Source organism: Lissotriton helveticus, chromosome 3_2 (assembly GCF_964261635.1).
Source record: "Lissotriton helveticus chromosome 3_2, aLisHel1.1, whole genome shotgun sequence".
Lineage (NCBI taxonomy): Eukaryota > Metazoa > Chordata > Amphibia > Caudata > Salamandridae > Lissotriton > Lissotriton helveticus.
The window spans coordinates 95316871-95388959 of record NC_136062.1 but is presented as its reverse complement, the minus strand read 5'-3'; the positions used below and the strand labels follow the sequence as shown (position 1 = coordinate 95388959).

The 72089-nt window shown below is 43.7% G+C and overlaps 1 long non-coding RNA gene across 1 annotated transcript; it reads right to left on the bottom strand.

The window, feature by feature from the left end:
* Positions 1-35842: 35842 nt before the first annotated feature.
* On the bottom strand, positions 35843-54631 carry LOC144826228 (uncharacterized). Its single transcript, XR_013609721.1, has 3 exons — positions 54509-54631; positions 36576-36702; positions 35843-36488 (listed from the first exon to the last, which is right to left on the bottom strand). It is a non-coding gene; the product is annotated as an uncharacterized LOC144826228 (long non-coding RNA).
* Between the last annotated feature and the right edge of the window lie 17458 nt (positions 54632-72089).

The window sequence follows — 72089 nt, the reverse complement described above, 5'->3', positions numbered from 1 at the left end:
TCTTCTCATAGTGCTGTGTTGAGGAAACAGTTGTGCACTTTCATCGGAGAATAGACGTTTAAATGATTCTCGAGCTGCCGAGTGCTGTGCTTTTTTTAAACTTATTTATTTGACATATATTCGCCAACCAGGTGAACTCACAAAACACAAGCAATTGCCAAGTGCTGTGACTGATCTTAATATTTAGCATACAGCTGAAGAGCCATGGGGCATATTTAGTAGCCCCTATCGCCACAAGAACGTCACTTTTTATGACGTTGCTTTGGCGTTAAACCCCTTTGCCTTATTTACTAGGCGGCGTTAACGTGGCTTAACGCTGCCTTGCAAATAAGGCCCCCTTTCACGCTACACTTAGCATGAAAGGGGATTGCAATGGGTGTTGCGGTGGGGGTTCGCAACAATGGCCATTGATTTTGATGCTGTCCCCTATTTACAAGGGTGGCGTAAATAGGAGGTAGCGCCAAAATTAAGACCAGGGAAAACCTGGTATTTACATGGTCTTAACATGGCAAAAAGAGGACAAATGCTTAATGTCTCCTTTTCTTTGCTGTTTCTGTGTGTGCTGCATTGTGCAGCATACATAGAAACAACAAATCAACGTAAATGATTGTTCATGTGCAGGAGCAGATAGGGACACTTTCCTGTATATAAACAATCATTCCCCCAAATGCAGGCTCCCTTGCACTATGGTAGGAGAAGGGTTGGCGCACAATGCCTCACATCCCAGCACTCAGTTTGCCCCGATGCATCATAGCAAATGCAGTGCATGATAACACCTAGAGGCCCATTAGGATGGCGAGTGGACTTTGCCCGCCCGCCATCCCCCGGGAATTGGGACCGCCCGCCATAAGGGTGTGGGTCCCGTGCGGGGTATTAGGATGCGCCCGCCACAGTGGCGGGTGCATCCTGCATTTTTACCATTGTAGCGGGCGGTGCTCCCAGCACCACCCGCCACAATGCTAAAATGCATGTGTGCATTTGCATACACAAAGAGGCCGGCACCGCGCGGTGCCTGCCGCTTTGTGTATGCAAATGCTGGTGAGTACCACAGGTACCCCCCATGTGCACCCCCCACCTCGCCTACACTCCGGGGGCCCGCTGGGGGCCCCCAAAGTGAAGACCGCCTGCCTTTCCATGGCGGCATTGCCGCTACGGAAAGGCATCAGATTGGGCCCATACTAATATGGCTGGTGGTGTCAAACAGACACCGCCACCATATTAAACCTTTTCCGCCCAGTCGCAAGGCCGTCCGCCGCGGACCCCCCAGCCATCCTAATGTGGCGGAGGGTCATTTCAGTGAGGATGGCGGGCTGCCCCCGCCAGGCCGGCGGTGGGTATCGCCAGCCTAGTGGGGGGGCAATCCGCCCGCCATTCTAATGGGCCCCATAATTCGGTGTCAGGCTTTTGTTTTTCACCCTTGTTGGTGCAGCCAGTGCTGTGTATCTCTAGACATGTGTTTCAGGATAATTGTCCTTCTTCAGTAGAGAGCAAAACATTCTTTTTCGGGGTGCTGGAAATGCTGCCCAAGGTCTTCACAGGTCTATGTACCACTCGCTTGGCACAGGTGCACCAACCAGAGTTCGTCAGCCCATTAGCTCAAGGGAGCTTTTTCCCTGCGAAGGTCACCGAGAAAATCATCAACATGCAATTGGCCCACTACCTCGAAGACAACAACATCTTGGACTCGTCCCAGTCCGGATTCAGACGAAATCTCAGCACTGAGACAGCCCTCATCGCTGCCACAGACGACATCAGGCGCCAACTAGACAACGGCGAAACATCAGCCCTCATCCTCCTGGACCTGTCAGCCACCTTCGACACGGTCTGCCATCGCCCTCTAAATACACGCCTCCAAGAGGCCGGAATCCAAGAGAAGACCCTTGACTGGACCACATCCTTCCTCGCCAGCAGAACCCAGAGCGTCCGCCTCCCACCCTTCCAATCCGAAGCCAGCAACATCATCTGCAGCGTTCTCCAGGGCTCATGCCTCAGCCCAACGCTGTTCAATGTCTACATGGCCCCCTCGCACAAGTGGCCCGCCATCACGACCTCAACATCATCTCCTACGCCGACAACACCCAGCTCATCCTCTCCCTCACCAAGGACCCACACACCGCCAAAACCAACCTCAACGAGGGAATGAAGGGTATCGCCTACTGGATGAGGAGCAGCCGCCTGAAACTGAACTTGGACAAGACAGAGGTCCTTATCCTCGGAACCACCCCCTCAGCCTGGGACGACTCCTGGTGACCGATCACACTGGGAACAGCACCAACACCCACCGACCATGCATGCAACCTAGGATTCATCCTCGACTCTTCCCTCTCCATGTCTAAGCAGGTCAATGCCGTCTCCTCTTCCTGCTACAACACCCTATGCACTCTCCGCAGGATCTACAAGTGGATCCTGACCGAAACAAGAAGAACGGTGACACAGGCCCTCGTCAGCAGCAGACTGGACTACGGCAACGCACTCAATGCAGGAATCCCAGCCAAACACCTAAGACAACTACAACACATCCAAAACGCCTCCGCCCGACTGATCGTCAACGTCCCCCACCGCAGCCACATCACCTCCACCTGAGGGACCTACACTGGCTCCCCGTTGACAAGAGGATCACGTTCAAGCTCCTCACCCACACACACAAAGCACTCCACAACGCCTGACCAGCCTACCTGAACAGCAGACTAGGCTTCTACACCACCAGCTGCCAGCTCCGCTCCGCCAGCCTCGCCCTCGACGCTGTCCCCCGCATCCAACGAACGACCTCCGGTGGCAGATCCTTCTCCTACCTCGCCGCCAAGACCTGGAACACCCTCCCTACCCACCTACGGCAGACCCAAGACCTACTCGCCTTCAGAAGACTCCTCAAGACCTGGCTCTTTGAGCAGTAGTGGCACCCCCTCCCCTCAGCGCCTTGAGACCCTCACGGGTAAGTAGCACACTTTACAAGTACTCTGATTGATATCTTTCAATATGGTTTCCTAGACGTTGATGGTAATTGTGCATGTATTCTTGTCAGAATAAGCACACTTCTCTGTATTTTCCTGTTGTACAATTTTATGGATAGCGGCTACGTTTTTGAGGTTACTCATTGAAATGTTATGAAATGTAAAGGAAAGCAGCATTAACAGTGATCCAAAATATCTGAATCTAGGTCAGGCGTTAGTCCTATACTGATTTGCCCAATTTTCCTTTACACATTTGTATCACACAAATGTGATATGTATAAAGGACCACGAGCATCTGCGCTGCAACTGCTAAGTGAGTACTGGACAGAGCAGAATATTTGGAGTCAATCATCTCTGTTCCATTAGCGACATTGGTCAAGTGTGATAGGTTCCAAGGCAGATCCTCGTGGCAACAGCTCACTTGAGGGGACATTTAAAAGATTTATAAAGCATGCAGCTACCTAACAGGGATTGCCGGCGCTGAAATTGGGACAAGCAACATTGGCATTAGTCCTGACTAAAAAGAAAGGTCTTTAGCTTTTTTGGAACATGACTACTTAGATTTGGATAAAGCAAGTGCTGATGTGTGTACCTTTAAAGTTGTAGGGCGTATTATGAATTGACAAAGTAGTCTTCTTCAAGGACGGTCACAGTCAAGTTGAGATTCCTCTGCAAGAATATGTTCAAAAGTTGGCTAGATTGTTCAACTTGGAGCACAACAATAAAATAAACTGGCTAAAATTAAGGTTGTTATGAAGGCTAAATCAGTGCTATTCTTATACTTTATGGTGTGTAAATGTCAGAGTCACCCACACATAATGTGCTAAGAAAATTAAAGCAGATGTTTAATTTAAATTCCTTTAAAATGGTCCAAAAAACACTCGATTTATAGGGAGTACACGTAACATTGTCATACAATTTGGCATAGCTTCCTGTTACTTTTCAGTATCCATATGACACATTATTCTGTTGTGTTGATATTTGTACCTGTAATGTGCATATATTGACCCATGGGTATCCCAGCTTAACTGGGGCAAAAACTGGTCAGGAGGCCTATTTTTATGTATCTTAAGATTAGAGCAGCTATGTTTTAGCTTTTGACCGACATCCTACAGAGAGCAGGCAGAGCAGATGGTTAAAGAAAGCTTGTTTCAGATTTTTGGGCCAAGATGCGAAAAGGATTGTCCCCTGTTTCTGAAACATTAGATGGGTATGACGCGTGGTCCATTAACATAGAGGTGGCAAGATGTTGGATGTTCTGAGAAAGTGAACTTGTGTGCCAAGGTAAGCAGGCCTAGTTGGGAAGAGGAGTTTAAAGGTTGCACGATTGCAAATGAGAAGGCAATGTAGGTTTCTCAGGTGGTTGAAGACTGAGGTTTGGTGGAGAGGATTCAGCATCTGAATTCCAGATAGTGTTCAAAGTGCACCTGAGGGTCACCTGTGTTTTGAGAGGGGCAAGAACATCAGCTGCATAAAGTATCCAAAAGTTTAGATTGTCTATGGCTGTGGTTATAGTCATATTCATGCCCTGATGCAGGGGTATTTTTGAGACCTCACAGTTCTTGCCGTTTCTTGTTACCACGTTCCAGCATTGGCATATAATACTAGGTGATGCTGTGGTTCTCCGGAGGATTTAAAAGACTTATAAATGGTTGTTGGATCAAGTCTCTGGAAGGAGGATTTCAGTTTTGAATTTTGATGCCAGGGTAGTGTGTTAAGATCAGATCACGCAGATGACCAACATGATGGGTGGGCCTATCAACTTGTTGAGCCAGACCTGTTTTTTTAGCTCATCCTTATGGTTAATGGACTCCAAGTTGATGTCGCCATCTAGGTGAAAATTCAGGTCCCCTAAGATTGGAAGGACAACAAAGATGGAGAGAGCTCCATAAGGGTTGTCTTGAATTTTTTCTAGAGGGTTGGGACAGTAGGTTGGGATAGCACTAAAGGCAGGGTTCTCAGAAGGACTACATTTGAATATAGGATAACCACTTCAGTCATTTGTGCCATGCAGTACAAGTAAAAGTGGTGAATAAGTGCCTCTCTGACATCAGGTTTGTATGTTCTCTCCTGCTTCAGAATGTTGAGGCATGATGAGATGGCGGTTGCTGTGTCTGGTGTGGAGGAGGGGTTGAGCCAAGGTTTTGTCAGAAAAAGAATGCCTAGGGCCCAAGTGTCAATGAAGTCCAATATTTCTGGAGTGTGCTGTGCCAGAGAATGGGCATTGATACAGCAGCAGTTAAGCCTAGTTCTAGTGGAGGTCTTGTTAGGCTAAGTAGTGAAAAAGGCACACATGGCAGAAAGGTTGGCATATACTGTGGATATGGGTTCAGAGGTGCAGGGCAACTGCATGTAGGGGGTTGCATGCCAAACAGCAATTGCAGAGTCAGAAGGAACCATCAAAGTGAGCGGGAGGCTTTATTGCAGAAAGGTAAGAAGGACTAGGGTCGTGCTTGGGCAGAGTGGCAACAGAATTGCTTAGAATTAACTGAAGCTAGAGCAGAGGCAGACAATGGTTTAGGTCACTGGGGTAGTCAGGGCACCTATGAGCGCAGATGGGCTCAACCTTGGTGCACCTCCAGTGCACCTCCTGATGTTAAATGTCGTATACTTGTAAAGCGCAAGCTGCCCCAGCAAAGGGGCGTCCCAGCGCTGTATACCGCTGGGGAACCCGTCCTGGCTTTCCCTGTGGGATGGTCCCTACTGGGAATCCCCAAGGTGGAGCCAGGCATCCCCGGCGTTGATGGGGCCATTGTGGAGATTAGGCAAGCTAATGCCCAGAGTTGCCGAGTGGGACCCCAGGTTAGAGTAGGCACCGAGGCGAGAATTGTCGAGTCCGCTGACCATGGTCCACCCACCCACTTGTGCGCATCTTCTGCACCTCTAAGTGGCAGCTGCTATTCTAAGTTTTCCAGATGAAAGGAAGGGAGCACTTCAGAGGGTGGGATGTTGGGGAGCAGAAACCAGAAGAGAGTCCACTATTAGAGCATGGCAGTCGGTCTGACACAGAAAAGGAGGCTAAATGAAAAGCAAACTGAGATATGAAGAAGCTAAAATAATGAAATGTGAAACAAAAGTTAAAAGGAGACCAGGCATCCTGGGTAGGTTGAGCATACAAGGAAATAATAAATCAAGAAATAAAAAGGCAAATGCAACAAAGGTCAAAAACGGCCAGGCAACACTTAGTCAGAGAACCAAGGATCCGACCTACAAGGAATGAATCAGGTAAGGGGGCAATGAGTGAAGGACCAGTCTGGTCAGGCAGACCCATAAGTGCATTTATTCTTTCATGAGTTCAACCTGTTAACTCTTTCATTTTACCATTCTTCCCCTTGCAAATGGATTTGTAGTCATATTTTATGACTGAGAATCTACTTGGAAGGTGTGAATGGGGAAATTCAAAGTGTAAGATTTTGGGTTATTGGCTGAAAACAAACACAATCAAACACAATCCTTGTAAAATAAAAACACAAATGTCACCAAAAAAACATGTCTAACTAGACATTACACGACCTTACAGTATAAGAAGTATAAACCACACGATATTTTTAGCAGGGAACTATCAAAAACTGATAGACAAAGTCGTCGGAAGACCCACAACGAGAAATGGATATGGATGGAAGATACCGATGCTCGACCAGACCCAATGCAAGGAGTATAGAATACCCACCCACCCTATCCAAAAACGCTGCCAAAAAATTTAAACATAACATCTTAAGAAAAAATCCGGATACCTTATTCGTTGACACTTATTTCGATAGAGTTAAAGGCGCTATGATGAATGATCTGATATTCTACACTGACAAAACAGCTAAATGGCATAATGCCGTCACGAAAACGCTATTCACGAAAGCCATAAAAAACATACCTCATGGGACTAAAATAACGACCTCACTAACTAAAAGAAGCAATACTGATCTGTACATTACGCTATATAAAACAGGATTAGTTCTGATACAAGCAGCTAACAGAGAACTTGACAAATTTAAGAGAACTTTCCAAACCCTGAAGGAATCCATAGAAGGTACAAGCCACCAACAACACAGGACCCCACCTGTCGTCACCCCCGACTTCAACGACTCTACCACTAGTAACTCGAACAAAACGGTCGGCCAGGACAATCTAACCTCCAACTCCGGCGATATCACCGAATCTGAAAGCGCATTTCCAGAGTTTGAGACAGAAGGGACAACAAAGTCTACTAACATTGGAAACAGAGTGGAGAATCTGGCCCTAAGCGAAGAGCAGAGGCTGCCTGGTCAAAACATCCCCGCGATTGAAGTGACTACCCCAACTCCAAGGAAATCCCCCGATGAAGATAACCACGCCCCCCCTCAACAACTTGGGAAGGGGAGACTCGAATACCTCAGCTCCTTACCCATATATCTACCCCCTACACCACTCAACTTAGGGAATAATGAACACACCCGTAATATGGCCAGTAATGCCAACGAAATGAAGGACAAAAAAGAAAGATCGGCGCCAGGGAGAACGAACCAATCATGGAGAAAAACAAAAGGTAGAACACAGACAAGCAGGGCCTCGGCACTAAAGATAACTTCACGAACACTGAATGAAGTGAAAGAGCTCCAGAAACTAGTAGGTAACCTGGTACAAGTCTCGTCGAAACTCTCACAGACAACTGAAAAAATTTGGGAGATGGCGTTAGGGACACACGCTAAAGTCTCTCATATCCAGAATGTTGTACTCAGGCTCAACAGACCAAACAGGACCGATCCCTTGTCAGATGAAGAAGCCCTGGCACTACTCCGATCTTATGAACAACCAGTCCGGGGAAGAGAGGAGAGCATTAAATTAGTACCTATTGACTTCAACCGACCGCCTAGAAAGAATGACAGGAAAGCAATCCACAATAACCTACGTCATATCCAGGTGACAGCATCTGAATCTGATTATGGCAATGTCCCAAACTCACATGAACCTCTGAAATGCCTACTACTAAATTGTCGTTCGGCAACGAAACATGCAGCTGACATAGCTGCTCACATCATTAACAATGAAATCGACCTGGCCTTCCTCACGGAAACATGGCTCAAGGAATCATCTTCACCTAATATTGATCTCCTTGTTCCTCCACAATATAATATTGTCAGACTAGACAGACCTAAGAAGGTGGGAGGAGGCATTGCTTGCATCCATAGGTCTGAGATTGAGGTCAGCCAATTCCAATCTGACCCCCTAGAGTCTTGTGAATACCTCGGACTTAATATTAGATCAACAAACAACCAAAGATGTAACCTGCACGCGTTTTACCACCCTCCTGGAGATAACGCAAAGTTCACAGAGCAACTCATGGAGATCATAACAGCCAACTCTAACCCTGATGCCCACAATATATTCCTAGGTGACTTTAACCTCCACTGGGAGGACGGCAATGACAAACTAGTTAAATCTCTTAAAGATTTCCTCATCGAGTTAAACCTTACACAAGCCTGCACACATCCCACTCATTCACAAGGAGGGACCTTAGACTGGATTATCTCAAGGAATAAAGAGACCTCAATTCTCACCATTGACCCGTGTGATTGGTCCGACCATCACGCCATAACTTTTGCGATACCCACAATGAAAAAAGGCAGGACCATACAACCCAGCAAGGTAAAAAGACTGGTCCGAGACACTAAAGAAGCTAATATTGAACTATTGGCTGAAAGATGTGAGAATGTCTTGAAGCCACCAAACAACCGACTGAATGTCAACGAGTTAACGGAGCACTACTTAACATCAATAGGAAATATTGTCAATGACACCATGCCACAGACACTGAAAAGAGTATCAGAAAAACCCAAAAATCCATGGTTCAGTGAGTCACTGAATGAGGACAGGCGCAAACTGAGAATGGTCGAAAGGAAATGGAGGCAACACCCCTCCTCTCCTGAGCTGATAGCCCTAAGGAATACCAGAAGGCAATATAACAAGAAGATAATTAAATCCAAAAAAGATTTTATAAAAGCTGAACTCGACAATGCCTCAAACAGACCTCGGAAACTCTTTGAGATTTTAAAACAACAGTCGAATAAACTAGCCAAAACAGTTCACGAGAACCCAAAAACTCCCTTAAGTTGTGAGGAATTCTCTACATTTTTCACGGAGAAAACGAAATTGCTTGAAGTGGAGCTCTCAACTGCGGCGATTAACATTTCGACCCCTACCGCACCTACAAAAGAGGCCAATGAGTCCATAGAGAGTCCCCAAATTAAAAATAAGGCCAATTGGGACACTTTTGAATGCTATGACCAAGAAAAGATCGCCAAAACGCTAAAGGAAATCAGACCGAATAACCACTATCAAGACCCTCTACCAGCAAAGTGCGTAAGAGAAATTAGCCACACCCTAGTCCCAATCTGGACTGAGATAATAAATGCCTCACTTACACAAGGGACCCTACCCGACTGCCTAAAAACTGGCCAGGTGGTGCCCATCATCAAAAAACCGACAGCGGATGCAACCGACCCGAACAACTATCGACCAGTGACCAATATACCCTTACTAGCCAAACTTATTGAGAAATGCGTTCAATGCCAACTGAGTCAATACATCGCTAAGTTCTCACTACTAGATGATTGCCAATCTGGATTCAGAACTGGGCATAGTACTGAAACCGCGATCCTGCATATCGTGGACGACGCCCTACAAGCGCTAGACAGAAATCAAGCATGCCTATTGATTCTCCTAGACCTGTCTTCTGCATTTGACACGGTAAATCATGAAATGCTGACGACCAGGCTACAAGAAAGGATGGGCTTATCGGGAAATGTGCTGAAATGGTTTAAATCTTTCCTACAGAATAGGACTCAACGTTTCCTGGTCAATCAAGCAACCTCTTCCCCTTGTCCTACTGCCGTCGGTGTCCCACAAGGTTCAACATTATCCCCAGACCTATTCAACTTGTATGTTGAACCCCTCACGGAGATCCTTCGAGAATCACAGATACCCTATCACATGTATGCAGATGACACGCAAATATACATAAAGATCGCCTCCCTTGCTGACATTGACCTAATGAACAAGACACTAAAGAGAGCCCTACAATGGTTAACTATGAACCATCTGAAACTAAATGCCCATAAAACTGAATTCCTGTTAATTTCACAGACGAAGAACCGGCCTGAGGTAAGGGAATTGACGAAACTGGTGACCGCGCTGGACTGCACCCCGACCCTAGTCAAATCAGCAAAATCACTGGGAATTACCCTAGATGAGAATCTGAACATGAAAGACCACATAAACTCAATGGCCAAGAGCGCCCGCTTCCATCTGAACTATTTAAGAAAACTGAAACCGTACATCTCAAAGGCGGACCTAAAACTGGCTGTACAATCCCTAGTTATTTCAAGGATCGAATACGGTTGCACCACGTTAGCGGGTCTACCGAAAACATCCACAGCACCACTAAAAGCCTGTCTCAATGCAGCGGCAAGATTGATCACGGGATCAAGGAAATTTGATCACATATCCCCTCACCTCAAAACACTAAACTGGCTACCCTATGAGGCCAGAATCCAAATGAAGATGGCCTGTATTACCCACCGAGCAGTTCACTGCAACACGCCGAGATACCTGGCCAAGAAAATTAAGCTGTCGGGAGGCAACAGACCAACTAGAAGCGTCAACGAATTGCTACTGAGGCCAGCCTTTTTCCGGAAGAAAAAGACCTACGACCGAGCGTTCTCAGGAGCCGCCCCCAGAGTCTGGAACGCAATACCTCCGAACATCAGGAAGATTCAAAATCTGATATCATTCAAACGCGAACTGAAGAACCACATGATGAGCAAATACCTTTCATAGAGTAGCGTACAGATTATTGATGAGAACAGCTTCGCCAAAGAGAGAAGGCCTCAACCTAAACTTCCTGAAGATCAATTATCTGCCAACTGACCGATTTCATGTTTAAACATTGACCACACACATTACTACTACCTCAAACCTATGTGATCCGATATCGATAACCCCTCAGATAATATTATATACGCTCTACCTCATTATGTTTTATTGCCTAGGATCCTGGTTACTTGGCAACACTCCTTACTCCTTAATGCCATTTACACATGTTATTTGCACTGTTAGACTATATAACCATACCTCACCTACCTCCTACTACTAACTAGATGGACGAAAGAACTCTTACTTATAATCTCCCTTACAGCTTATCCTATCGTTCTATATGTCATATATATTTGGTGTTACAATTGCCTCCATAATGTCTGTAATCTATCCCTTACAACTTATCTCAGTGTCTTATACGTCATATTTATCTGTTGTTACAATTGCCTTCATAATGTCTGTTTTTATATTACATGTGAAGCGCTCTGATACCCACGGGTCTTGTTCGCGCTATACAAAACTCTATAAATAAATAAATAAATAAATAAATGTGCTTTACACTCTGGGAGCTTGCCATCAGGCAGTCAGGCTTAATTTAGAGGCAGTGTGTAAAGTATTTATTCATCCCTCAAACAATTATGAAGTGAAAAAACACCACAACTAAATTCACAAACCAGTTTAGAAAAAAACAGTAATTATCATTGAGTAAAAAGATGCCAAATCAACAAAAATCCAATTGGTAGAACCTGAGATATGGATTTTTTTAGGTACAAAAACATAAAAATGCATAAAGACACACTTGCAGTTATCTTGGCATGCTGGAGGTGAAAATTGGACCATAAATGAGAGCTTGTCGGATACAGAGACCAAGTTCGTCCCACTGAGGAGGTATATTTTCAAGTCTATGTGAGGAGCTGCTGTTCACGATGACACCACGAAGCTCCTGTAGGACTTACTGTTTGTGCTGACAGAGACAGCTCCTGTCAATGCTCAATGTGCACTGCTGTTAGTGTTGGCGGGGGCCTTGAGAAGATCGTTGTCAACGCAAGGAGCAGGTCAGACGTGTTTTAGAGTAAAAAATAGTAATCACTGGAGTATCATGTAGACAGTTATTGTGGGCGATCACTGTCGGCGCAGTCATATCTGGGCATGAAGGGGTCACTGTCCAGATGTAAGGAGCTTAAATCTTCTGTATTTTTATCTGCAGTTCAGAAGAAGTTTAATCTAATGGCAGCCAAGGGCCCAGGACCTGGGGGGTACCTCTTGAGGGTGAGGACTCACTCTAGCAGAGATCAGCAGCAGGGCTCCACCAGGTCCAGGAAGGTTGCTGGTGAGCTGGGCAGTTGCAGAGAGGCCTCTGGTTGCTTAGTGTGTCACTGTACCTCAAATAGGTCAGCCAACTGATACGTGGAGTCATTTCGGGGGAACCTGGGTTCAAGGCACGCGGGTCCAGTCTTCCTTCTTCAAACAGCCAGTCATACTTTTGAATCTTCCACAGGTCCAGGAATAATGTGAATAGTAGTTCTGAAGGTGGCAGTTTTCTAGCTTGGAGCAACCTTTGTTGTTCAATTTCTCTGGCCTACTTCCAAAGCGTGTTCTATTCAGTTATTCCCCTTCACTTGGTCCAGCCTCCCAACTGTCTAGGGAAGGCAAGGGCAGGCCTGGTGTCACATCCTTTATGTGTGCCGCAGGCAGGTTCCTTTGAAGTGCAATCCTGTCAGGAATAACCACTCCCTCACATCAAGTCCTCCTTTAACTCCAGGATTGGGACAAATAATCAACTCACAACAGGAGAGACAATTAGAGTTATGTCACCCTAGACCCTGGCATTGAGGCACATTTGGTTTAGGCAGAAAAATGCCAACTTTCTAAAAGAGGCAATTTTAGAACAGTATCATAAACTATTGAAGAGGATGTATTTGGGTGGTAACAACATGTCTCTGTTTCCAAGTTAAAGTTATTACTATTGAGAGATATAAGGTAACCCTGTGTTTGTCTATGAGAGAGATGGCTTTGCAACAGCCAAAAATCACTTTAGGGATATTATACTGTCAGAAAAAGCAAAGGTTACATACACATATTTTACTTTTTAAATACCATTCATCCTGCCCTGGGAGGAGTTTGGTCTTAATTTAGAGGTGACTTATAAATATAAAAAAGGAAGGTTTGAGCCTGTGAAAATTTGTATTTTGACAGGTCGAAATGGCAGTTTAAAAGTCTACTACAGTGGGTAGCTCAATGAGTGCTTCTGCAGCACTTAATGTACAGGCCCTGAGTACATGTAGTATCATATTCTAGGCACTTACAAGTACATTAAATGTACCAATTAGGTGTAGTTCAATGTTACCTTGTTTACAAGGGAGAGCAGAAGACTTTACCACTGACTAGCAGGGAGAAAATGCAGAGTCCTGAAAGCCAACAAAAAAACGGTGCTGCAACGGAAGGCAAAAATGAGGGGCAACCCTGCACAGAGGGAAAGGTCCAACACACAGCACAACGTATGATCTCCATCAGTAAGCAGAAGAGCTACATCTATGTTTAGCCTGATCTCTTCTGTAAGGTCGCTTCTGTTTTTATGACTTTGGCAATAAAGATCATAAAAAAGATATTAACACAGATTTCCAAAGGCCTCATTGTGAGAGATGACATTACATTTATAACATCCCACAGTCACAAAAGAAATAACCCCAACAGTGCAAGTTCACAGTCAAATTAGCTTCTTTTAAATGCAATAATTGTGTTCTCAAACATCAGTTTGACAGTTTCAGAAAACCCACTTGTTTTATTTCATAAGTGCCAAATTTTCATTTTAGGTAAATGCATACTATTTAATCATAAAAAGCCTGTTATTTGAAGTAAAACATAAAATTAAGGGTCAAATTGTAACCCAATGTTGAGTAACAATAGTTTGCAGGAAAGATGCAACCCATGTGAGCAGGAGCTGAAAGGTGTGACCAACAGCATGAATGAACTAATATCATAACCATGATTTTAAATATATTGAAATTACATCTGTTCCATAACATTTCATTAGCAATTTGACACCTTTTTATGATGTTCCAACACTTTTTGGATTCTCTGCTACATTTTGGTGTCAATATTTGCAGCCCTAACATTGATTGAATGTTACCATTCTTTTCATGTTTCTGGAAAGTTTCATCAGTCAATTCTATAATCCAGCGCCATTTACAGGATATTCTTAATCATTATAAAATTCAAGGTGTGCAGAAATTGAATTCAGAATTCCCTAATTAATTCACAGATTACTGTACTGAAAGGAGCAAAACAGAATATTCCATTGACATTAAAACACATGCCTTTTTGCAAGATTAAAAAAGAGCCCACCCCTTTCTATGTGTGCTAATACTAGGAATGGGGCTTAGGGCCTGATTTAGATCTTGGCGGAGGGTTTACTCCGTTACAACGGTGATGACTGTCCTGTCCGCTGAAATACAAATCCCATAAGATATAATGGTATTTAGCAGACCGTTGTGACTGAGTAACCCATTCGCCAAGATCTAAATTGGGCCCTTGGCCAATATTTTACTGACCTGGCCTGTATTGTCATTTCATGACTCATAAAATAATTGTGAAAATCTTTTTGTACTGAGATTTTGATTCAGCACGTAAATCTATGAAAAAATGTATTTTAAACGTTTTGAATGTCTTTTTCTAAAGTATTCTTAAAAATATCTTATTATAACAAATTGCCATAGTGCAAAAAGAATATAGATGATTTTACAAAACTTCATACAGGTCTCACTATCAGTTGGAATCTGAAAATATGGACAAATGAACAGTATGTTTCTCTAAAAAAGGTGGCACAACCAGTCAATACATAGGAGGAAGCATAACAATTGCACATCTTTATTAAGGCGGCGTCAGTGTCAGACATTCTTCCCTAAAAAACATAAACGCCCATAATCATGTGGCATCGGGACCCAAATGTAGCTTCAATTTAGAACATGATCTACCAGCGTTGATTTTCAAAAACTCATGTCAATATTAGGGACAATTTTGTTTACTTTGGTGCGATCGTGCATAATTTCTGGCATTTTGCGTATGCTGTTTATGCAAAATGCTTGAGATTAACTCATCTTGCCACAAATCGAAATTGCGATGTTCTTCGAGTAAAAATTCTAGGGCAGGACTACAGGCTTTGGTTCCCATCATTTCGCACAATGTTTTAGAGTAAAATGCATCCTCACAGACGGTAGGCAGACAAAATATCGATTTTTTTTAATATCGACCTATCATAATATCGATGTTTTAATATTGAAGGGACAGAAAATAGAAGGTAAGTAATATCGATTTTTTTAAAATCGAAGGGACAGAATTTCGTAGGTAAGTAATATCGATTTTTTTAATATCGATGTTAATAATATCGATGTTAGTAATATTGATCTTACTAATATCGAATTTTATATGATTTTTATGTATAATATTATGTATTTAATATGTATTTTTTTAATGTAATTTAAATAAATTTGGTATATTAGTACCATAGCGGGTTGTGGGTTTATAGGGGAATAGGGTAGGAAGTAATTTATTTATACTAAATTAATTATACATTTTTGTTAGAATTATAAATTAATTTTAATTAATTGGTAATGAATTTTTATTAAGTGGTAATTTATTTTAACTAATTGATGAATTGATAATTATGTTCTGTAGCGGGTTGTGGGTATATAGAGGAATAGGGTGGGAAGTAATTTAATTATACTAAATGAATTATTAATTTTTTAGGAATTATAAATTAATTTTAATTAAGTGGTTATTAATTTTTATTAATTGGTAATTTATTTTAATTAATTGATTACTTGTTAATTATGTTCTGTAGGGGGTTATGGGTTCATAGGGGAATAGGGTGGGAAGTAATTTAAATATACACAATTAATTATTAATTTTTTAGGAATTGTAAATTGATTTTAATTAAACAGTAATTCATTTTAATTAATTGGAAATGTATTTTAATTAATTGATTAATTGATAATTATGTTTTGTAGCGGGTTATGGGTTTATAGGGGAATAGGGTGGGAAGTAATTTAAATGTAATTAAGTAATAATTTATTTTATTTTATTATTTTTGCTAATTATATTATTGGTACTTAATTATTAATTAATTTTTATTAATTGGTAATTAATTTTAATTAATTGATTAATTGATGATTATGTTAAGTGTATTATTTTATTATTGGCATTTGTTGTGCGTTAATAGGGGAATAGTGTGCAAAGTAATTGATATGTAATTAAGTAGTTATTACAATTATAGTTGGGCATTGATAATTAATTTTTGGGATATTAATTATAAATTGGTAATTATTTGTTTAATAATTATTTATTGGTATTTGTAAATAGTTTAGATTAATTTAATATTTTTTTAAATATTTTAAAATATTAATTTATTTATAAGTATGTTATTTTTAACTTCTACGCTATCCAACACTTTCCCTACTGTTGCACTCTCTGGAGTTGGAATAGTAAATTTTACCCCTACGCTATCCAACACTTTCCCTACTGTTGCACTTCCTTGGGTGGGAATAGTAATTTTTACCCCTAGGCTATCCAACACTTTCCCTACTGTTGCACTCTCTGGAGTTGGAATAGTAATTTTTACCCCTCCGCTATCCAACACTTTCTCTACTGTTGCGCTCTCTGGAGTGGGAATAGTAATTTTTACCCCTAGGCTATCCAACACTTTCCCTACTGCTGCACTCTCTGGAGTGGGAATAGTAATTTTTACCCCTACGCTATCCAACACTTTGCCTACTGTTGTACTCTCTGGAGTGGGAATAGTAATTTTTTCCCCTACGCTATCCAACACTTTCCCTACTGATGTACTCTCTGGCGTTGGAATAGTAATTTTTTCCCCTACGCTATCCAACACTTTCCCTACTGATGCACTCTCTGGCGTTGGAATAGTAATTTTTACCCCTACGCTATCCAACACTTTGCCTACTGTTGTACTCTCTGGAGTGGGAATAGTAATTTTTTCCCCTACGCTATCCAACACTTTCCCTACTGATGTACTCTCTGGCGTTGGAATAGTAATTTTTTCCCCTACGCTATCCAACACTTTCCCTACTGATGCACTCTCTGGCATTGGAATAGTAATTTTTACCCCTACGCTATCCAACACTTTCCCTACTGTTGCACTCTCTGGAGTGGGAATAGTAATTTTTACCCCTACGCTATCCAACTCTTTTCCTACTGTTGCACTCTTGGAGTGGGAATAGTAATTTTTAGCCCTACGCTATCCAACATTTTCCTTACTGTTGTTTTCTTTTTTGTCGGAAAAGTATTTTATTTCCTCTGTTACTTAATATTTATGTATTGTTTTAGTTAATGTAGTATATAATTATTTTAAAAATATTTAAAGTAAATATTTTTTTTATTTGTTTTGCATAATTATTAATTTTTTATTTATGTTAATATTTTATGTGTATAGATGAATTTGTAATTTATAATAGTTTTAATTATTTATAAGTTATTAAAATAAATATTAAAACAGATTATTAAGTATATTATATATTATATGTATATGTTTAATTATTTTTTTATTAAATTATATTTATCACTTATTAATGTTAAAAAATATAAAGGGGTCGATTCTGATCCTGGAAAAAAAACGTCCGTATGATTCGTATCCGGAGCCCTCTCCGTACGAATCGTAAACATGCCGTACGACCCGACGAGTACGATCCGGACAGGGATATGAGGACGCGATTCATACGGTATACGTTAGGTAAGGCCGATTCGTACGGAAAAGCACACAATCACGTACACACCGTACGCTGCGTACACCCCATGATCGCAGGGGTATGGTGCGTACCCCTGCGATCATGGGGTGTATGCACCCTACACCGCGATCGCAGGGTGTACGCAGAGTATGCCCAGCGAACATCGGGTATGGTGCGTACACCCCTTGATCGCAGGGTACGGTGCGTACACCCCATGATTGCAGGGGTACTCACCGTACCCCTGCGATCATGGGGTGTACGCACCGTACCCGGGGGGGGCGTTCTGTACCCGTTTCGAGGCAAACTCTGCTTCTCCGGACGTACGGTGTGTACCCGAGACAAATCGTACTTGCTGGGTTGGGGAAACCAGCCTCAAACCGTATGGATGTCGCGTGCAGTGGGTTCTGAGGGAGGTTTGTACGGGGGTTTGATTCGTACGGTCTCTGTATGATTCGTACAGAGTCCAGCTCCTGGTACGAATCGTACTTCGTCGTATGTACGGGGGACGTTGCAGGGTACAATTAGTATGGGAAAAACACTCCGTACGGCTATTCGGAGCGTTTTTTCCCGAATCAAAATCAACCCCATAATATGTTTTACTATATTTAAGTATTTTTACATTAATTTTACTTTTTTTTTCAAATTTAAAAAAACACATTTTTTTAAAAACTATATTTTTGACATCAATATTTTTTTCGATATTTTTGTACTTACCTTGTTGTAGGATGTCGATATTGCTGACATTGATATTATTGCTCCGATATTTTTGTATCTCGATAGTTTGTGTTTCAATATTTTGTTAGACGTTCCTCACAGACAACGTGGATGCAATGATTCAGCTCACTAAATAGTGCAAAATGGGTGACCTTCAATTTACATAACATTGCGTCATTTCATATCATTTGTTGGGCCTTTTGCATTATTTCTGCAAAGGAATATATGCACATTTTGCCCAGGCCTAGTAAATATTCAATGATTGAACCTGGCACATAACAATTTTGCTACGAATTAATTCAGAAAGAAAGTAGAGAATTTATGACCTCTCACGTTTATCAAAAAAAGCACTGTGAGAAAGCAATATTTCTGGATGAATGTTTCAATACATGGACTGTCATGTAGCTAGGTTAGGCTCGGAAAGAAACACTGCCATTTTATATGTGCATGTTTCTTAAGTTGCCTTCTTTTCCACATAATGACTTTTGACACACATTTGCTTTCCTGACAGTGCAGTATTAGTTTCTCATAGCTAAAAAATTCCGTTTCACAAGGACACTATCACAACACTATGAACATTTAGTACAAGGCCTAGACACACATTTTGCAAATGTCGTTGTTTGTTATTCATCCATGAGGTGACATGCTATTACAAAGACAATAAACAATGTCAGCCCAGGTCAAGCCTGACACAGAATTGTGAATGATGTTATTATAAATGCACACACATGCTTAAAGGAGACGAGCACTCTGCTGTCAATGTGGGATCATATCTATGTTGGGGTCTCAGCCCAGCTGATTCCTATTTACCTTCTGCGAGGAGGCATGTCCAAGTTGTAACCAAGACAGGGTAATGCCTTCTGGTAATAGAGACTTAGATCATCCAGTAGGGGATTCTTGGCAGAACACCCATCCTAGGCAACTAGTTTAGGGACCACATAGTAGAAGGGCAATATGCGCTGTACCTACATGCCAGCATAAATACATTGTTTTAGCATCATGGCGGAATCGTTCATCCTTTTCACTGTCCTTATACTGCTAATCACTTTTATCTGCTTCTGTCTATTAATCATTGCAGCTCATATATTTTATACAAGAATCACAATGGTTCAATAAATATTGAAAATGCCCCTTTGTGTATTTCTTGTGGGTACGCATGAGTGACTAGGCAAAAGGGTTCTAGATCTGTTAGCACAATTCCATGGGGAGTCCAGGTGTCATGTTCTGAGGTTGCCAAAGCCATATGTTACCTTGCCAAGTTTAGGGGAATTTATGATGGCACTGTGAGCTAGCGGTCTTTAAGCCAACATATCCTGAGGGGGGTGCATAAAATCAGTCTGGCACCATCCCAATGTTTATGTTGTCCAACAAACAAAAACTTCCTACTGAGAAAGTGAAAGTCATACGACAGGGTGCCACCAAAATTGGTAGATTTAGTTCTTATTTAACGGATTGCATTAGTAGTTCTCTCATGCAGACACTTACACACCCCCTAACTGGAGACATCCATGGTGGTAGAGACTATCCTCCTCAGTTGAGTAGGTAACTCCTATGTATTGGCTATAAGTTGCTCAAGATTTAACTTTTCAAAGGATTTTCCCATTGTGTTACCCTTTCTGAATTCTATTTCAGGTTTGTGTCTGACATAGAAAATGCAGCAGCACTTAACATTGCTGAGTACTGCAGACATGTGTCCTTTGTGGTTGAGGCTCACGAACTACATAGGACAGAGGTGGTCTATTCATGGATAACATTCCTGGCAGCAGACAACAAGACAAGGCTATTTCACAACCACACACAAGATGAAGCTCCAAACAACTACTAATCTTATGAGAAATAGAGATACCTTTAACATACCAAGAACACAGAAATCTATTTGATGGCACCCTACCACATACAACAGAAAATGTTACACTAGGTCACCGTAGTAATGAGGGAACAACATCCACAGTCTTAGCCGGATACACACCATATCTGGATGTTGATAATTTATCGCATGGATTATACAGACATTCAGTGACAATACACAGATGTTTGTCACAGTTCGCAATGTGAACATTAACACTAAATCCTGTGCAGACTACTCAAGTTGTACTGACCCCAGGACACCCCCCATGCCGCTGGGCTCGCCAGCTGTGCCCCCTCGCTGCTGCTCGTTCTCCCTGCTCCGTTCTCAGCCGTTTTTCGTGCTCACTGTAATTTTACCAGTACTTGTGTTTGGAACTTCTGCTTTTGGTATTTACTTCTGTCTTTTAGATAGTGTGCTTCGCTATTCACGCTACCCTCTGGTGCCCCCACCCGCTCCCCGCCGCTGCTCCCTCGTGGCCCGCCCCCTTTTCTTTTTTGTACCCCATTAGCCGCCCCGATCCCGCCTCCCAGCTGCTCCTCCCTCCCACTTGGCCTCATATGGAGCCCACGCGTACGCGCAGCGGTCAAGCACAGTGGTCACGCGCAGCGGGCGTGCCGATTGTGTGCCGAAGGTGCGCCAAAGGCAAGCCCGTCTGCGCCCGTCCGCGCCTGGCCCGCGCCCAGTGCCAGGACCCCTGGCCCCCGAGGATGCCAGCCCACACGACAAACTTACGACGCCACCACCCTCAACGCACTCAAACCCGACCGGAACCCCGCCTGCTACCGAGCCACCCTGAAACGCATCCACGGACCCTTCACCTGCCAAGCCTGCAAGTTCACCTGCCTCCGGACCTGCACCACACCCAAAAGGCCAGGCACCAGCAACAACCACCTCAAGTGCATCCTGCTCAACACCCGCAGACAGACACGACGTCGAACTCTGGAACCTGCTCGACACAACATCACCAGACGTTGCCTTCCTCACAGAAACCTGGTTGAACACCTCCTCAGTGCCCGACATCCCGACATCGCAATAGCCATCCCGGACGGATACAAGATCACCCGGAGGGACCGCGTCAACGAGACCGGAGGAGGCATCGCCATCGTCCACAGGCCACAGGAACACCATCCGCATCACGACCAACTCCGACGACACCTTCACCGCCACCGAGCACCTCCACTTCCAGATACACACTGACCCCAAGACCAGCCTCAGAGGCACCCTCATCTACAGACCCCCGGGACCACGCACACAATTCAGTGAAGACATCGCCAACTTCATCAGCCCGCACACCCTCCCCTCCGCTGACTATATCCTCCTAGGGGACCTCAACTTCCACCAGGAGAACAACAAGGACTGCAACACCGCCGCCCTGCTGGATAACCTTGCCAACCTCGGACTCAAGCAACTGGTGAACACCCCCACCCACTACGCCGGCCACACGCTTGACCCCGTCTTCTCCTCCAGCAAGCATATCTCCTTCAGCCACTCCACCGGACTTCATTGGACGGATCACAGCTGCGTCCACTTCAGCTTCAGAAGAACCACGACCCACCGCCACCTGCAACAGGTCCCTCGCAGGAGCTGGAGCAAGATCACCGCCGACCAGCTCACCACCTCCCTCAGCCAGAACCCTCCCGCCAGCCCAACGGACCCCAACGAAGCAGCCCGCACCTTCACACAGTGGCTCACCAACTGCGCCGACGACCTCGCACCACTGAAGAACCCTCCCAGCAGACCCGGCAGCAAGAAAGCCTCCTGGTTCACCGACGAACTCAAAACATCCAAGAAAAACTGCCGCACCCTTGAAAAAAGCCTGGCGCCTCAACCAGACCACAGAAAACATGACTGCCCTCAAGAACGCCACCCGCAAACACCACCAGCTGATCTCTAAAAGGACAACATTCAAAGACCGACTGGACAAAAACACCCACAACAGCAAGGAACTCTTCAGCATAGTCAAAGAGTTCTCCAACCCCAACGCCGGAAACAACGACATCACACCCTCGCAAGACCTCTGCGACTCACTCGCCACCTTCTTCCACCGCCCTTCTTCCACCGCAATATCGCCGACTTACACAACAGCTTCGGCGCACAGACCACGCACCCAACCACCGAACCAACGCCCCCCACCACCACCCTCTGCAACTGGACCCCGGTCAGCACCGAAAACACCACCCACACGATGAACACCATCCACTCCGGATCACCAACCGACCCCTGCCCCCACCACGTATTCAACAAGGCCGACTCCGTCATCGCACCCCAACTCCGGGACATCAACATATCATTCAACACAGCCACCTTCCCGGAGATCTGGAAGCACGCCGAGCTCTGCGCCCTCCTGAAGAAACAAACAGCGGACCATACCGACCTCAAGAACTTCCGCCCCATCTCGCTCTTCCCTTTTCCTGCCAAAGTCATCGAGAAGACCGTCAACAAACAACTCGTCGCCTTCCTCGAGACAAACGGATCCCTCGACCCTTCGCAGTCCGGCTTCCGAGCCAACCACAGCACCGAGACCGCCCTCATTGCAGCCACCGACAGCATCACATCCCTGCTCGACAACGGGGAAACAGCGGCCCACATCCTCCTGGACCTCTCTCCAGCATTCGACACTGTCTGCCACCGCACCCTAGTACAGCACCTCAGCAACATCGGAATCCAAGAGAAGGCACTGGAGTGGATCATCTCGTTCCTCGCCGGAAGAACCCAGAGAGTCCACCTCCCCACGTTCAGATCAGAGGCCACCGAAGTCATCTGCGGCGTACCTCAAGGATCCTCACTCAGCCCCACCCTCTTCAACGTCTACATGAGCCCCCTCGCAGCCATCGCACGCCAACACATCTCCTACGCTGACGACACCCAGCTGATCCTCTCCCTCACCAATGACCCCGCCACTGCCAGAGCCAGCCTACACGAAGGGATGAAAGACGTCACCGAGTGGATGAAGAACAGCCGCCTAAAACTGAACTCAGACAAGACGGAAGTCCTCATCCTGGGATCATCGCCCTCCGGCGGGGACAACTCTTGGTGGCCCCCCCGCCCTGGGCACCACCCCCAAGCTAACGGACCACGGACGAAACCTGAGCTTCATCCTGGACTCCTCCCTCTCGATGACCAGACAAGTCAACGCCGTATCATCATCGTGCTTCAACACCCTGCGCATGCTCCGTAAGATCTTCGGATGGATCCCCACCGAAACCAGGAAGACCGTCACCCAGGCACTCGTCACCAGCTGACTGGACTACAGGAACACCCTCTACGCGGGAACCACTGCCAAACTACAGAAAAGACTCCAGCGCATACAGAACACCTCCGCACGACTAATCCTGGACATCCCTCACTGCAGCCACATCTCTACCCACCTGAGAGACCTGCACTGGGTCCCCGTCAACAAGAGGATCACGTTTAGACTCCTCACCCACGCACACAAGACTATCGACAACATGGGCCGGAAGTACCTCAACAGTCGCCTCACTTTCTACACACCCACCCACCCACCAGCTACGATCGGCCAGCCTCGCCCCACGCCGCCGTACCACGCATTCGCAGAGCCACCACTGGAGGAAGATCCTTCTCCTACCTGGTGGCCAAGACATGGAACTCCCTCCCCATCCACCTACAGCTGACACAGGCCCACCTCTCCTTCAGGAAACAACTCAAGACCTGGCTTTTCGAGCAGTAACGTACCCCTCCCCCCAGCACCTTGAGGCCCTACTGGGTGAGTAGAGCGCTATACAAAATTGTTGATTGATTGATTAATTGAACCACAATTGGCTACACCGGGCATCAGCCCACAAACACTAAATTGAGTCATTGGTGAGGTTTCCATCAGACAGGAGGAGATCCTGTTCTGGACTGCACAAAAAACAAGTCAGATTGAAGGAGTTTTCCCCATATGGGACCCCAGGAAAAACATTGAATTTTAGCAATTTGCCTGCCAATGGGGATGGCTCCCCCTGTGAAGATTGCACCACTTGAGGTACAGCTTGTGCTGCAGTATATACCAGGATACACGGTACCCATTCATTAACTGTTTTGCCAGAAGTGCTCAAACAGATCCAGAGTGAGTATGGGGCAGCACCTGCCTATGATTTCTGGTGAAAGTGATGTACAATATTGCCTCAGTAGCAACCATTATATTAAGTAACATTAAAGGGGAAGCAGCAGCATTGGCTATATGCCATCATGGAAGGGATCCCGCGTCAGGACAACAGTAGTGCTAAGAAACCTATGCTATGCTGGGTAGAGATAGTTTGGGAGCCAAACCTGGTAAACCACATTTAAAGCGTCATTTTGAAAAGGATAAATCTAAGCAAGCACCTGAGTCTTCTACAACGAAAAAGTGGGATAATTAGAAAAATAAGCCCAAAACTAAATCATGGGTTGGGTCTCCTTCATAGGAAGCCACTAAGAAATGCTATAACCTGCCTAACCGTGATAACATTAGAATTCTGGACAGGTATCAGGACACTGATACACGTTTGTCTCGTTCCTTTCAGGAGTCATCCGACAAATGTTTGGAGTGAGATGGACGGTCAGGGTGCAGATAGGAGCGGTACGTGAAACCAAAAAAAGACTCCCAATGCTCATCTAAATCCATCATTAAACAGGAAGAAAATCCTAAAACGTTGAAACGTCAATTGAGGGGAAGTGGGCTTTAAGCCTGCTAAACAGTGTGGCAGAGATCACGAATGGTTACCAGAACCTGTTGGATTATCTAGTAGCAGTAGTGCTGAGGAACTATATCCAGGTGGAAACACTTAATACAAGGGTGAGTGTCAAGCATCTCCTATTGGAGATGCAAATTGGGCTAGAGGGGTACATACAAAAACCTGTTAATGTTCTGTTTTGGGAGAACCTGTCATGTGGCTATCACATTCTCTTGGCTGAAAACGATTGGCCACCAGAATTCGTCATGTATTGCCCAAACAGAGAAATGGTCATTCATCTTGCTTTCTCCAACGTCATTCCAGAACATGTGAAACATTCATATGCCAAGGATTGGGCTTTAGTGCAAGCTCCTGCATTATATCTCAACCATGTGGGGTGGAATGACAGTTTCCCTTATCATGAAAAACCACTGAGGTCGACCCAACAACCCCAAAGACAATACCCCATTAAGAATTAGGCTAAAAAACAAGTTAGGGAAACTCTAGAACAACTTGAATATCAGGGTGTAGTAGAAAGTTGCAACTCTGCAAATATTAGTCGCTTGTTTCCCAGGATGAAACCAGACCATTCATATTGTCTAGTATTAAATAACAGACATTTAAATGCAGCTACACGCCGATTTGCAGTACAGAACACACACAGTGCAGAACTACATAGTGAGGAAAAAATACAAAACAACACTAGACATCTCAAATGGATTTTTCTGTCAAAATACAGACCCTGAAAGCAAATACTTTACCGCATTCAGCATGCTGGTTTCTCAAAAACAGTTCTGTCATTTGCCAAAGGGTATAATATTAGCCCTGAGCTGTTTTCAGCCAGGTTAACAGAACTGCTACACAATTTTAAAACCCAGCTATTGTCATATGTTGATGACATTTATTTGGGGGATGATGACCTTTCTTTCCTCTTGAAAGCAGTAGATTGCATAGTAGTGGGATTTGTTCATATGGGCTACAAATGTAATTACAAAAAAGCAAATATTGTCCATCTCAATGTCCTGTTTTAGGGATATGATATATATGAGCTGTCAAATTAAAGCAAAATCCTGGCTATGCACTTGCTACAGAAATGTGCATTTCTACAATCTCCATCTATGTTGAAGAGATTACAATCCATAGTGGGATTCCTAAATGTTGGCGGAATTTACATTCCAGATTAAACTAAGTGGGTTAAACCGTTCTATGATCTGATTTGCCCAGACTTTTTAAAGTACACACTGGACTTCTGAACACACACACATATTATGTTCAGGACGAGCTGTCATGCTAGCTTGAAAACATTATTATGCACATGTGAACACATCATACTTGTTCACCCGCATAATTGCTGGGGTGTCAGGGTACATTACATTCAATCAAGGTGATACTGTACCAATTGTATATAAATCTTATTTATATCCCAATGCTGAAATACGTTTTGCACCAACAGACAAAATGCTGACAACTGCACAGACAGCTCTGGTGAAGGAGAGAACACTGGCTCAGGAAAACGCATTACTGTTGTGAATCAGGTGCCAACCTTAGAGGCTGTCAAATGAGCAGTGCAAATGCATAAGTATTACATCAACATTGGATACAATGTGCTAACTCGCTCACCGCAACTGTTTTAAACTACAGATTTGACTCTACGCTACAGACACAAGCATTTCTGCAGTACGAACATGAATATCCTCTGCCTAATGAAAAAATTTCTCAAGATCAGTAGCCTACCATGGGGAAAAGTACCAGCATTTAGAAGTGTGCGCTGCCCTTAAGGGGCACATGCAAAATGGAGAATTCTATCCTGAGATGCACTTGCTACAGAAATGTGCATTTCTACAATCTCCATCTGTGTTGAAGAGATTACAATCCATACTGGGATTCCTAAATGTTGGCAGCATTTACATTCCAGATTAGGCAAAATGGGGTAAACCGTTCTATGATCTGATTTGCCCAGACTTTTAAAGTACACACTGGAATCCGGAAAACACAAACATATTATGTTCAGGACAAGCTGACATGCTAGCTTGAAAACATTTATATACACATGTGAACACATCATACTTGTTCATCCGCATAATTGCTGGAGTGTCAGTGTAGTGGGAAAGGTAGGAAGTTTGGATGTGACTCTGCATTGCTCTTCACCATACCATCCCAAAGGAAATTGAGACAGTGAAAGAAAAATAGGGACTTAAAGAAATTTTTAACAACTAGGGTACTAGGCTCAGGCCGCAGTTGGGTCCATCATCTATATGAGGTCCAGAGGGCACTTAAAAAGGGCACTTAAAAATCTGCCAAGAAAATCAAAGAGGTTGGGGTCCCTATGACATCCTGTTTGGGGTAAAGATGTGGTCCCAGACATCGACTGTCCCAGCACAGTGTCAGCTGAATCTCCATTACCTGAACGTCTGGCTGTTTTACAGCAACTGAACAGCTCCCAGGACAAACAAAGCAAAAACTAGTAAAATGCACCATCACCGGTGAAATGAAGGAATGGCTGGAAGTTCCTGGTTGGATCAGAAAGATTAGGGATCTGGTCATAGAGAAAAGAAATAATTTGTGGCATCCTAGAGAGCACCTGTACCTGTCCTGGCCTTCGACCATACCAGAACCATACTTCTTCTGCCCCTTGCCAGCTGCAGAAAAAAAGAGATCCATTCATCATTGATCTGATCAAACCACTCTGTGTCTAATTCTCAACAGTAGGCCTCCTCTCACTACCATACAAGAAGTTTGGATGGGAGATTTATTTACCGATGAAGCATCCTCTCTCAAATGGGAGATAGCTGTAACCAACAATGAAGTCTCTATTTTACCTGTTACTACAACAACAACAATGGTAAAATCGACTAGTAAAGAAACACAGATTTCAATGTGGAATACTGACACAAATCATGTTTACATACATTTACCACAGATCAAGTTGTCCCCCAGTTCTACAAAGCATGAGGAGCTGACAAAAAAAGATCAGACTGCCTCTGGCCACTCCATTGACTTTCATGACTTTTAGCCAGATTCAACTGGTCCACCAGCACCACCACCTCTACATTTTGGATGAGACTTCATGTTCTCTATTTTTGACTGAAAAATACATACTTTATTCCTCCATGGTTACAACTTTGGATTACAATTGTGTTACTTTTCCTGAACCTTTGGATTGGTTTTGTGACAGTCTTTTTCCTGCTTCTAAATTGGCACTATCTCCCAGAACGCTCTGCACTACAATTGGTGAACTTGGTTCCAAAACCACATTCCTCATCACACGAAGAACAAAGAGGCCTTTCCCCGGTGAACATTTCAGCTGTTCCAGTTCCTGATGGGATTGTTTGGGATAGGGTATCATATAGTGTGTATGGCCCCACTAAACCTTTACAAAACCCATATTTGTTTAAATTATCTTTGAATTAAATTGTCACCCTTAGTACTATCTCTTGAATGGAATGTAGACACAGTGCATGAAATACTAGAAGATCTAGGACAATCTACTGTTTTTTCATCAGATGAACTGTACAAAAGCTCCAATTATGATCTATGATCTGTTTTCCTCAATTATGGTCATAATTTGTTTTTACCACAGGGTCGAAATGATGACAGTTATTCCCGCTCATGCCCCACAACTCTCTCAGCACCAAGAAAAACATGAATTATAAGGACTGAGAAAATTGGAGAAAAAATATTATATGGGGCAGATCTCACAATTTTTTGTCCCTAATTTTGTATAATATAAATGCACTTTATGTAATATATCACAGTGTCACTCATATCACCTTGTTTAATAGTCTCTGTCCTGGCTGTCTACTGTGCTTAGGAATGCAATCAGTTCAGCCTCTGGACATGGATATTCTGGTGTACCCTTTAAAGGCCCATTTGTATTGCTGTTTTAGGAATTTTACCAATCCTTCTGAACATTTTCTATAAGCCTTCCTGGGATGCTTCTGCTCCTAGTGAGTTGGATCTTGGCTCTTCTTTACCATTGGCTGTGATCGCTCCCTCAGTGTTTGCTGTGGGAGTATGATGGGAGCACATCTGCTCCATAAAAATGCTCTGAGGTTTTGTCTATGGGGTCATCATCTGAGGTTGGTGGGAACAGAAGTGTTTAATCTCCGTCTCGTAACATATACACAATTGGCTATTCTGTTTGATGGGAACTTTGTGATTTGGCTTGTTTTTTTAACATCCTACATTCCTTTTTAAATATTTTGTTATTCACTTGTATACTTTATATTGCTTGGCTTTCGGTATGAATTGGTTTTCAAACTATATGATTGCCTTTTTAATAATTGTAGCATCTTTTATATATAAACGTTTCTTAAGTTGTCTTCTTTTCTACACAATACATTTTGAAAAACATTTGCTTGAGTGACACTGTAGGATTAGTTTCTCTGAAACCACATTGCTTACAATTCCATTTCATAAGTGCACCTTGAACATTTGTTACAATGCATAAACATGTACATATTTTACAAATGTTGTTGTTTGGTGGAGTGGCTATAATAAAGACAATAAACAATATCAGCCTGGCTGAAGCCTCAACACAGAAGCATGGATGATGTTATTATAAATACACACACATGTCCGTGCTCAGAGGTGGAGCACTGTGCTGTTATTGTGAGGTTGTTGCTGTGTCAGAGTCTCAGCCTAGCTGATTCCTGTTGATCCTCAGCGAGAAGAGATGTCCAACTTGTGACCAAGATAGGGGACCTTGCCTTCAGTCAATTGGGACTTAGATCATCCAGTAGGGGATTCTTGGCAGAACACCCATGATAGGCAACTAGGTAAGGGTAGGGGCTGCATAGTAGGAGTACAATGTATCCTGCACTTACATGTTGGAACGTATGCACTGTTTTAGTATGATGGTGGAATTGTTCATCCTTTTCTCTCTCCTTATACTGCTAATCACTTTTATCTGCTTCTGCCTATGAATGCTTGCAGCACATATATTTTATACAAGAATCACAATAGTTCAATAAATATTGAAAACACCCCTTTGTGTATTCCTGAGTATGCACGAGTCACTGAGTAAAAAGGTTCTAGGTCTGTTAACAGGATTCCTTGGGGAGTCAGAGTTGTCATGTTTGGAAGTTGCCCAAACCTTTCGTTACCTTGACAGGTTTAGGGCTACTTATGATGGCACTGTGAGCTACCAGGTCTCCAGGCCAACATATCCTGAGGAATGCATGGAAAGGTTCATCAGTATGATACCATCCCAACATCTATGTTGTCCAACAAACAAATAGTTCCTACATTGAAGGTGGAAACTGTACGACAGGGAGTCCCTTTGGATTAGGGAATCTAAAGACTGCCAATGGCAAAAATACAGGACAACTTCAAGGTCAAAAGATGCAAAAAGGCCCGGCATCAAACAACTGCCCAGATTGTCGGGGGCTATCGTCATGATCATCCCCCTGTCTTTCTTGTGAATTTTACACATATTAATTAATTCCAGGAGGATTACGGCTTATCATTAAATAGGAATTTCACAACTGTACCTTGTCTTCATTGTTCTTGACATAAAACAATAACTCAAATGCCAAAGTAGGTTGAAAAACGTTATTTTTGCTTTGATGTCTATCATCTGGTAGAAAGTGACCTGACTAATGACTATTGTGTACAAAAATAAACACTGTACTGGGATGATGCTCTGAATAAATACTAGTGTCTGAGAATTATTAAAGCATTCTATACATCAATTTTGGTTTATTCCTTTTTGAGATTACCTAAGTGTGGGGATATGCCCAAACATAGGTCCCATGCTCACAATGCCATTGGAACCAAGCTGCACTAGAATGAAGAGCACCATAGGCTGCAACCGGTCCAGGGTGATACTGTTTTGGCTCAGAGAGGATCTTTCTTGGAAGGTTGGACTGGACTGTTCCTATTGATGCTGCTCCAAGACTGATTTGCATTTGACTTAGACTAATCTTAGGTGGCACTCAGGACAAAAGAACGATCGACTAGGATATGGTTAGAATTATTGACCAGTGGCAGAGATTAAATAAAGCAATCCATTCATCTTTTTTGTATACTGTATTGTGACAACCTATGTGCGACGGGTGTGAGCAGACCTGGGTCTCATGCTCACAATGCCACTGGCACCATGCTGCAAATGACTGAAGAGGTGTAAATAGGCTGAAACCAGTCTTGGGATCCTTATTTCCTGGTTCAGAGAGAACCTGACTTGGCAGCTCAGACTGGACTATTCCTATTGGTGCAGGGCAAATGCTGATTTTCAAATGCCTGGGACTTATTTTAGGTGGCATTGTGGGGAAACAAAACAATTGACTGGGATGAAGCCCTATGTAATTACCAGTGGTTGATATTAATTCAAGCATTTCAGCCATCAATCTATTGAATTCTTTATCGAGATGCCCTACAAGGGTAATGGGTATCCCACACATGGGTCCCATACTCCAAATTGAACTAAGCTGCACCCTCCTGAAGACACACAAATAGGCTGAACTGGTCTTGGGTTGCTGTGTTTCGGTTCAGAGAGAATCTAGCTTGACATTTTCTACTGGTCAGGTCCTTTTTTGTTTTCCATAAAGCAGTAGTGGCGATCAAATTTTAAACAAACACAAATCTGAAGAAAAAAAAAATAGCACGATAATTCAAGAGGATGTAATAACCAAATAAGATACATAGTTTAAATAGGCCAAAAAAAGTATAAAGAAGAGTAATGAAAAACATAGGTAAAAAACCCAGACCACCTGACTTTTTAACAATCCTATTTCAACTACTGTTCCATCAGAAGCCCCCAGACTTGTAGATCCCTTTCCTTCGCTCTCCTACCCTTACATTTATACAATGTCATCTCCAAATTAAACACGTGAAAAAGTCGGGCATACCACGCCTGATATGTTGGAGGGTCTTCATCCTACCACTGGGAGGCAATCATTATACGAAAGATAGCTGTTATGATGAAGCAAAGATAAACTTGGGTCAATTCTAACTGTAAACTCTCATCATAAACAAGCAGCAACTGGGTTGGAGGTAATGGGACTGCCCGCCCTATATTTTGACATAAAAACGTTTCTATCCCCACCTTCAATATATCTAGTATACAACAGTTGGAAACATGTGAACCATGTCGGCCGAGCCCTGTCCACACCTTGGGCCCTTGTTATTATCCCTTTTCCCCCACTCTCAAAGTTTAGCCGGCGTGAAATAGAGTCTATTTACTGTTTTAAAGATTTGGGCTTTAAGGTTAGCCGATAAGAATACTTTTTTAGACAGTTCTAACGAGCTGCACAGATCCCCATCCTGATTATCCAATGTGACCTGATATAACTATATCATCAGGATTGGCCTCCATCAACATTGAGTGCAGATCCTTAACTCAGGGCTGTCTATTAGTTGGGCAGTCTAAGAGCGGAATTCGAGCCAGACTTATAGGTTGATATCGGTGATATCTCCTATATTGTTAATTCCCGCCTGTTCCCAAATTCTACCTATATTATGCCAAAGTGGGGCCGGAAATACTGAGGAGCACCATAATGACAAATATCTCTGAATGTTAAGGATTTTTAAGATTTTACCAACCTTCTGCCAAATGTTCTATGCTGCTTTTAGAGGTTTGAAACATGTTTTTTTTTATAGTTGCTCCCCTCCAGCTGCCTCAAAGCCAATCCTGGTGCTAAATCTCCAATGGCTAGTTGGTAGATGGATGGCGGAATCTCACCGATCAGATCTATTGCCATAGCCTGGTCCCTAGCTTTAGGTCTAAATAAAATAGTAATTTGCTGCAACTTTACAGCCCAGTAATAATATAAAAGATTAGGGACTGCCAGTTCCACCTTCCCCCAGTGTTGCGGCAAAGACATTAATTTCATCGACCTCCTAATCTTCTTGCATCCCCATATGAATTGAGAAAAAAGCCCCTCTACCTTTTTGAATAAAGAATTAGAGGGTTCCAAGGGTATGCAGCGGAGAAGATAGAACATTTTAGGAAACATTGTCATCTTTATGACATTGGCTCTTCCAATAATGGATAGATGTAGATTGCCCCTTCCCTTCAAATCTCCCCCCATTTTTTTTAAGAGAGGGTCCGAATTAATATCCCAGATTTTCCAAACTTCCGCCGCAATAGTTATCCCTAAAAAGATGGCCGCCTCCGTCCTCCGAGGATCCTGGCATTGCATGGTACTGGCACAAACAATTTGTGTTTTATCAGTGTTTAGGCTATAGCCTGAATGCCTTCCAAATTCTGAGGCCAGCATTTCAATCCTATCTATTGCGCCTAGTGGATCAGGGATGACAACCCTGCCACGTGCCATGAGTGATCTTAACCCTACCAGACTCCCTCCCCATTAGCTGCATTTTTGCAAAAGATTGAACATACATTGTTTGAATGGCAGTTAATATTCATGGGCCAAAGCCATTAGATCTTAAGCTCTGCCACAAGTATGCCCATTCTACTTGATCAAATGCTTTCTGCACATCCAGCAGTATCAAAGACGGATGTATGACGTTACAACGCATACTTTTACAACGCCTACCTTTACAACGCATTTTTTACACCGCAACATCCATTATAACGCACACCATTACAACGCATGCCATTACAACGAATTCTTTGAAACTACCTTTACAACGCATTCCACTACAAGGCATACTACATTTACAATGCATACCATTACAACGCATTACATTGCATTGCATGTAAGGTAAGTGTTGGATAGTGTAGGGGTAAAAATTACTATTCTAACTCCAGAGGGTGCAACAGTAGGGTAAGTGTTGGATAGTGTAGGGGTAAAAATTACTATTCTAACTCCAGGGGGTGGAACAGTAGGGTAAGTGTTGGATAGTGTAGGGGTAAAAATTACTATTCTAACTCCAGGGGGTGCAACAGTAGGGTAAGTGTTGGATAGTGTAAGGGTACAATGTGTTGTAATGTTATGCGTTGTAATGGTATGCGTTGTAATGACTGCATTGTAATGGTATGCGTTGTAGTGGTGTGCGTTGTAGTGTCATGCGTTGTAATGACTGCGTTGTAAATGCATGCATTGTAATGGATGTTGCATTGTAAAAGTTTCGTTGTAATGGTAGTGCGTTGTAAAAGTTGCGTTGTAAAGGTTGTATACCATCAAAGACATCTGCTCGCCTGTGGCTTCGGCTATATCAAATAATGAGATTACCCTTTGGACGTGGTCCATTGTTCCTTTGCCCGAAATAAAGCCATGTTCCCATGGGTTCACTAGAGAAGCAATTATCTTTGAGAGTCTGAGCGCAATATTCTTTGAGTATATTTTCTCATCAGTATTTATTAATGACATGAAGCTGCATCCTCAGCATCCTTTCCCTTCTTCAAAAAGATCACTATGTTGGACTCCTGCCAGGATTGGGGCGGAGTCCCCTTCTGTTGTACAAATAAAAATAAGTCTAGTAGAAGAGGGGCCAGTTCTATCTGCAAGACTTTATCTCCATCGGGATTCCATCTGGGCCCGACGCTTTGCCTGAGGCCTGTGCCTCAAGGACCTCATTCAGAGAAATGTCTTCTTCTAACTCCAGAATCTGGGAGGGCATAATCCCCGTTGCTGTACCTATTGTCATTGGTTCGGAATCCCTAGAGCTATACAAGTCCTGATAAAAATCAGTAAGTATCTTTAATATACCTGGGAGATCTGTAGCTATTTTGCCATCCTTCCCTCTTAGCCTTAAGATGTTATTTGCTGTTTCCCTTTGTTTTAGTCGGAGTTCCAGATGTTTCCCCGTCATCTCTCCATATTCATAGTTATTCCACATACCCTTTTGGAACCTTTCAGCCACTTTTTTTATAACAAATTCCATTAATTTTGGCCTTTTTCCTAATTACTTTTAGCTCTAGATGTGCTTGTAACTCTTCCGTTTTTTTACCTATGGCTGTCATTTGCTGTTCCTCATAATTGCTTAATTCCTCCGTAAGCGCATATATTTCGTCCCTCAATTTTTTCCTATAAGATCCACCAAAACGTATTTTTGGTCCTGCTTTAAGTGTATCCCATACGTTTTCTCTTGTTGTGCTGAGCCTATTGTTATAAAAAAACACTGCTGGGTCCACCCCCTAATGTGATCTAGGAATCCTTCAGTGACTAATACTTTTTTGTCAAAGGTCCACTTTGTAAATACCTTTACATGCCCCGGGGCCTCAATATCCAACACCAGAGGGTTGTGCTCCGACAGGACCTCAGTCAGTCTCCTAACGTGTGCTCCCTCCATAAGAGAGGCGGAAGCGAAAAAATAATCGAGCCTAACGTACTTCCTGTGTGGGCATGAATAATAGGTGAATCCCGAGTCCCCTGCCTTTGTATATGACCACACATCTACCAGCCCATGGCTGGCTGTGAGTGCCTTTAGTGCTTTAAAGACTTGTGGCTTCGTCCCCTTGTACCCTCCCCTAGCAAGACCACATGCTTTAAGATGGATATTAAAATCACCACAAATAATCAAGGACGTTGGCCAAGAAGCCAGTTCAATTTCTAGTTCAAAAAGCAGATCTGCGTCATCTATTATTTGATCCATGTAATGTACATATTGTAAGGCCGCTTGGAATTAAAGCAATTGCCCACCTACCCCACTTATCTGACTTAAATCGCTTAATGGGTGGCAGACAATTAGATACATGTATTGCCACCCCTCTGGTATTGGTGAACTGGGATGAACACATTTCCTGGGAGTACCTTGGGATGACGTTGAGCCCTCTCTTCTGCCAGGGGATATAAGTCTCTTGTTGGTAAATGATATCAGCGCCTAGTGCTCAAAACACCTCCCCTGCCCTGCCTCTCTTGCCTCTATCATTCAGCCCCCCAATATTAATTGTACAAATAGTCATCCTACCCGTCCCTAAGGCTGCCTTGGTGTCTGAATTGCCCCTTGAACTGCACACTTAAGCTCCATCTGGTCCACCTCTTTATTTGTAACAATACTCTGCATTCCTGGATTCTTGGTGAGGTCCAATTGGTGTAGGACAATGGCTGATTTGCATGTGACATGGACAAATCTGAGGTTGCATGACTGGCAAAGAAATGGACTTCGATGCACCCTTGAGTATTTAGCAGTGGCTGAGATTAATTAATGCATTATATCCATCACTGGTATTCATTCTTTATTCTGACTTATTGAATCACAAGAAATATCCGTTGTGAATGTGAAAGTGGCTGTAAACACCGATTGGACCCAGGTTGATTACACATTTAACCATGTAAGCCACGTTTCAAACTAATGGAGGTAAAGAATTTGATGAATGGAAAAAACTGGAAGCAATGAGAAGTAATGTAAAAAATAGGTTAATGATTGATAGAATAGAAATAAATGATTAGATGATGTCCTCCTGCACGCTTTCCTTTGTGTGATCTATTGTTTCATTTCTGATAGAGAGCAGCTGATTAACAGATGTCAATTACTCTATAGTGCAAAGGCTACTGTAAGAGCTGAATTGGTTAATGCATTGGTTGCTAATACATGTGTGCATCTTTTCCGTCACATTTAAAGGTCTTGTTAGAGACAGCCTTAGTTGTAATCAGAGCCTATTGCATAGAAAAAAAGACAAAAGCGTAACACGAGTCAGACTTTGAAATGTAGATTACACTTGTTAAGGGAGATAACAATTTGGATTGGAATTGCATAAAAGTGGCTGAGGGAGAGACAAAAACATGGTAGGTCTTGATAAAGCCTATGTTATCTGTTTGCCGAAGTTCATGTGATTAACTAAAAAGAAGTATAAAGGGAAGGGCTTTCCACCAGCCTGCTTTTACCCCTACACGAGAAATAACAACTGTTAGCATTGTATTAACACACTTGGTAAATAGCATAGACCACAACTGAAGAAATTTGATCACATCACCTTCAGCCTCATGGAATTCTACGTCCTTCCTTTGCTAGCCCGAGCTAACAATCCAGAAAGCCATCACAACGGCCACCCTGTCCATTTTGGTTGACAAGCTCACCATCTCCGGTGGCTTTCAGCACACCTGTAACCAAGACACCACCAGAATGGAGACAAAGAAGGGTAAAAATAAAAAATAAATGAGAACTTTTGCCAGACCCAAACCTCCCTTTTTAAAACATATAAGTCACCCCTAGGGTAGGCTCTACATAGGCCAGAGAGTAGAGTGGAGTGTATTTAAAAGGTTGGATATGTACTTTTAAGTTTTACATGCACTGGTAGTAAAAAACATTTTCACTGCTGTGAGGCCTACTTTTCCCGTAGAATAACATTGGGTTGCCTTATTACATTGAATAAGGCAACCTTTTGATTTAGTCAATAAGAGGAAAAAAGGGGGCCCCCTGTGTAAAATAATATGGGGCAGACCATCAGGGGAAAATTCAAAACTTTATAAATACAAGAAACGGACTGCCCCGTGCTTAATCTAACGGCTCACATAGTCCTTAATCAATAACATACAAAGATGAGCTCACTGAAACTAGACAAAAGACCATATTTTTAGGAAAATACAAAACATGATTTTATTTATTTTTCCATTCATGAATTTTTTCTCAATCTGTTATTTCCTTACAAACAGAATCAAATCCAAACAGTAATACAATGCAATAAATAATTTAAATATACCTTCCAACCACTCATACATACATGCAGTCAAACAACACAAAAAACATTCCCATGGAACTACATCAAACACATTCTACAATCAGGCATACCCATCCGTTCTTCATTCGTTTACCACTCATCATACTTCCAGAGTCAGATGTAGCACAAAATATTCTGCCCGCACTACAATGTGGGCCGCCTTAAAAACTCTGCACTTCGGCGGTTATCTTTCGATACCCGACAGACTCCAGATCCAAGGACACAAGTCCGGGACGTTTTCCTCTGGACCCCCATCCCTTGCAGTATACGGATGGGCTTATTCCACTCCAGGTCTTGCGTACAGCCTGAAAGACTCTTATAAGGAATGTCCTGAAGCACTGGATCGCATTTGAGAATATTTATTCGACTATTGTTTGGTTATCCCCGCGGTGGGATTCCTCCTCTTCACCTAAAAAACTACGGCAAAACTTGAATCCCATTCTGCCGTGACTACATGGAAATACATCCCGCTAGGATATTTTACACTGTATGCTGTTTTCCTCATTTTGTTCCTTCCCTACTCTGACTGCCCTGAAGAAGGTGTGGCCTTTGACCTGGCACTGCACCGAAACGCGCGTCAGCGTTTTGTAATCTGTCCTGCATTCTCTTGTAATCTGGTCTCCCACAGCGGGGAGATTAGTGCGGGCAGAATATTTTGTGCTACATCTGACTCCGGAAGTATGATGAGTAGTAAACAAATGAAGAACGGATGGGTATGCCTGATTGTAGAATGTGTTTGATGTGGTTCCAGGGGAATGTTTTTTGTGTTGTTTGACTGTATGTATGTATGAGTGGTTGGAAGGTATATTTAAATTATTTATTGCATTGTATTACTGTTTGGATTTGATTCTGTTTGTAATAAAATAACAGATTGAGAAAAAATTCATAAATGGAAAAATAAATAAAATCATGTTTTGCATTTTCCTAAAAATATGGTCTTGTGTCTAGTTTCAGTGAGCTCATCTTTGTATGTTATTGATTAAGAACTCTATGTGAGCCGTTAGATTAAGCACGGGGGGCAGTCCTTTTCTTGTATTTATAAAGTTTTGAACCTTTTGATTTAGAACATGCAAACATGAAGTTTGGTATCTGAGACATTTTAATAAAAAAAAATCTTTAATGATAAAGTTGGATTTGATGTTACAATTTTGAAAATGTCTCATACAGAAAGTTGGCTTTTTTCTGTCCTACCCATTTAGTGACTGCAGCCTGTTCCTGGTTCACATGATCAGTGTAGTTGGCAGTTTGACTTTGTTTGTTCATTCCAGACGCCCACAAAAATAGAGGAATTAGGTGTGGCTGGATGGGCTTTCAGCAACCAGGATGGGGGGAGCTGGGTACAGGCCTACTTGTGCCTGAAGAGGCTGTGCCCTGCCTTCACATAAAGAAGGCAGGGCACAGCCCTGGCTCTAAGTTGCCTGCATTGTTCATGCAGGCAGTTTAGAGCGAGGGCAGAGGAGGCAGTAAACTTCAAAGACGTCAAAGAGAATTCTCTAGAAACTTCTCCTACTTCAGTGTGGACACCAGATATAAATAGTAGGCCCTCAGGTCTTACTCTTCAGTACACTCCTGGACCTGTGGATGCTACAAAGGAAGGACTGCTATGCTGTTTTCCTGCCATAAGGACTGTCATTCTGCTGCTGGCTTGTTATGAAGGAAGACTGGTTCTGCACCCTTCATCCCAGGCCAAAGTGACTCGAAGATTCAGCTGACTGACCTCCTATTTTGAGCTACAGGGACATAAACTGCAGAGGTTCTTTGCAACAGCCAAGCTGACCTGCTGCCTAGACCTGCAACTGAACATGCACCTGGACCTACCTGAGTCCTTCTGCCTCCGCTGTATAGAGTTTTTGACCCTTAGGTCTTGGACCCTTGGTGTGACATCGGTTGAGCTCCTCTCTAAAGAAAATGAGAAATCCAGAAATTTTGGGCTCTTTGTTAATGGGTCTGTTTGCGCAAAGATTTTGCGGGGCGCACCACCCACCAATATGCAGTTCCAGCAAACCTGACTCTTGGCACCACATACACCGCCAAAGATGCCGGGCAGCATGAGATTTGCACCTCGCGATACAGCATCGACAGCTCGTGGTGACTGCCAACACAAATATCAAGTAACCACGATCAGGGACACCTGACATGATCTTAGCACTACAGCAATGACTGTCTGTGATGCCCGGCCTGCTCTTTGCATTACAGCCACGACTATTCACACCACTCTCCCTGCTCCTCTCGCCCCCTTCCCGGCGAACTGAACTTTTCATGCTAGACTTTGAAGGTAACTATTTCAGCGGGACTAACCTGCTCCCTATATACTGCACACATGCCATCATGGTCGGCCTGAACTTGTGACTTTCATCTGGTCTCACACGGCCAGAAACCACAAGGGGCACTTTGTGATTTAAAGAGCTTTACTTACCAGACATCTACATAATTGCATATCTCCAGTTCTACTGATTAGACTTTTGTTATTTTGGTGTCAAATAATTTATGATATATGACTCCATTTTACTATCAATCAATAACTTTATTCGGTTATAAATCAAATAACCATAAAAGTACAATAAAAACACGTCACAATAATTATAAGAAAGGAGATATAAAAAACCAAACATTAAAAATCCAATACCATAGGCTCATAACAATTTCATTAAAGTATTGATTTCCGTGAGTTAAAAACATTTTTAAGAAAAGCCGAGACAGATGCGACAGTAAAAATGTCATCTAACATCCGGATAGCTAAAAAGGCAGGTCGACACTGTCTGAGGTCCATATACTTTAAAATAGGTACAATCCATCTTTTCCTTGAAATAATATATAATTTGCAGAAAAACAATATATGAATGTCAGATTGATTAGACAAATCATCGCATGGGCATTTAATTAGTTGCTTTGACCAGTCTTTCATAGTAGGAAAACTTAAAAGCCTAAAAAAGATATTAAATCTAAAACGTATCAATAAAAACCTTTCAAAGTCTTGCATTTGTAAAGTTGTGTATGGTTGCATATCATTCCTAGTCAGGATAAGTTGATACGAAAACACTGATATTTTAGTGAACTCCACCTTATTTCTAGCATCCTCCAGGTAGGTCATGCATAGTTTCTTCAATAATTTCCTTGGGATATGCTGCAATAGAGAGGGTTCTACATAATAGTCCAGGTGACCTGGGTGTTATCAAGGCTTAGTGCATCCCCCAGAATGAAACGGTTAAGAGAACACACATCAGAGTTCCACATCCTATGTCAGAGGATAATTGGTTGTACCTTAATAATATCCTCTAAATATGGTAATCCCAGTTCTGCATGGCAATTGTGGGTGGACATACTATCTGGCACAGATAAAAGATGTCTCAAAAAACTATTTTCAGTTACCTGCAGCAATTTCACATTGGCATGACCCCAGATACCTGCACCTTATATAGCAATTGCCACGCATGCATAACAGTTCTTTGATAGGTTTTCTGCCCATTTTCTTACCAAAAGTTATCAAGACCATGATGGACTTGGAGAACAGTAATCTCCTAGTATTTACAGCTGACGTCCAAAGGCCGGATCGATCAAACAAAATGCCCAAATACGAAAAAGTGTTAATACAATCCAGGGGCTTAGATTCAATGAACATAGTTTTCTTTATTCTATCTGCCCCTGAGCTGCAATTCATACAGAATGTTTTCGCGCAATTAATTTTTAAATCCAATTTGGTCATAAAGTTCGTGAAGGACGTTATCATTTTTTGCATTGCTTGCGGAGTCCTGGCCATCAATACCGCATCATCTGCATATAATAATGCGGGTATTGAACGATTTGATGCCAAAGGCATATCCCGACATTAATGCAGTAATGTTCTTTCTAAGTCATTGATATAGATGGTAAATAAGAAAGGGGCAAGGATGCATCCTTGCCGGACTCCTCTAGCTATCCTGAACGTCTTGGTGCACTCACCATTTTTACCAAATCTTATTGAAGCCTTAGCCCCCTTGTAAAGATTCCCAAGGAATAATATAATGTTTTCCTCTTCCCCCAATCGTTCCAGTATCAGCCATAACTTGCTATGGGTAACACAATCGAATGCGGATGATAAATCCACAAAAGTTAAAAACATCCGGCTACCTCTAGCTTTGGTATACTTCTCTAAGAGTATATGCAGGTTAAGGCCCTAATCAACTGTACCAAGACCTTTCCTGAAACCGTACTGGAGGTCAATGATTATGGCATGCTAATCAGCCCAGGTTTGTAACCTATTTAAAATAACTCTACCCAGGATCTTAATGGTCGAGTCTAATAAAGATATAGGGCAATAGCACGCGCAACTAGTTCTATCGCTCTTTTTAAAAATAGGTATGATAATAGACTCAAATCAAGTTGATATCAAACCATCAGAGCAGGTAGCATTGAATAGTTTCGTCAGGAGTGGGGCCCATAGATCCATGTTGTTCTTGAAGAGGTCAACCGGTACACCGTCGGGGCCCGGCGCCTTACCTCCCAAGCTTGCTTTTATACCAAATAGCACTTCCTCAATAGTAATATTGAGTTTTATTTTATAGTAAGGGGGCATAGTCATTTCCTCCTCTACGTACTCACTGGACAATTGCCCCTCCAAGGATGGTACACTATACAGTGTTTCAAAAAAACCTGACCCATTCAGTCTCAGTGATGGCAATCTCTATCCTCGCCCTAGAGTTAACACTAAAAAACGGAGTGTTTACTGCCTTCCAGAAGTCCGACGAATCTCTGCTTTGAGAGGACTCACAAAGTGAGTCGCACGCTTCCCTTTTCACAACATCCTTTCTCTTTTTTAGGGCCATCTTATGTACCTTACGTAGGTCTCTAATTAAGGCCCAGTCCTTATTGATTCTTAAGGCACACTTGAGGTTCGAATAGGCCTTAGTACAGGCTGCGTCAAACCAGCTCGTGGGTTTCTCTTTCTGGTTTTTAACTTCTACCCACCAACTAGCTTTAACTTGTGAGGAAATAATATTAAAATTATTAATTATTTCTGAGTTTTCAGCTGTCTCTTTCAAACAAACATTAAAACTATTCTCACATTTCCTAATTAAGTGATGTAAAAATTCCTCTGGAACTACCTTTAACCATTTTACGGAATACCCATTTTGGTTTTTTATGACGATGTTACCCTTGTATTGCCCATTTGTGCGGTCAGCCGCCTTATCAAAATATGGGTTAAGTACTTCAACTCCGATAGGAAAATGATCGCTTAGAGAATTATCCAATGTTTGAAAGTTTAACACAATCTCTTGGTGACATGAGGAGACAAGTAGAAAATCAATTGTTGAGAGCACTCCTCTACCATTAAACTTAGGAGAAAATGGGATCTCGGGATGACACATTCTGTTAGCAAAGGCAAAATCACACGAAAAAATAATATCGTTTAATAGGTCCCCACTAACGGTGTGCTCAAAATGCAGTAAATCAGTTTCCATGTCCACCGATAAGCCACAAGTACCCAAGTCTCCTCTTTTACATAATTGACAGTTGAAATCACCAGCCGAGACAACTATTACCTCTTTGAGTTTTTCTCCTCGCAAGAAATTAATGTCTGGTTTTAAATTTTTCAGAGTTAATTCAATGTTTTCCAAAGGAATGTTATTATAAAAGTTCACAATAATCAAACACAATTTTTTGCTAATATGCATCCGAACCATATGATAAAACCTATTATTCCACGGGAATTCTATTTTCTCACAATTAAAAAGGTTGGAAACATAAGTGCAGAGCCCTCCTTTTGCTATGCCGTGTACAGAGCCTATAGCAGGTGAAAAAAGGTTTTAAAACCATTCAAATGGTATGCTTCTGCTGCCCAAGTCTCCTGAAGGCAGACTACGTCATATTCATTAATTAGCTTTACCCATATCGGAATATTTCTCTTGGACCCTATGCTTGTTTTTGCCTTATATCCTGCTCTTGTTTCGTTCTCTGCTCCCAGAACAACTGGCTGGGTGAGTATATCAAAATTGTGCCCACCTAAATCTTTATTTAATATGCCTCCATATATACCATGATTCAATACCACAGCGCTTTCCACAGGAGCCACTAAAAATGGGGTTGCACCTACTATATTTTCGTTTGCCACTGCAATGTCATTACCTATATTTTCCATGCAGTCACCCATATCCTTCTCTTTGCACAGTCAGTCAACCCCTTCCAGCCCAGAAAAAGCTTCAAAGCGATTAACTACTCGGATCCATATCCCTCCTCGCCATCTGCCATGAGATATTATACCAGGCGAGCTAGGGGAGAAGAGGGATAGAAGTATGTTAGATCTAGAGTATAGATGCCACCTGTTCCTCTGTGGTTATAGAAATCACCAATGTACTGAACCACCCTACTGTCCCTAAAATTAGCTATAATGCAGTCCCCATCCACGTCCTTCCTTCTATGGCCCAACGAACTAACTCTACGCACGTTTAAGATTTCTCTGCGTAAATCTGAACGCAGTCCTCTATTTTTATTTAACCAGAAGGTTACTTTATTTTTAAGCTCATGATAGGTTAACTTTCTACCTCTCTCAGCTCTAGATGCCATAATATTTAAACACAGTATTTTCCCCTTTAAGAGACTTGTAAACAAAACATTTAGATAATACAATATTTACGGTGTTCGAGAGGTGGCCCAGTCCAGTCTCTACCAGTCTCGGACGGGCTCAGACGGGCCCGCCCTTGGCCCGGGCTTAGCCCGGCTAGTCCCGCGTGCGTCCCGCGATGCGGGAGGTCTTATGTCTTTTTAAAGCGCCACCGGGCGCGTTGTGGGCGTGCAAAGGGCTCCTGGGGGGTGTAGTTTGCGGTTTCCCCCTCTCGGCGGCCGCGCCTGGTGTCCTGTGGCGGCGGCGGCGGGGGAAAACGAGGGGGAGGAACAGCAAACAAGCGAGAGTCCTGGATTGCCCTGGAATGACTACGCGTGAAAAGAAATGCTCCGCTAGGCAGCCTACTTTTCCCGTAGAATAACATTGGGTTGCCTTATTACACTGAATAAGGCAACCTTTTGATTTAGAACATGTAAACATGAAATTTGGTATCTGAGACATTTTAATAAAAAACCATCTTTAATGATAAAGTTGGATTTGATGTTACAATTTTGAAAATGTCACATTTAGAAAGTTGGATTTTTTATGTCCTAACCATTTAGTGCCTGCAGCCTGTTCCTGGTTCACATGAGTCAGTGTAGTTGGCAGTTGGACTTTGTTTGTTCATTCCAGAAACCCACAAAAATAGAGGAATTTGGTTGGCTGGATAGGCTTTCAACAACCAGGATGGGGGGGAGCTGGGTACAGCCCTACTAGCGACTGAAGAGGCTGTGCCCTGCCTTCACATAAAGAAGGCAGGGCACAGCCCTGGCTCTAAGCTGCCTGAATTGTTCATGCAGGCAGCTTAGAGCAAGGGCAGAGGAGGCAGTAAACTTCAAAGACGTCAAAGAGACTTCTCTAGAAACTTCTCCTACTTCAGTGTGGACACCAGATATAAATAGTAGGCCCTCAGGTCTTACTCTTCAGTACACTCCTGGACCTGTGGATGCTACAAAGGAAGGACTGCTATGCTGTTTTCCTGCCATAAGGACTGTCATTCTGCTTCCTGGCTTGTTATGAAGGAAGACTGGTTCTGCACCCTTCATCCCAGGCCAAAGTGACTCGAAGATTCAGCTGACTGACCTCCTATTTTGAGCTACAGGGACATAAACTGCAGAGGTTCCTTGCAACAGCCAAGCTGACCTGCAGCCTAGACCTGTAACTGAACGTGCACCTGGACCTACCTGAGTCCTTCTGCCTCCGCTGTATTGAGTTTTTGACCCTTAGGGGGGCTCCGCAATGGTTTTGGAGGCACCTGCACTCACCTCCCACCAGCCACAGCAGCACCGGGCTCCAGCTTCCTTCCTCCCCCTCCCGCCGCCGCAGCCCACAGCCACCAGCGGCCGCAGTGCAGAGGGGGTGAGACACCTGAAAGACTACTCAGACCAGACGCCCCAGCGGCAGCCGAAGCCGCACCTACCACGGTCCGCGCCAGGAGGCGCTTCAAAAGGGACACAACCCCTGTGGAGCGGGGGCTCCGCAATCGTTTTGGAGGCACCTGCACTCACCTCCCACCAGCCACAGCAGCACCGGACTCCAGCTTCCTTCCTCCCCCTCCCGCCGCCGCAGCCCACAGCCACCAGCGGCTGCAGTGCGGAGGGGGAGAGACACCTGAAAGACTACTCAGACCAGACGCCTCAGCGGCAGCCGAAGCCGCACCTACCACGGTCCGCGCCAGGAGGCGCGTCAAAAGGGACACAACCCCTGTAGAGCGGGGGCTCCGCAATCGTTTTGGAGGCACCTGCACTCACCTCCCACCAGCCACAGCAGCACCGGGCTCCAGCTTCCTTCCTCCCCCTCCCGCCGCCACAGCCCACAGCCACCAGCGGCCGCAGTGCGGAGGGGGAGAGACACCTGAAAGACTACTCAGCCCAGACGCCCCAGCGGCAGCCAAAGCCGCACCTACCACGGTCCGCGCCTGGAGGCGCTTCAAAAGGGACACAACTCCCGCGTCGCGGGACCACGCGCGGGGCCAAGCCCGGGCAAAGGGCGGGCCCTCTACGGCCCTCAGAAGGCCGGATAAGGACGGGACGGGACACCCCCTTTTTCTGCCACATTGAAGGTCTACTATCAGGAAGGTAAAGACCCCCTCTAACCGATTTGTCTCCATATTTGTGGACTTGTTCATATATCGCCGCCCTATATCCCTTTATCATCATGACCTCCAAGGGGGACCATTCAACTAGCGTAGAAGGCATTGGGCAAATGTTCTCCCTGTTAGACGAGTTAAACGTCCTATGTAAAACCAACTATGCTACATTGGAAACTCCCCCTCCGCCCAAAAGTGTTAGTACACTACCAGACAAGGCTACACTCCTAGATCCCCCCACATTATTGAACAAAACCTGCAGCCCGAACACTCAAAGTATTGAACCCCCTCAGGTCACATCTGTGAAAAGGAAATATAACGGTGTCAATCAAGGTGGAAACGACCCCAAAATCTAAACATTGTGCCTAAACTCATCCACTGCTAATTCCTTAATGACCCCAGCGATTGTTGAGCACCCAGATGCCATAACACCTCCTCCCCACTTGCACATACTACCCCTTATTGAACAATTGGTTAGCTCCTTGATAGCTCCGTTGTTAGAAAAAATAAACTTGTTAGGGGATAGGCTCTCTGGATTAGAGAAAGCCATCAAGTCAAACCTGCTGGCTGACAAATGTAGTGACACATCCAACCGCCCTAAGTCACCTCCTACTCACCTAGGCTCTAAACCATTTGCGCAGGATAAAAGGCGTCAAATACAACCAACTGGCCCTAGTGCATCAGGGGAAAAAATAGCGAAATACCCCGCTAAAGTCTCCCTTCCCCAGTTGACCGCACCTAGAGTAGATCACAACAAAGTTAATTCCATTCATTTACCACCGGAAGCGGCCCCGTACGTGTGCATCCTTGCGGGTGTACCTGCTCTTCCACTTGGAAAAACTGAGAGACAACATGACTTAGTTAATAAAACCAAATTCTGGCTGTCAAAAAATAGGCCACTGCCTCGTAATTTATACGGAGCAATAAGGAGTGTCAGAAGGGTGGGCTGGTTGGGCTCCCTTCCTAAAGATGTTGCTGGGGACTTGGTACTTGTGAGATTTAGAGACAGAAATATTGTCCCTTACTTGAAAACTTGGCCGCCTCAAGAAAGAGACGGCCCAATATCCATATGGGACTTACATGACTTCTATCCCAAAATTCCGTGTTTTCCTCCTCTTCCGAAATCATACCCCATGTGGCAGGATTCATAAAATGCATCATGAATTTTTGGGAAACACCTGGACATGTAACAATGACTAACCACGAACTCCAATGACTAACCACGAACTCCTCTGATACTTGGAGTGGAATAGAATTTTTATGACTGGGACCCTGCCTTACTGTATCTTGGTTTCTTAAAGTGTTTTTACTATAATCTGGATTGTAATTTGTATGTATTATGAACTTTTATGGTTTTGTATCACAAAAACCGAATAAAGTATATTTGATTGGATGATGATTTGATGACCCTAGGTCTTGGACCCTTGGTGTGACATCGGTTGAGCTCCTCTCTAAAGAAAATTAGAAATCCAGAAATTTTGGGCTCTTTGTGAATGGGTCTATTTGCCCAAAGATTTTGCTGGGCGCACCACCCACCAATACGCAGTTCCAGGAAACCTGACTCTTGGCACCACATACACCGCCAAAGATGCCTGACAGCATGAGATTTGCACCTCGCGGTACAGCATTGACAGCTGATGGTGACTGCCAACACAAATATCAAGCAACCACGATCAGCGACACCTGACATGATCTTAGCACTACAGCAATGACTGTCTGTGATGCCCGGCCTGCTCTTTGTATTACAGCCACGACTATTCACACCGCTCTCCCTGCTCCTCTCGCCCCCTTCCCGGCGAACTGAACTTTTCATGCTAGACTTTGAAGGTAACTATTTCAGCGGGACTAACCTGCTCCCTATATACTACCCAAATGCCATCATGGTCGGCCTGAACTTGTGACTTTCCTCTGGTCTCACATGGCCAGAAACCACAAGGGGGGCTTTGTGATTTAAGGAGCTTTACTTACCTGACATTCACATAATTGCATATCTCCAGTTCTACTGATTAGATTTTTGTTGTTTTGGTGTCAAATAATTTATGATATATTACTCCATTTGACTATATTGGTTTGGAATTTTTCTTGAATTGTGTTTTAACGTTATTACTGTTTAAAGTACTGCATAAGTACTTTACACAATTCTTCTAAGTTAAGCCGGACTGCTTTGTGCCAAGCTACCAGAGGGTTGAACATGTATTAATTTTGGGGTTTGCTTGTGTCCCATCATGACAGATTGTGTCTGCCGCTTGAGAATGGTTTCACCCCCTCAACCAGTAACCCTATTTCCTAAAATGATACAATAGCAGTCCTCTTCTGCTGTAAAAATCTAGCTACTTCTTTAATTTGCTTTTTAACTGCATCTCTGCCTTTACCGTTTACAGCACTCTGGTGAATTTCAGCTACTTGTAACCATAGCAAAGACCACAATAGCTCCCACAGGTCACATCAAGGCAAGTACAACAGCAATAGATAAGGCTGCCGCCATAGCAGAGACCGCACCAGCAACTGCGGATGCAAAAACATCAATGACAACTGCTGGTGCCACAGAAGTTAGCACACCTGTACACAGAGAAGCAACAAGAGCAGCAATCATTCACAGCTGGGACAAAAGCAATAACAACAGCTGCTGAGAAGAAAGAAGGAAACCTAACTTCCACAATAGCAGGGACACTCAAACTGCTACAGCTGCCACCATCTCAGAGGAAATAAAAGAAACAACAATTGCCAACTAGGTGTGGGCAACACAATAACCACAGTCAGTCAGTAAATTACTTTATTTAATACTTATAATATAAGATCATAAGAGTACAGATGAATACAGTTTAAAAACAGCAAAAGACAAATAAATAAAAAAAAAATTAAAAACGGCAATCAATCAGTGCAAAAACAGAGTGCTGTACATATCAGTGTGAGTAAAAATAGCAAAACAAAATAATAACAGTAGTAATTAAAAACTATTTAAAATTCATTTTGTGATGTTGTACTGCTGCCTGATTTTCCATGATTGCATTAAAAAATATGCTACTGACAAACAAACCATGGGGTTAGGCAGGGATTGCAGAAACAACATTGCTACGTGACATTGTTAGAAACGAAATTTGCACATCAAGGGGAGAATGAATTTTTTACGGGTGTCCATATAAGATTTTCAGAAGAAATAAATGTGTAAATTTAATTGTACAGATAAATTGTCACAGGGACAGCAGTGTAAGTCATTTATGGAGTAAATACCTGCAGGATGTGCCAGCATGCACGGAATAAGATTTAATCAGAATCTGATTAAAAGGAATCTATGATGTGCATTTGATACAGTGCATAGGTATGAAATTATCCCTTCCTCAGGCTTCGGACCTTCAAGATATAGTTTCACCAATACCTTTGTACAGTTTGTTTATAGTCTGGCCTCTGATCTTTGCTTTAGAAAACGGGCTTTAACCTCCCACCTTGAGATGCTCATGCAATCCCTGGGGTTAGTAAATAGGTGTCCCAAACCAAAAGCGGAGTAGGTTGATTTAATATATGAAATCCATGGAATTCTATGTGCATTTTCCATGGATGGACAATCTTCAATTAGGTTTTGGGTAGTCTGAATATACTCCCTTCTCCAGATGGAATGCCACAAAATTATTGGTGCCACAGAGAATGTGTCAGACAGATTTGAGACCTCCAATTCTGTATGGGTATTAAAGTTGGAGCAGCTTAAGGGAAGGCCCATTAGCTTTTCCCCAAAAATGCCCTCTATTACTTGTAGGGGAGATGAATTAGTATGGCCCCGTATGCTGGCCCAAAAGATGCTACCGACAATGATTTTGCTGCGAATACCTTTCTTACCATGTCAATAGGCAAGACCTACCAGCCAAGGTGCATCTCCTGAATTAACAGTTGCTCCCGTTACCTTCTGCTCCACATGTGCATATTCTCTTCAGCAGGACCTCCCTACAGTGGCAGACTTATGAAGGCTTGTATGGCTACAGCCTGCAGCCCCATCTTGCTGGGTGAGTCCGAGCTCCACCAGATAAACAACTTCTAAATCTGAAGGTAGAAGTCTTCACCGGGCTCGATAGTGACGAGCACCCCATTGACAATGATTACCTCCTTTGTCTGGAATTCCAGATTCTTCAACTCAGAGCTTTTCCAACTTTCGCTGATGGCATCACTGAAACCTTATCTAGTGACTCCCCCATCATTGATTAATCATTCTTGGACAGCCTGCTGTTTTGCCTCGCTAAAACTCTTCAGTAAATTTTTCAAGAATTTGTCTAAGTCTGACAGTAACCGGAGACACAGAGCAGTCCAACACTTGTGTCCAAAGCATGCTAGATTCCAGTCGACTGACTTTAACTCCAGCTCACATGACCAGATACCCACAGTTGGCACTTTGATCTTTTAGATGCTAGATTTCACTAAAAAATGTAAAAGTTACATAACTCTGGATTTACTGATTGGATGTACTTCATTTTGGTGTTACTTTATTAATCAAAATGTACTCTATTGTTCTAAATTCCTATGGAAATTTTTCTTAGGTTGTGTTTTCAGTTTGTAATTGTTTTTGTGCAGCATAAATATTTTACACAGTGCCTCAAGTTAAACCTGACTGATTGTGTGCCAAGCTATCAGAAGGTTAAGCACAGATTATTTTTTGTGACTTTAATGGTTCACCCTGCCAAGGATTGTGGTTATTATTTGAGTGGGGCTTCCACTACAGTCAACTGGTATCCCAATTTTTTACAAACACACACAAAACACATGAATGGGGAACAGCATTACAGTTTTACTCATTCACAAGTGTTACCCTGGCACCAGAAGTGCAACCTTTGCACGCAAGAATAAAGTGTACTTTATTATTTGTAAAGTGTTCACATGGTCTTTTACAGTTATAATGTATGTCCACGTTGTTTCTGTTGGGATGAGGGCAATCAAAGAACCTATCTAAGGGACATATTTACAATAGAAGTGTCGGAGCAAGGTGTTAATCTCCTTGGCTTAACGCTGTGCTCCACCGCTTCTGAAAAGCAGGGCTGCACCATATTTACAACAATATGGTGTGGCCCGGCATTTCCCCATGTGCTGGGCCTATATTTAGCTGCCTAGCACCAAATGCAGGCACCCTTGCACCATAGTGGAAAGGTAGCTTGTTTATGTCCAGGAAGGTGTCCCTACCTGATCCTAAACAATCTTTAAATGGTGTTTTGTAACTGCTATGTGTGCTGATTAATGCAGCATAGAAGTTGCAACACACCATTTTTTTAAACATTGTTTATGTGCAGGAAGCGACACCTTCCTGTACATAAAAAATCAATTACTTTCTGCTGGCTCCATGTGTGCTGCACAATGCAACCTACATGAAAATAGCAAAAATGAGGAAAAATTAAACATTTATCCTTATTGCACTAGGGTAGACCAGGTTTTCCCTGGTCTTAATTTTGGCGTTGCCTCATATTTATGCCACCCTTGTAAATATAGGGCAGCGTCAAAATAAATGGGTGTTGCGGTGGAACACCCACTACAACACCCATCGCCACCCCTTTCACGCTAAGTATAGTGTGAAAAGGTGCCTTATTAACAAGACAGCGTTAAGCCACGTTAAGTGACTAAGCCACATTTACAAGGCAGGGTTAAGCCATGCAGAGTGGCTTTACGCTGCCTTGTAATAAGGCCAAGACCCTATCGCCACTACAACATTGTGAAAAGTGACAGTGTGGTGTCAGTGGGGGCTTGTAAATATGCCTCTGAATATGTAAAGGTTTCACAGAGGTGTTGAATCTGCAAGTAATTGGTTTGATAAGCAATAGGGCCAATGTGTCTTCCATACTTTCAAACCTGATACATTTAATAGCATTACGTTGAGTATTAATATCACCTCCTGTTTACATTGTTGCAAAATAAGTAGTGACAAGCAAGCACCATATAGATTATTTTTATTATTGTTAACAAATAATGATTTATTTGTCGTCTACATTAGAAACCTTTTGTAAAACAATAAATTAAGTTAAGACCATGATGGTAATTTACCATATATAATGCACCGAATTACAGTTTCATGTTTTGGATTTTTGAAGGAATGTATTTTCCCCTGCCTGCTTCTAAGCCTTAATTCGAGTACAGTCTATTTATCAGAGGCAGGACACAGCTTAACACTGATGCATCTGCAAAGCATATTGTTCAATACACTGCACTTTGCGCTGTTCTCTGTGCATATTCGTTGGGCCTATATTGCTGAGCTGGTAAAGTAGATCTCTTTAAGTGGTCAACATAAATCAACTGTGGCAAAAATATATAGAAAAGGTCAGAAAATACGCAGATGACTGAAAACATCATTCCTCATGGGATTTACTGCCTGACATTTTTTCTATAATCCATTTTCTTAGAAGATGCAATGTAAAGGTGTAAAACAAAGATTAAGCAGATTTGATAGAGGGGCTGACCCAGGTTTGTTTAAAAAACAAGTGAAGTGAAAACTCTTTGTCTCTGTATGACTGATACAAAATACTTTCATGTGTCTTACATTTCCTGAAACAACCGTGAGAATGACTGAATACAAAAGTTTGCATTCTTCATTGAAAGATTGGCCCCCACATGCATCATTGTTCCATTTTGCGATTCCTTATTGCGAAAATTAAGGAATCGCAATTAAGGAATTGCAAAATGCAATTCATTAAGACATTCGCAAAAAAATTGCGATTTCTTAAAATTCCTTAATTGCGATTCTCTAATTGAGATTTCTTAAATTGCGAATTTCTGAAAAAGGTTGGTGCATCCCAAATCAGGAAATTGCATTCGCAAACGGCCGAAAAATGCGATTCGCACCGTTTGCGAATGCAATTTACCTTACATGCTAATTCACTACTGTGCCAAGTAAAGTTCAGACTTTAGCATCACTGCATCATAAATTCAGTTAGAAAACAAAATTGTCAATTAGCACAAAGATTTGTGAAATATCGAATAGATTTATTTATATGACAACCGGGGAATGGATGGGAACTGACGATCTTTGCGTCAAAGGTGTAGACAAGAGGAGAGCTATACAAGATATGAAGCAGGACTCTCACATGTTTTTAGTAGGGGTATTCTATATTTAGTTTTAATGCAATCCTGCAATATAAATGTATAGTGTTTAAAAAAATAATCGCACCTATTGTATAAACAAAGGTGTTATGTTAAAAATTATACACACCATCTGTGCTATTATTTGTTAGCTAATCAGGCCATTATGACAGGTTGGCGCCTTGGGCAGAGACTTGTCAATGTAAATAATTTTGTTCACTGTCGATTTCTGGAGTGACAATATATAATTGTTTCTGCAATATGCATTGTCATTTTTAAATTAATCTATCACAGAGAACCATCAAACTTCTAATACTGTTCTGTAGGCCATCATGTGGACATGTGTAGTTCCGTTAGTCATGTTTTGCTATCAGGACTAATTTTGTCACACATTGGCCATGTCAATTGTAAATGAGTGTACCGCCTTCATTTGGACAAGCCTATGACTTGAATTCTCGTCCTACTATTCATTGTACTGTATACATAATGAGCAAGTAACACTCAAAGTCTACACTGTCTTCCTCACAACCAAGAGATATGTTCCTATAATCTGCATCACAGACTGAAAGAAGAGGATCCACCTATCTTCTTTTTAAAACGTTTTCTTTAGTACCTCTGCCACTGCAATATTGAATCATGTAAGAATATGTCTCTAATGGCCACAATAATGGTTCCACCACCACTTCTCTCCAGCGGTGCAACTTTTCTGAATCAAAGTCTGTCCACTTTATTCAGCAGCTTGTTATTGCACCTCATTAAAATGCCTGGCAACTGTATAATGGGGATTTGCCTTATCAGTGGATCCCATATGCTCAAGAAACCTTTTTTGATCGCATAAACCATACTGCCCACATATCTCTTGTTGCAGGGGTACTCAAGGATGTAGATTGTGTGGTCCCATCCACTGCATGACCCTCTACACCCTTATGATTTAGTTAGACATTTCCCCTTTTTTTCTTGTTACCTCATCCTTCCCAAAATTGCATGTTCTCTCTATGGTGTGGGTTGCTGTGAGTTCCTTCCCTGGTGGGATTGTGGTAACTATTGGCCTCAACAGACAGCTGAACTAAACTCAATATTTTGCTCATTAGCAATCCATAAGGATACTCCAGAATCTTGGTAACAGTGACAGGTGCACCTATTAATTAAATTCATAAGGCAACACTGTCAAGACTAATTCCTCTGCTCAATCTGAACATTCCATGACTGTGGGGCAGCACAGGTGCACTCCAAGACTAATAACTCTGCTCAAGTTGAACATTACATGACCGTGGGGGCAGCAGCAGGTGCACTCCAAGGCTAATTATTCTGTTCAAGTTTAACATTCCATGAACCTGGCAGGTTCACTTGCCAATCAAACTCATGTGGAGTAACTGCCGAAAATCAACAGGTGTTGTTTTCTAGAAACACACAGCTGAATTCTATTTAAAGGCTGCTACCACTGCGGTTTCCTGCTTGGGCTCTTTGTCCAGCACTCACCTGCTTCCCTACGCCAAGCCCCTTCCTAATATTGTTCCGTCCAACTTCAGTACTCCACTTCAGGTGCTCCCCGATCCTGTCCTGACCCGGTGACCGCTCCAGCATCGGATTTCCCAGAAAAAGAAAAAGACAACAACAAAAAAATCTGACATCAGGTATTTTTGCTACATAACTGTTCTCATTTCTTGTTCTTTGAGCTCAGTAGCATTAGATTCTAAGAAACAAAATGACGCTTCGATTTTTGAAGTGTGCAGTAGACTCTTGCACTAGTAAGAATAAACCTCCCTCGTATTAAACCTTTTGGTGCCCTCTAAGAGCACAAGTTGGGTGGATTCCAGCTTGACTCATGGACATCAACTGAGACACCTAGACTCAGCGCATGATAAGTGGGTGTCCAGAGATTTCTTGTGCTACACTTAGGACGCTACAGGATAATTGTGTTGACATCTGTAAAGCGATTCATTAACCCCTTGGCTGCGGCGGCAATTCCGCCGCAGCGCTAGGGGGCAGGGGGGACGTGTGGCGCTCACATGCTCATGACGGAACCGCTCCGTCACGAGCCTCGGGTGGGCTGTGCTTGTGACGGAGAGGTTCCGCCACGGCCCGCCCGCTCAATAGAACGCGCTGCACAGGCACGTAACCAGCACCGCACAGGCGCGCCGAGCGGACCGTGACGGAACCGCTTCGTCACAAGCACAGCCCACCCGAGGCTCGTGACGAGCATGGGAGGGGTTAAGAATCCATGCTAAAACTTCACGATGACACAAGCCTTCTTACAGGAACAATAGAGCACTGCTAGATGTCCATTGGGGTATGGACAAAGGACATATAAATACATTTTGATGATTTGTTTAATAGCTAGATTGTAAGTTAAAACACTGTTCTTGCAATTTACAGAGATGGGTGAAAGGCCATTTTGAGACCCCACTGTAACTGCCACATAGGAGCACCACAGCATCTTGTTTGCCCTCTCAATCCCAACCCCCTTTCCTCTTAGGGTCTGCAACTCGTACAGTGTAATTCCCTGCCACCTAGGTGGAATAAAGTGATCTAGCATTGCCCTATTGGAATTGCCTGGGATTCAGGTGAGTGGCTCGTTCCAGTAGATAACATACTGACTATTACAAGTGAGGAACTGTGCGATGTTCCTAGTCCCTCTACCATACTGTAACTCAAATTCTTTCATGCTTCATTTGTTCTTACAGTTCTTGCATCTACCACAGGGGAAAGAACCTTTGGGCAGATGATCATTAGTATTATTCCTGGTGGTAATGTCACTGTTGACCAGCTCTTCCAGTAGGTAGTACTGGGTTTATCATCAAAAATCTTCCCAATGAAAGGATCACACCTCAAAATATTCCAATTAAAGTAAATCATTTTCTTCATTGGTTTTTAAACACCCATTAATTGACATCATCAGATGCATGCAGTGTGTATTAGTCTCACATACCCTGTTTTGGAATAGAATCTCATCCCTATTGATAGTTTTAATGCAGGCAGTGGTCTTTTTAATTATCCAGTATGCAGTGGGTAATTTGTAAAAAAACAAGTGCTGGGGCTCTTGTCAGGAGGCAGCTTGCACCAGCCCATTTCTCTTGTTAAAGTCAATATTACACAATGGGGATACCCAGTTTTGCGCAGAACCTGTAACAATTACATTACATAAACAGTGGTTCTGCCACAGTTATCGCTTGCACGAGAACTTTACCTTGCCCAAAAGTTATTTTCAAATTATGACAGAATATCAATTAATGATTTTCACCAAACTTATCTAAACACATGTTATGAATATCTAAACACATCAATTGTGAATTCTAGTTATTTATTTTTAAATAGAAATGTTCCATATTAAATATAAAAACGAGCGCAACACACACATTGAAATCTAAAATAAGATGTGAGACAAAAAATAAGATGTAAGACAACACATAAAGATGTGCATACATCACAACACATATATTTACATACAAAAGTTGTTCACAAGATTTAAGAACGCAGTGAAAAACAAAATGATAAGCTTTCCAATTGACCCAACATTTTCTTTTTATACATTTAGAACTGGTCATGTTGAATTTTACTACTCTGAATAGAGCGTTGACGTTTCAACCCTGGTTGGCCTGTGCTATTTTATGAGCATCAAGAAGTGGGACTACTTCAGGACAAAGCAAAAATGATGTGTAGCCTGCATAAAAATTATATATAAACATTTTTTAGTCCACTTGTTTTCAGAAAAATATATGATTTAGAAAAGGTGAGAATTATGCTCACCTTTTGCAGTGGTTCCAAAGGAGTCCAACCGTATATTCAATTAAAGATCTCTATATCGCTCTTATTATAGGAATCAATCACTCCTGATGGTGCGCACCCTATTAATGAATGAACACATGGCCCTAGTTATGTAAAGTTAGATAAAACACAATATATCTGTGGCAAATATCTTCCTTTAAAAAGAATTACTACTAACCTATAAGTTGATTTCTGAAAGGTTTAGAGTGTCACCATATAATAGTATTCAGTTGGTTATGTGAAATCACGGGGTCATTTGCATCTACAATGAAAGAAAACCTCCATGTGTGCATTTTGTACAAAAAGCCATCCATATTGCCAATTTATAATGATTATTAAAATACTGACATCCTTGTGTAGAACAATCGATATTTTGGGAGGATGTGTCTATTCAATATATTAGGGCGAGTTTCGGCATTCGCTCCTGTGGCTCTACATAAAGTTAAAAAACAACGCGTTAATGTGAAAGATGCTATACACACTCGCACACCCGTCACTGTTCAAAGTATAGAAACAGTGTTGGGTCATTCCAATTACGTTCCCAAATACCTGCGTGAAAAAAAAGGACCCGAAAGTTACTGAAATTACCATGAATCGGCTCGCTGTCAGCATCGCCGCTTAGCGGCCTCTCCCAATGGGGGATCGCTTGAAACTGATCGATTTTATAACAAAAGTCATCGTAGTCTCTACGTTCCTACGTGCTACATGCTGCGTCATCACCTGACCAGCTAAGGGTTCTACTCAAAAGAGCCCTCTCTCAAGGTTTATAGTGGAACATGTCAAAAGTTCCTGCCTATTTCATCCTCGCATTAGCAAATAGGGGTTTGGCTTAAAAAAACTCTCTAACGCGAATGGTTAGGGACCGTGTAAAAGGTAACCTGTCCCAAGCCTACTGAATGTATGCATCAGAGATTGAAATTCTATTACAGGACCGGAGGGTTCGGATTATGCTTCTCTTTCTTTACTGTAAAAATCACAGCAGCCAATAAACATACAGTTTAATATGAAAAAACTACAAGGACCATGATGCTCGGCCTTAGCCACGCCTCCTTAGCCCTCATAAGAGCCCTGGTAACAGAACCAGCTTCCTCTTTCTTTGCTGCTCACAGCAAGAGATGAGTGCTATGCTCCTTATTTTCCCTATTGTATTCGATTGACATATTGATTTATGCGTTATGACTCTAGCGCTTGCGCTTTGATTGACACAGCTTAGCTCGCTGTAGTTATTGTGTGTTGTCAGTATTGCTCAATTAGTTAATTTACTGTCATCCGCGGTTGCTTCCCGCGCTTGATGCAACTCTGTGTGTGGGGCCGCTAGACGCGGCAATGATGTGAGCGTTCCTGCTCTCAATTTCGGAGCTCTGCTCCACCCATTCACCCCCCTGCGATCGCGCTTCAGCGCGTACAGTACCGGGCCGCAGTGCGGTCGTTCTTACCGCTGTCGGCAGGTCTGCCGCTCAGTTAGTGGCGCGAAGTCTCTCCCTAATCGCCGGGACGCGCATAGGAGCTGCAAACTACACGGCCAGCGCGTGCAGCATGACGCGCGCCCATTGGGCTACCTTTTGGTAGGATTTGGGCGCGCGTTGGGCTGCACACGCTGATTTTGCCGTTTTTCACCAATTTTGAACAGCGTTTCTTACGAGCTGGTGGAGGGAGACACATAACTGGTTGCCATAATAGTTTTTGCCTTATTGGAGTGAGCACACGCTCCTTATACATATTTCTTAGCTCCTACGCCCTTCTGGGCTGCAAGAATCTGACTACAGCTCTGCTGAGGGGGTCTGGTGCTGTTACTCATTATAATTATAATCTGTTTGCAAGTGGGATGACCCCCCCATTACTCCTCTAGTGCCTACCTCCTGTGAACATTCAATTTTATATTGCCCCACTGTAGTGTGAGTTATGGAGGAGTGCGTGTATTATGATGAGGAGGCGGAGGATGGTTCTAATGAGGGGCAGCAAGAGGCTGCTGTTGAGGACAAGATTGTGAAGGCTCTGGACGCTTCGGTTCAGTCCTCAGTAAACAAGGCAATTGAAAGCGCAGTGCCTGCGACTGGGCAACAAGCATTGGCAGCTGCTCTCAAGCCAGTTACTAAGCAGCTGGAGAATTTTGCAAAATGCCATGGGTTCACTAACGATAAGTCTACGAAGAGTACTCTACCAGCTACAGAGTCAGTGAAAGATAGTCAATGGCCGCACGCTAGTGCATTAGGTTCCGTTCCTCCCGCATCTCGTCTGGATCATGCGTACGCTGCCAGCGGCAAAGCGAAGAGCAAGCAAAAGGTCTATGTGGACACTGACACTACTACTTCAACAGGCACTGACACTACTGATACGGATGAGGAGGCCCCTCCCAAAAAGTGTGGCAGGGTATGCTCAGACGTGAGTCCCTTGCTCACTTTGCCACTGGATTCAAGCAAGCCGGGCTGAAGACGGCTGTAATGCCAGAAACCGGTCCTCGGAAGCTTGTTTCCGGTCCAGGGAAGGCATGGCTTGGCAGTTCGGGCTGGACTGTTCCCATGAGGCACAGGGTCAGACTGATTTGCATATAGCCATGTCTAAACTGGGGTGGCAGAGTGGGCTAAAGAACGGTGATGGATCAAACCCAGATCTTTTTATTGGGTGTGAGTGTTTGATTGGTTCAGATGCTCCGTCCATCACCACCCCCTTTGTACCGCTTTGGCCGCCATTAGTGTGGCAGGGTATGCTCAGACGTGAGTCCCTTGCTCACTTTGCCACTGGATTCAAGCAAGCCAGGCTGAAGACGGCTGTAATGCCAGAAACAGGTCCTCGGAAGCTTGTTTCTGGTCCAGGGAAGGCATGGCTTGGCAGTTCGGGCTGAACTGTTCCCATGAGGCACAGGGTCAGACTGATTTGCATATAGCCATGTCTGCACTGGGGTGGCAGAGTGGGCTAAAGAACGGTGATGGATCAAACCCAGATCTTTTGACTGGGTGTGAGTGTTTGATTGGTTCAGATGCTCCGTCCATCACCACCCCCTTTTGTACCGCTTTGGCCGGCATAAGTGTGGCAGGGTATGCTCAGACGAGAGTCCCTTGCTCACTTTGCCACTGGATTCAAGCAAGCCGGGCTGAAGACGGCTGTAATGCCAGAAACCGGTCCTCGGAAGCTTGTTTCCGGTCCAGGGAAGGCATGGCTTGGCAGTTCGGGCTGGACTGTTCCCATGAGGCACAGGGTCAGACTGATTTGCATATAGCCATGTCTGAACTGGGGTGGCAGAATGGGCTAAAGAACGGTGATGGATCAAACCCAGATCTTTTGACTGGGTGTTAGTGTTTGATTGGTTCAGATGCTCCGTTCATCACCACCCCCTTTTGTACCGCTTTGGCCGTCATAAGTGTGGCAGGGTATGCTCAGACGTGAGTCCCTTGCTCGCTTTGCGACTGGATTCAAGAAAGCCGGGCTGAAGACGGCTGTAATGCCAGAAACCGGTCCTCGGAAGCTTGTTTCCGGTCCAGGGAAGGCATGGCTTGGCAGTTCGGGCTGGACTGTTCCCATGAGGCACAGGGTCAGACTGATTTTCATATAGACATGTCTGAACTGTGGTGGCAGAGTGGGCTAAAGAACTGTGATGGATCAAACCCATATGTTTTGACTGGGTGTGAGTGTTTGATTGGTTCACATGCTCCATCTATCAGCACCCCCTTTTTTACCGCTTTAGCCGTCATAAGTGCGGCAGGGTATGCTCAGACATGAGTCCCTTGCTCACTTTGCCACTGGATTCAAGCAAGCCGGGCTGAAGATGGCTGTAATGCCAGAAACTGGTCCTCGGAAGCTTGTTTCCGGTCCAGGGAAGGCATGGCTTGGCAGTTCGGGCTGGACTGTTCCCATGAGGCACAGGGTCAGACTGATTTGCATATAGCCATGTCTGAACTGTGGTGGCAGAGTGGACTAAAGAACGGAGATGGATCAAACCCAGATCTTCTGACTGGGTGTTAGTGTTTGATTGGTTCAGATGCTCTGTCCATCACCACCCCCTTTTGTACCGCTTTGGCTGCCATAAGTGTGGCAGGGTATGCTCAGACGTGAGTCCCTTGCTCACTTTGCCACTGGATTCAAGCAAGCCGGGCTGAAGACGGCTGTAATGCGAGAAACCAGTCCACGGAAGCTTTTTTCCGGTCCAGGGAAGGCATGGCTTGGCAGTTCGGGCTGGACTGTTCCCATGAGGCACAGGGTCAGACTGATTTGCATATAGCCATGTCAGAACTAGGGTGGAAGAGTGGGCTAAAGAACGGTGATGGATCAAACCCAGATCTTTTGACTGGGTGTGAGTGTTTAATTGGTTCAGATGCTCCGTCCATCACCACCCCCTTTTGTACCGCTTTGGCCGCCATAAGTGTGGCAGGGTATGCTCAGACTTGAGTCCCTTGCTCACTTTGCCACTGGATTCAAGCAAGCCGGGCTGAAGACGGCTGTAATGCCAGAAACCGGTCCTCGGAAGCTTGTTTCCGGTCCAGGGAAGGCATTGCTTGGCAGTTCGGGCTGGACTGTTCCCATGAGGCACAGGGTCAGACTGATTTGCATATAGCCATGTCTGAACTGGGATGGCAGAGTGGGCTAAAGAACGGTGATGGATCAAACCCAGATCTTTTGACTTGGTGTGAGTGTTTGATTGGTTCAGATGCTCCGTCCAATCACCACCCCCTTTTGTACCGCTTTGGCCGCCATAAGTGTGGCAGGGTATGCTCAGACGTGAGTCCCTTGCTCACTTTGCCACTGGATTCAAGCAAGCCGGGCTGAAGACGGCTGTAATGCCAGAAACCGGTCCTCGGAAGCTTGTTTCCGGTCCAGGGAAGGCATGGCTTGGCAGTTCGGGCGGGACTGTTCCCATGAGGCACAGAGTCAGACTAATTTGCATATAGCCATGTCTGAACTGGGGTGGCAGAGTGGGCTAAAGAACGGTGATGGATCAAACCCAGATATTTTGACTGGGTGTGAGTGTTTGATTGGTTCAGATGCTCCGTTCATCACCACCCCCTTTTGTACCGCTTTGGCCGTCATAAGTGTGGCAGGGTATGCTCAGACGTGAGTCCCTTGCTCGCTTTGCGACTGGATTCAAGAAAGCCGGGCTGAAGACGGCTGTAATGCCAGAAACCGGTCCTCGGAAGCTTGTTTCCGGTCCAGGGAAGGCATGGCTTGGCAGTTCGGGCTGGACTGTTCCCATGAGGCACAGGGTCAGACTGATTTGCATATAGCCATGTCTGAACTGGGGTGGCAGAGTGGGCTAAAGAACGGTGATGGATCAAACCCAGATCTTTTGACTGGGTGTGAGTGTTTGATTGGTTCAGATGCTCCGTCCATCACCACCCCCTTTTGTACCGCTTCGGCCGCCATAAGTGTGGCAGGGTATGCTCAGACGTGAGTCCCTTTCTCACTTTGCCACTGGATTCTAGCAAGCCGGGCTGAAGACGGCTGTAATGCCAGAAACAGGTCCTCGGAAGCTTGCTTCCGGTCCAGGGAAGGCATGGCTTGGCAGTTCGGGCTGGACTGTTCCCATGAGGCACAGGGTCAGACTGATTTGCATATAGCCATGTCTGAACTGGGGTGGCAGAGTGGGCTAAAGAACGGTGATGGATCAAACCCAGATCTTTTGACCGGGTGTGAGTGTTTGATTGTTTCAGATGCTCCGTCCATCACCAGCCCCTTTTGTACCGCTTCGGCCGCCATAAGTGTGGCAGGGTATGCTCAGACGTGAGTCCCTTGCTCACTTTGCCACTGAATTAAAGCAAGCCGGGCTGAAGACGGCTGTAATGCCAGAAACTGGTCCTCGGAAGCTTGTGTCCGGTACAGGGAAGGCATGGTTTGGCAGTTCGGGCTAGACTGTTCCCTTGAGGCACAGGGTCAGACTGATTTGCATATAGCCATGTCTGAACTGGGGTGGCAGAGTGGGCTAAAGAACGGTGATGGATCAAACACAGATCTTTTGACTGGGTGTGAGTGTTTGATTGGTTCAGATGCTCCGTCCATCACCGCCCCCTTTTCTACCTCCCAACCCCAGTGAGATTGTACACCCTAGATCTTCCGATTGGATTCCAGCCCCGGCAGTAGCGGAGTATCTTCAGGAAAATATCAGGAAGGGTTTTGATAAGGAGGTTCGTAACCGGCCAAGATCGGAATGTCCTCACCCCGACCTTGCCCATAAGGTCGCTGAGACTCCGGAGATTGACGTTGGCCTACTAACTTTCTTAAAGAAATTCGCAAAGGATCCTAAGAAAGGGATCGTCCCTGCCTGGCGCGGTTGCCAGGATAAGAAGCTTGATGTAATCGGCCCATTGGCTAAGATCCTAGAGATTGCCTTGGCGGCCAAAGAAACCAGCGTGCCGGTAGACACCGATATACAGGCGGGTTGGACCCAATGTGCTATTTGCTTACTCGGCAATGCTAATTGCGCGATATCCACGGAGCGACGCAAGTCCCTGCTCATGAGAATGGACACTAATCTGACAGAGCTAGCGGCTGCAGAGCCTGGGCCCCTGGCAGAGGGCAAGCTGGCACCTTCACTTCACTCGATAAAGCGCAATCCAGGTTAAAACGTGTGTTTCAACAAAACCTTTTTACCAGGGCCGGACGAGGTAGGGGACGCTCGCCAGGCCGCTTTGCCAATCAAGGTCCCCCCAGAGGTGATTACGGACGCGGTCGAGGAGACTGGGTCTCGACAAAAGGTGGTACCTTTTATCCCACACAACGCCGATTCTCCAGAGGCAGGTTCCAAGGAGGCGGCAACAGGGCCGGTTTCCACGCACAGAACTCAGCAGGTGAGCGCACTAGATTGTTTTCTTATTCCTTTCGGGGGGTCGCACACGACACTTCCATCACTATTGGCTTCTCCTGACTCAGGACGCTTGGGTCTTGCACACAGTTCAGGGGTTTCACCTAGAGTTTTACGAAACGCCCAGACAGGATCTACACCGAGAACTCTCCATTTTTCCCAACAAGAGAGAGTTTTTATAGACAACGAGATAGAAGAATTGCTTCACAAACACGCCATAGCTGTGTGCGATTACAGTCCACACAGGTTTTATAGCAATATCTTTCTGGTTCAGAAAAAGGGTGGAGGTCACAGACTATTTTTGAATTTGAGGGAGTTCAAATTCTTCCTGGTTTACAACCATTTCAAGATGGAGGGAATCCATCTACTGGCAGATTTACTGCAGCAGGGCGACTGGATGGTCCGCTTGAATCTCAAAGATGCTTATTTATCCATCCCCATTTATCCTCCACATCGTCGGTTCCTCCAGTTTCAATGGAACAGACGATGGTTCGAGTATTTGGCCCTACCTTTCGGGCTTTCCTCGGCTCCTTGGTGCTTCACCAAGGTTATAAGGCCGGTGGTCGCGTATCTCCGGGAACAGGGAGTGCGCTTGATAATCTATCTGGACGACATCCTGATCATGGCTCACAGTCCGGAGCTGGTGTCGCAGCATCTTCAGATGACTATTTCATTGCTTCAGAATCTGGGCTTTGTGATCAATCAGGCCAAGTCCGCTCTGATCCCATCTCAGTCGACGGACTTTCTGGGCTTTGTGATTGATTCACAGGAGGCGTAATTGAGGCTTCCGAAGTCCAAGTTAAAAGACCTGAAGAAGGAGATTGTGTCCCTTCTCAGCAAACAGATGGTCTAACTCAGGACGATCGCCAGAGTAGTGGGTTTGTTGGCGTCGTCCATTCAAGCGATATTTCCTGGACCCCTTCACTACAGGGCGCTACAGCGACTCCAGATACAGCACCTTCACAGAGGTCTGGTCTATACGGACCTGGTTCCTCTGTCGCAGGAAGTGAGAGACGAGATGCGTTGGTGGTTGGGCCACGTGGTAGCGTGGAACGGCAGAGCCATTTTCGGCTCGCAACCCGAAGTGGTCATAGAATCCGACGCCAGCCGTTGGGGCTGGGGAGCGCACTGTGGCAATGTTTCCACAGGAGGAAGGTGGCCACCTCACGAGCTGGAGTTACACATAAATTGTCTAGAGCTCCTCGCAGGGTCGTTCGCAATCAGGACCCTTTCCCCACAACAAACCTCATGTAGCATTCTCCTTCGAATGGACAATGTGTCTGCAGTGAGGTACATCAACAAATTGGGGGGGACGAGATCGTCCATGCTAGTGGAGATAGCCAAGGAATTTTGACATTTTTGTCTCAACCGTCAGATCACTGTTATAGCACATTCTGGGTCAGTCCAACGTGATAGCGGACTAGAACTCGAGGCACCTCAGGGATTAAAGCGATTGGCAGCTTCTTGCCAGAATGTTCCAATGGTTTCAGGACCTGTGAGGTCTGTGTCAGATCGATTTGTTTGCATCTAGGCTGAACCGCCAAATTCCCAGATTTTTCAGCTGGAGGCCAGATCCAGCGGCGGCAGCGACGGATGCTTTTCTGCAGGACTAGTCGGGCGGTGAATTATGCATTCCCACCCATCCTTCTCATTCCACGTGTGGCCTCTCACATTCTCAAACAGAAGGCGGAGGTGATTCTAGTGACGCCTCTGTGGAGGTCGCAGCCTTGGTTCCCGGTCCTATTGGGGATGTGCTGCGACCTTCCCAGGATGCTTCCCTGGTCGGAGTCTCTTGTCCTGGGACCTCTAGTGGAACAGCATCCGCTGATCCTGTCTCAACGCCTCTCACTGATGGTATGGAGGCTTTCAGGCAACAATGGGATTTGCCTGGAGTTTCGGGAACAGCTACAGAATTTATCAAACAGGCTTGGGCCCCATCCACGAGGAAACAATACTCCTCAGCCTGGAAGGGCTGGTTGGGTTGGTGCGTGGAACGGGATCTGGATCCCGTGGGGGCAGGACTTTCCCATGTTGTGAATTTTTTGTCGGAAAAGACGGTTGACGGTCTGGCCTATAGATCAGTGAATAATTTCCGGTCGGCCATCTCCGCGGGACACACCCCCATAGACGGGAAACCAGTGGGTATGCACCCTCTAGTATGCAAACTTCTTAAAGGCATACGTGTCGCAAATCCTCCCAAACCCAAGTATTCTGGGTTATGGGATGTTTCCTTAGTAATCAAACTTTTTGATAGTTGGCCTTCGAACGACTTGCTTTCTAGAAAGCATTTGTCTGCTAAGTTAGCTATGCTGTTATGCTTGTCCGCTTGCAGACGGTCATCGGACATACGTGCTTTGGAAGTTACAGGTAGAGTATTTACTCCGGAGGGAGTTTCTTTTACTATTACTGGTCGTACAAAAACACTTTCTAGGCATGTAGAATATAATGCTTTTCCTAGTAACGCCAAATTATGTGTTGTCCAATGCTTGAAAGCTTACGAGGAACATACTCGTTCTCTGAGACCGATTGGTGTCACCCAACTTTTGATTGCTGTGCAAAAACCATTTAAACTTGTGTCTTCTGCCACTATTGCAAGATGGCTTAAGTTTATCATGAAAGAGGCTGGTGTTGATGTTCAAATGTTTGGGGCGCACTCGGTGCGTGGTGCCATGGAATCAAAGTCATATCTGTTGGGAGCTAACATTCAGGATATTATGCACTGTGCTGACTGGTCGTCTGAGGCGACATTTAAGCAGTTTTACTATAAGCCGGTGGGAGATATTACATCTGTTGTTTTTGATAAAGCGTTAAACTAGCATAATCCGAAGCCTCCGGTCCTGTAATAGAATAAAAAATTAGCTAGCATTCGCGCCAAGAATTTTCAATTCTATTAAGGACACGGAGGTGAGGATTATCCCACCCGGCTATGTTCAATTTTTGATCATGCTTACCCACCCGTTGTTATGTGCTTTATGCCAGTGTTATACAGGAATTACGGGTTGTTATATCTTTTTCTAGGCAATGACAAGAAAAATTAATGAAGACTCTTCCGTTGAAGACTGAAGTTGGAACTGAGTTCCGGTTATTCAATGTTGGAGAATATTATAGATCTGTTGGTTATTGGACTTTTTCTGCAAGTTCGAGCAAAGAAAGAGGAAGCTGGGATTGTTACCAGGGCTCTTATGAGGGCTAAGGAGGTGTGGCTAAGGTCGAGCATCATGGTCTTTGTAGTTTTTTCATACTAAACTCTGTGTTTAATGGCTGCTGTGATTTTTACAGTAAAGAAAGAGAAGCACAATCCTCAGCCCGTGTCCTTATTAGAATTGAAAATTCTTGGTGCGAATGCTAGCTAATTTTTGATTCCTGTAGCCCTGTGGTTCTGATTGTATTTATAGCTTGATTGGATGTCATCTTCAGAATTGTAGGAAGTGTTATGAATTCAAACCTAGGATTAAATCGTTGTGTCATATACCAATCATCCTCTATGCATTACGGATCAAAATTTACATATACATTTTTCTATCTCTTGTGAAGAGGATCCATTTGTAATCCACATTAAAACTCCCGATCTGCTTAAATTTAGGAAAACACTCAAAACCCTGCTCTTTACCCGCTAACCCCCCTATCCAGTCCCGCTAGTGATCAATCAGCGCCAGGACACCTCTGGGTAGCAGTGCGCTTTAGAAATGTCAAAAATAAATAAAATAAATAAATAAATACATTCTGTATGTAGCACGCACATTTCAGTCCAATCTCATGTAGTTTGCATTTTTCATACATGTTGTAAGAAGCAGATTACATCTCCTACATTTGTAATTCACATTATGCATGTACCACGTACATTTCAGTTCAATTTCACATAGTTCGCATTTTACATACATGTTGCAAGAAACAGATTACATCTCCTACATTAATTCAATTCTAAGTTGTCGCTCTATTACTCTAAATTCCTTTCGAGATAACAAGTTATTAGCTACAGCACCGACACATAATTCAAACATGCACAATTCAGAACAATACTCAAAATTTAATTCGGAGCATAAGCCATTGAATACAGATTTCATGATAGTGTGAAACACAATATATATGAATCATATGGTCATGTATGACTGATTAACCTGTGCATAACAATGACATATGTCTTGAAATCTCCTCCAATTCGTTTAATCCTCCCTGTACTTCGTCCAAAAGATGGATCCATTTACACACTCTAGAATTCATGGTGGCTTTCAAAGAACCACCCCTAGGATTGTGAATAATTTTCTCTAAGACCCACCATTTTAGATCATCCACTGAATGTTGCATCTCACCAAAGTGTTCCACTAGCGGTGTTCCCTGCACTTTACAGCGAATGCGAGAGCAATGCTGTAATATTCGTGTTTTAACCTTCTGTTTTGTTTGTCCCACGTAGATTTTAGGACATGGGCACCTTATGATATATATAACATCTTTAAAGGTTACAATTCATGTGATGGTATAATGTGAATTGCTTCCCATTATGTAAAAAAGCATTCTGCTCTACAGTCAAATCGCATGCTTTGCAGAATCCACACTTGAAGTGCCCCTGCAATGCTGGTAACATAAGCATTGTTCTGGTATCTGGTCTTTCTTTTTCCTTTATTTTGTCCTCTTTTGAAGGCAAAAGAGGGGGTTCAGTTGTCCCTATTTCATCGGATACAAGTGACCCTTTGGGATTGAATATGTGTTTTATCGCATTACTTCTATTTTGGAATGTAGAAACACATACAATCTGGTTATTGTCTGACCCCTTACTGTAATCCGTTTGCAATAGCAAATCTCTGTTGCTATACCACGCTCTTTTTCTGGCTTTTCTGAGGAGACTTCTTGGGTAGCCCATTCCATTAACGTGGAAAATAATGTGTCTGATTCATTGAAGAAATCTATCCTGCGAGAGCAGTTTCTTCGAATTCTGAAAAATTGCCTGTAAGGCAGATTATCCCTAAGATTTTGTGGATGATTGCTGCTGTACCCTAATAGTGTATTTCTTTGTAAGGGATTTCTGTAAAGTGTGGTATGCAATTTCCTCATTTTCATGTTTGATGGTCAAATCAAAAAAGTTGATCTCCTTATCACTGTAGGACATCGTCAGCTGTATGTCTTTTGTTCTGGCATTAAGTCAGATCCCAAATGCCTCTAAGGAGATAGAGTCTCCTGTCCATATTAGGAGGATATCATCAATATACCGCTTCCATAGAGTTATATTCTCTATGAAAGGGTTATTGGAGTTGTACATAAACCTATCCTCGTAATGGTCCATATACAGATTTGCTATGTCCGGGGCGAAGCTACACCTTTTGTTTGATAATAAAACTCTTTTTGAAATATAAAGAAGTTCTTCGTCACAGCGACTTCTAGTAAATTGATAATAAAATCGGTGGGAACCCAATGTGGTCTTTCTCTTTGTTCTGAGACATCATAAGCTATCCCCAAAGCTTCTACTTGTGGAATGCTAGTATATAGCGAAGCCATGTCGAGGGTGACCAGTAGTTGCCTTTCTTTGTCAAAGGGGAAACCTTCTACTTGGTTTACAACTTCCAATATGTCACGGACGTAAGACTTAGTCTTGGGCACCCATGGTTGTAAAAAAATGTCAATATACCGACAAAGGGGCTCCAAGACTGAGCCTCATCTGGACACTATCTGCCCTACCTGGAGGTTTGTCCCTATTTTTGTGCACTTTAGGAAGTGTATAAATAGTTGGAGTTCTTGGCTCTTTTTGATTCAAATATCCAAATTCCTAGTCACTTGGTGGTCAAGCCATGTATTAATTTGGATACTTCTCTTGTGGGATCTCCAGGGATACGTCTGTAATTTTCAACTATTTGCAACTGACTCTGTATTTCTTCGACATAGTCCTCTCTATTCTGAATTACAATTGAGCCACCCTTATCGGCTGGTTTTATTACCACTAGTTGATTGTGTTTCAGGGATTCTAGGCTTAACTTTTCTTCTTTACTGATATTATGTTTGATGTACTTCTTTTTTTCATATAGTTTGAGAACAACCTGCAACACCACCTGTTCAAATGCAAGCACCTTACTGGACATCAAATGTGTAGGTGGTGAAAAAGTTGAGGGAGTGCGTAATGATGTCGCAGCACTTTTACTCGCATAGGTGAGATTAGGGTTTTTATGAAAAAAGTGTCTCAATCTTATCTTTCTGAAAAAGCGAAGTAACTCTATTTTGGTGTTAAAGCTATTCGCCGATTTCATAGGTACATAACTTAGCCCTTTGGCGAAGATAGACAATTCTGTTGCCGTAAGGTTGTAGTTCGAGAGATTAATCACTGGATTAGTGCATACATCCCTATTCTGATTAGCTACACCTCCTGGAATTAAATTCATTACTTCTCTCATTCCATCTGGGCTATTATCTTGTAGCTCTGTATTCATGATCCTGTTATCATTTAATATCATCGCCTGCTCATTACCATGATTTTCAAGCTGTATTGTCTCATTGAATCTTTCTTGAGTTTCTGGTGGCATAACTGCTTCTGATATGATCACTATGTCAACAATCACATTATCATTTGATCTCACATGAAGTTCTCCATACATATTGGTAGACTGTACTGTCTTCAAGGGTGTTACTGTATGACTGGCCTGATTGCCTGTGCCTGATTGTTTGTCAGATTCAAGGAATATTACCAACAGTACGTTTGTCTCGTTTGTTTTTCCCCATGTGTTTTTTAGGTAAAATCTCACCCCCCTCCTGTTTCTGTTTCTGCCCCAATTGTTCCATCCCATGTTCTGGCCTCTGTCCTCTGTCCAACCTGGTGGGGTCCACCCCCTCGGTGTGTGGGCCATCTGCTGTCCCCTAAAAAAGGACTCAATGCTGTTTCAGAATAACTTTTATAGCTTGGGCCTGGTTGGGGTTGTTGTCTATTTATATTGGATCTCGTAGATTCTTGGATTCTCTTGTTAGTGCTAACTAAAACAGGACCAACTACTAACGATAAAAGTGGCGGCTAGAGCTGCCGACTTCAGAGTTGAGCAACCGGGTTCAAGTCTCAGCATCAGCTCAACATCCGGCAATTCAATTAATCTCCCTCTGCCTACCATAAATCAATGTGTCCTTAACTGGTGCTGATAAAAAACGCTGGTGTTGATGATTTAGTGAAGGTGCTGAGCACCAGAAACCAATGGCACTGCCCCATAGGGAATGCACCTCTTCGGAGTCTCTGGGTGAATACTAAGGACATGGAGAAGACTGTCACTAATTTCAAGTTTGTTATTCAAGATATCAATCGGAACATCAAAAATATAATGCTGTTTTTACTTGTGGCACAACTAAACTTCGAATTCAAGGTGTTATTCAGTTTGTCCACAAACTCTCTTGCATATCTTTCTGTAACCTTCTAGATGATGAAAAGGTCATTAATGTGATGCAGTTAAAAATAAAAGACTGCCTTTTCCATCTCTTCTGCTGTGTGCCCTGCAATGGACACCTGTTCTTCCCACCAATCCACAAAGAGGTTGGCATAGTTCAGGGTGAAACAGGTGCCCATTGCAGTGCCCATGCATTGTCTGTACAGAGTACCATTGAACATGAAAATATTGTTGTAGGAAAGTAGGATCTGCTTTCATGGTCACCCCCACTTTTTGCTGGTGTCACTATGTTTTACTGACTAGTCTGACAGGGATCCTGCTAGTCAGCTTCTTCCCTAAATTGGACAAGGGGAGTTCCAACTACCCACCAGTTTGGCTACTGATGTACTCTTGTAAGTCCCTAGTATATGGTACTAAGGTACCCAGGGCATAGTTACACCGGGGGTCCCCTATGGGCTGTAACATGTATTATGTCACCTATGGGAGACCCCTCAAATAGTGACTAGAGGCCTGCCATTTTAGCCTGTGTAAACTGGTGCTTTCCTTATATCTGAGTTCACAGCAATTAAAACCGATAAGTCTCCCCTAGGGCAGGCATTTCAATCCTGAAGGCAGGGTGCTCGGTTATAAATGCGAGGGTGCACCTGCATAAACAGGACACCTCTACAATCCGTGGAGTCCATTCTCCCTGGTTGTCAGTGCATCAGCCACTACAATATATAGGGTGGCCATGTATCATTACACAATGGCTAACTCTAAACTGGCTGAACGAACTGTGCTGTGTTTGGTATCAAACATGTTGGAATCATACCCGAACACCATAAATGGCATTGGAGCTATGATTTCATGGGCTGTAAAGCTCCCCCGGAAGTCCCTCAGTGCTCCCGGTACCAGTCCTCTAGATCCAGACAGCAAACTATGGCTGCTGCCCACCAGTGACACAATTCTGCCCTCCTGCTGCTCAGCCAAGCTCAAGCAGAGGAAGGCAGGACAATAGGTTTCTTGTCACAGGGAGGTGTGACCATCTCCTGGACAGGACTTAGTTTATTGGGACAGGGAGGGGGTGCTTGTCAGTACCACTAGACTGCTATGAATGGCACATTTAGTGCCTTCCTTGCATACTCCAGTTGAAATTGGTTCAGGGAGCTGTTGGCTC